The sequence below is a fragment of the Lissotriton vulgaris genome, chromosome 9 (genome assembly GCF_964263255.1).
Source record: "Lissotriton vulgaris chromosome 9, aLisVul1.2, whole genome shotgun sequence".
Taxonomy (NCBI): Eukaryota; Metazoa; Chordata; class Amphibia; order Caudata; family Salamandridae; genus Lissotriton; species Lissotriton vulgaris.
Genome location: NC_141697.1, coordinates 734,201,164 through 734,273,252, shown reverse-complemented (window position 1 = coordinate 734,273,252; position 72,089 = coordinate 734,201,164).

Sequence of the window (72,089 nt, the reverse complement as noted above, 5' to 3'; positions counted from 1 at the left end):
TATCGCCACCCCTGCTGTCTTAGTGGCACAGGAAGAAAAGAATTGGGACGGGAACTTATGGGAGCGCATTCTGTGTGTGTCCTGTGGCAGCAGGTGTGTCTCCTGTGTCACCGCACATGTATTCTCCAGGAGAGAGAGCACTGCCCGCCGTTTGACGGGATTATTCAAACCCCTGACGTTCAGGGTCACAACCTTAAAAGTGTCAGGAGGCATCGGGAAAGAAGTGGAAGAAGGCGTGAAGAACTCGCTCAGATAAGGCGGTGTATATAAGCGCCCCCAACTTTACCAGAGGCTGCAAGGCAAAGAAGAGAGTGTAGGTGTTTGCGCAGCTTCCCCGTTCAGGCAGACCATGGTGTATGAAATTTGCCAGATTATCTAGTAGCCACACAGTGCACTGGACAACCCACCCCCCCTTCCCAACTCCCGGATCCCCTCCCCCCTCCTCCCTCCACCCCTCCATCCCAACTCCCCAACTGTCCCCAACCCCGACCCGCAACTGCAACCACCCCAACAACCCCCTCCCCTCCCCCCCTGCTCCCCAACTGTTCCCAAGATTCCATTGTCCCAGTCCGGTCCTCAGTGGACAAGTCTGCGGAAAGTTACTCAAGTGGACGTCCAGCCACTGCCCGCCCCCCCCGCCACCCACCCACCCGAGCCCCCAAACCTGCATTGTCAGAATGGTTATGTCGATCTCCCCCCGGAGAATATTCAGGCCGTCAGAGCGACTTCAGTAGGCGCCGTGTCTCTAGCCACTTCTTCAACTGCATTGGCCATGTCCGCTCGGATAGTGGGTGAGTCTGGACGGGCAGAAGAGGTAGAAGACCTGCGTGCTGGGATCGATTGCCAACCGTCTCTGGTAGCATGCCGTCGACAGGGAGTGGGAATCGCGTCGTCTGTCACGGTAATGCCAAGTACCCCGCAGGTGTCCTGGAGGGAGCGAAGTTGATGCAGAGTCCCGTTCCATCGGAAAATCAAGCGGAAGGGATGGCCCCATGAGTACTGCGTATTGTGATCCCTCAGGAAGTCCGTAGCGATTTTGAACCCCTTACGCTTCTGGAGAGTTATTATCGAGAGGTCCTGATAGAGAGCAACCTGGTGTCCCCGGAAGCGCAGGGACTATTGCTGACGTGCTTCACGAATGATCCGCTCGTTCAGGGGAAAGTCCGGTAGGAAAGCCAATATGTCAGGAGCAGGCGCAGAGGCCCTGCGAGCCGGGCCTACCCTGTGAGCCCTGTCTATTCTGATGACAAAGTCGTCCGGCTCTCCCAGTATCTCTTTGAAGAGTTCCCTGAGATACCCAGCAACGTCCTCGCCCTCGTCTCCGGATGGAATTCCCCGGACCCGTATGTTGTTGCCACGGGACCGGTTCTCGAGGTCTTCGTTATGCGATTGGAGGTCGAGTTGCTGATCCCGTAGGCGCAGCACCTCCTGCTGCAGCTGTGCAATCTCCTCGTCCCTGGAGTGACCGGCTTCTTCCATAGTGGCCACTCGCTCACCAAGACCATCGACCTCTCTTCGCACCTCACGGACCTCCCCTGCGACTTCCTGCTTTAGCGTTTGGAAATCTTCCCTAAGCGAGCTGAAGAGGGATTCGAGGAAGGATCTAGTCACTGGGGGTTCTCCCTCCACTGCCCCTTGGGAGCTGCTCGAGTGGCCCGGTGATTGTTGCACCCTTTCTTGTCACACTGGGCCTCTGTTCAACATTTCAGGCAGTGTCCGGTCCCCCTTCCTGTTACCTCTGTTACCGGCCATATCGCCGGTGAGGGAGCGCGCTGTCGCCTTCCAAGCTCCGTAGGTAGCCTTACTCCTGGTATCGGGCGTCTCAAACCCGGCTTGCCGCAGGTCCCGCTGATCAAACTGGTGGCTGGGTGGGTACCCCTCGCGTCGGAGGAGCTCCGGACTAGGCCCGATATCACGTGTGGGCCGTTCTGGCGTTCCGAACCAAAGTCCGTCGTGTCCTAACGGCAGACACACGTGCCCCCAACCAATTGTGGAGCCTGCTCTGTTCCTCTAATGGACCGTCGACGCTGGGGGGCCGCTGCAGTGGGGATCTCCGCTGGGCTGCACCTCCGGCCTCGCGAATCGATCCGCGCCACATTCTCGGGCCCAGTCTCTTACCCCCAGGTCCTGGCTAGTCGCACTTCCCCAGTCAGTGCGGCAGTCAGCTGCGAAAGTTCCAAGTCCAATCTATCGGCCAGCTTCTGCCGTCGGGAGGAGTCGATACTCTGGGGTCCGGTCTCCCTCCTCTGGGCGCTGGGCCTCTGCGCCTCTCCACTGGGCGCTGTACTCTGCCACAGGGGATTCCGCTCCGGCTCCGCGACAACCTCCGCTTCTGGAAGGCCTCATCCCCGGCCTCGCGTAGTTTCTTGCGTCGGCATTCCGGTTCCCATTCGCACACCTCCAGGCATCGGGCATCCGCACTCAGCCGCTCAGAGCCGTGGCCAGCCACAGGGACTCCAACTCCGGACCTCTAACGCGTCTCCGCCACCGATGAAACTTCGCTTCCGGAGAGTTTGCCGCTAGGCCTCAACCCCGGTCTCGCGTGAAGATCCGACCCGGGGACCTCGGTTAACAGCCTATCGCCACCGAGCACTGTATATATGCACCTCTCCGTGCGGTCCTGGGGTCCGCTGAGGCAAGTCCTGCCTCAATACTCCAGCCAGCCGCTCCACCGCAGGACTTCCCCGGGCCGATTCGGTTCTCGTGGCCGCAGCCCGCAGTCTTCTCGCGGAGCTGGCTCAACCTCCGCACACACTCCTCGGGCTCTCAGGCAGAGGTTCTGAGGGCTACCAGCACCGCTGATGTCCTTGCAGGAAGATCTCGCAATCCCTTAGCAGATCCCCGGCCTTTTTGGGGGGAGATCTGCAAATAAAGGCGGTAAAGTTGCTCAGGTTCACGGGAGCCCGCAGAGAGTGCGACCGCTCACTCCGCCATCTTGGCCACGCCCCGGGATATCACTTTTAAATCAAAGGCGGGAGCCTACCCCACACTTCGGTAGCTGGAGAGAGGTGTGCCGAAGAAAAGAAGATGAAAGACAGGTGCCCGCGTCACACAGGGGTCGGGGCCTGCCAGGAAGCCTCCTGGAGCCTCGCTGGCTCTCCGTCAAAGTCCCAGGGGAAGATAGCAGAGTCCCAGGTGAAGGCAGGAGAAGTGCCTCTGGTGGCGGGGCTCCCGTGAGGAGAGGAGAGCCCTGTGTGTTGCAAAGCCTGCAACAGGAGACCAGTGGAGGAGGATACTCGCAAGAGCACCGGTGAGTGGGGCTTGGAGTGGAAACTGTCGGGCCGGCCGAGGTACTTGGTTGGTACCTGAGGCCCCCGAGACACAGTGAGTGTCGGCGCAGATCTCTGCCTCAGCTGCGCCGCCGTAGCTGGCAGCTGCTACGTGTAGCCACATTTGCTTGAAGCCCCGGGAGGGGCTACACAGCAATGTTGCAGTTGTGGGTCTCTACAATGGAAAGCATTTTTACTGAGCCTCGGATCCCAGGAGGGGACCCCTAACTGGCCAGTACTTTGTGGGCCACATCATTTTAGTATTTCCCAGTCCCCGAGTGGGGCTCCCAAGGGCATGGGGGTGCCAGTACTATTTTTGGGCATTTGTGCATTAGAGTCCAGTAGAGGGACTCCAACTTACATCATGGGGCACATTCCCTTTCAGAGTCCCAGAGCAGGGGCTTCCCCAGGCGCAGTGGCGCCAGAAGCTAATCTGCAACTTTGGGGCAACTATTTCAGGTGTTACTAGGTGGACACTGCTATGCTGATGTATGCATAATGTTTTTCTACATGCACTGTTGCTGACATACCTGTGCTGAGGACTCATGCCCAATGCTAATGTGATTAGGCCCAATGTACTGCATGATGTGATTCATGCAAGTGATAATGCCTAAGGTCATGCTCATGGTGTAGGCCTCATCTGAATAGGGTTATGCCTAATGTCTTTTTTGGCCTAATGGGTGGCTCATGCTTTCAGGCTACAGAGATGATGCTCTATTCCATGCCTAATGCATTTCTGCTAATGCAGATATTTATGCCTATTGTGTAACACTGCTAATGTTATGAGGAATGCATTTATACATGCCTAATGTGTTTCTATGCCCCTGCTAATGCTGTTATGCTAATGGGATCTATACCTAATGGTTTATTTTCCCCTAATGCTTACTTGGTTGGTGTTCTGCCTAAGGTGCTATGCCCCATACATATGTTTCGGCCTACTCCGATTTATGCAAATGTGATTCATGCTCACGATTATGTAAGGATGTTTTCAATTCATGTCTAATGCACATGGTTATGCCCAACGTTATGCAGGATGTGTTTTCTGCCTCAGGAGGATGTCTACTGCATATGTTTCTGCCTCATGCAAAAGTGATTTATGTCTAATACTAATGTGATTTTCTTTGCTAAGGGGATGGTGCTGGGGTCATTTACTCACCAGTAGGTACTGGCTATTACTACTGGCTGTTGCACATTTATTACTGATGCTCTTACATTTATCCTAATTGTGCTTGTGATGGTTTTGGCAGCGGCCCGATTGGCCCTGCCTTGTACATAATCCCCACTGTAAATTGCTACCTGGTGCCAGTTGGCACAGTGTTATGTGTTACTTTAGGAATCAGCCTTACATAATTTCTTTTCAGCTTTAAAGATAAATTGTACAAATTGTTGTGTATTATAGATATTGACGCCACTTAAGCAGGATATTAATGCAGATCTACAAGTTCTAACTCCTAATTCTTTAAAGATAGGTTTTAAAATTAGCTTCCTTTCCTGACACATTTTTTAGCATAGTGTAACAATGTGCAGCAACGTTTGCTCAAACAACCCGCACAGCCTACAGACATTTGATGACCATTTATACTCCCACTTAGGGGTTCCATCTTTTGTTGGATAAATGCCGAACCTTAAGAGCATACATTTCTTTTTAAACAAGGGTTTTAAATGAAAAAGTAAATATGGTTGAGCATACAATTTCTCAAAAAAATTTGATATAGACCAGAAGTGGGTTCTTTTTCTTAGCTCATCTTTATCCATAATTTCTGACAGAAGAGCAACAGTTGTATTCAACATCTTTTTATATACCATGATGCTCCTCACTTCATCGACCAGATTTGGGCATTCGAAACGTATAAGGCACTCAGATAGGTAATCATGCCTGCTTCTCGAACATTGGCCCTCCTCCGCTCGAGTTAATACCAGTAACGTTTTTACAAATGTGGCTTGGCGGACCAAAATCTGGTTCCTTAAGCCATATTCCAGTCTTACATTGGCATGCGGGATCTGTCTGGGTATCCTAAAAACTGATTTGTAAGACCTTATAACTGGACTGGGTGTGGGGTCATTTGTGCCTACTGCATAGACATGTGGAACCGGTCTTACTGTGTGTTATTATCATTGCAAAAATCAATAAAATTGGTTATCAAAAAAATACTGATCTGACTTATCGTCTGTACTCTCTGTGACTACATTGACAACTTTCTCAATGTGTTTCCTTTGACCTTTGCATACTTTGGCATAATGGCCCACTTTACTACAATTTCTACATACTATGGGCCCGATTCACAGAACTAACTTAAGACAAAATCCTAAACTTGCTACTTTTGGTAATCACAGAAGTTAGGATTTTGTCTTAAAACAGACTTAAGACAGACTTAAGTTAGGATTCTGTCTTAAGGCTGTCTTAAGTCGGTCTTAAGTCTGTCTTAAGACAAAATCCTAACTTCTGTGAATACCAAAAGTAGTAAGTTTAGTAATTTGTCTTAAGTTAGTTCTGGGAATCAGCTCCAACATTTGTGGCCAGACACGTTTTTCCCCCTTTCATATGAGCTGCATTACCACACCTAAAACAGAGATGTGTTTTACTAAAGAAAATTCTGTCTGGTTTGCTACACTCTTTAGAACTAATATTATCCCTGGAACCACTCACCTCCTTTTGTTTAACCACATTGACACTTTCCGAAGGATTGTGATCCAGCTCTTTGACAGAAATCTGATGTGGTTCAATACTCTTAGCAATACATGACATATCTTCTAAGGTAGGCTTTCCAAACAACAAGAACTTTTACTGAATAGACTTACAGAACAGTGTCCGATAATTTACTCAAGTACCAAATGATCAGTACAATTCTCAAACTGACAGTCAGCAACCAATCTCTTGAGGGTAGACACATAAATATCCACATTTTCTCCAGGAAGTTGTCTTCTTAACAAAAGCTTGTGGTGTATAACAACCAAACTGATCTGAATATAAAACCGTTTCTCCATTTTCCTCATAGCTTCCATGTATTCATCCAATTCTTCCCCCAACACAATATCGGGTAAATGCTTAAACACAGAGAAACCTTCAAAATCAAGAGAATGTAGTAATAAACATTGTTATCCCTCTGCTCTGAACCTAGATGCTCTGATAGCTCCCAGATATGTTTCAAAAGCTTCATACCAACACTTCCACCTTATGAGTGGTTCCCCAGGATATTCCACGAATGATGGAGGTGGATTGACAGATTGCATGATGAAACAAAACAATTAATAAACAAATACAACCATAAGATGAAAAAAACAGTACAATTATGGTTTTGGCACTATGAACCTAGAAAGTTCAAGCACAACTGATCAATTTAACCCTAATGGATACACTCTTCCACAAGAGCCGTTAAAATACTGTTTCTTAACTTGAAAGCATGCTTGACATGGCAGTGTGCATGTCACCTATTTTTTAAAACTCAAGTCAAAATAGGATCATGTGGGTGACACAGTATAATCTGCCTGGAGGATTAAATGCAAGCTCAACACAACAGTGGGCGTATCACTAAATCTGTTAGTACCTGGTGATGAAATGTGACCGTACCCCTTGACTAAGGGAGTAACAGAGTAAACAGGTGTGCCTATCACCGCAGATATGAAATGTAGAGTAACAGGAATGGAATGACCCTTCACAGGTCCCAGAGCTGCGTCATGGTCCAACGATGGCAACCAACTCCTTGACAACGTCTTTCAAATCCAAGATGACGCCCAACAGCGTTTCAGGGATAGCACACACACGTTGATGTCAGGAGAACAACGCTTGTCCCTTGATCACGTCACAGCGCTCTGCGAACTGGGAGGAAAGCGCATGTCCAGGGAGGTTGAACGAGCCGAAGCTTGATAAATCAGGTTCAGGTTTCAAAGCTTTATTCGACATTTGTCATAAAAGCATCCATCCTAACCCTATACAATACAATAAATACTAAAGCTAAAAATACTTTTTTATGAATAAAATTTGTGCTTAAATTCATAAAATTTGTTTAAAACATTTAAGATGAGAGAGCATTTGAGACGAGGCAACCATATTTCATTATGTTACATTTAGCAGCAAAGTGCGAGTGCGGATTACCCAAGCCCAAGCCAGAAATTTTGCTACAGCAATCACAAATGGTGTAGAGCAGTCAGATTCTAATATTCTAAGTGCTGTCGATTGACTGCGAGTGCCAATGTTTAAACAGACTGGCTTTAGCCATTTACGGCGTGGGCTGGCATATAAAGGGCAACAAAACAGGAGTTGGGAGATGTGCTCTATTTGGTCTTTTCAATGGTGACAATGTTCATCCCACGATGTTCCAACGCGAAATTGGAAATATAATTTCCTATCATGCGGGCGTTCAATTATGTCCCAGTATGCTTCGCATGATGGAACATTTTAATGTCCAAAAAGCGAGATGACAAATTGGGTACAGAACCTTTGCAATACATAGTTAAATACACCATCTCCCAATACATTTCTTTCAATTTTGTTTTCGATGGAAAACAAGCCACATCCCTGTTACCCCATAGATGTTCCAGTTTTAATTTTGCAAGTAGGCCCCGCAATTCTTTTAACCATACAATGCAATGGAAACGATCACACTTGACAACATCTTACAAAGCTGTGACATAGTGGCTTAGTTCTGGGGTCACCATCAGACGCCTCCAATACAACAGTGGCCTTAGCCGAGCTATGTCCTCAACATTTTTCCTGCCAAGGTCCAACTTTAATGGAATTGTGGGTGTGCTTTGTGGGGCCATTACAAGCCCTCGCAGAAATTTATTTTCTGCCCGCCCCAAATCTCCTAGATTTGAGAAACCCCAAAGTTCGGAACCATATAAACAGGCGCTCAGTACTTTCATATTATAAATTTCAAGGGCACAGTTTAATGGTTTTGTCAGAGAGGCTCTATGTTTGAGGGCGACTGTGCCTGCAAGCTGACTAAACTTTAGTACTGCCGTATTAATATGCGATTTCCATTTCATATCGCCCTGCAAAATAATTCCTAGATAGGAAAAAGCATCAACTTTCTCAAGTGGGGTACCCTTGTACGTTATCACACCTTTAAACGTGGTCTGTTGGTTAAGGCACATGAATTTAGTCTTGGTGGTGTTCAATTCAAGGCCCCGACTATCACAAAATTCACCAAAAGCGTCAACCGCTTTTTGGAGACCGCTCGGTGTGCGTGAAAGTAAGAGCGTGTCGTCCGCAAACATTAGGACGGGGACAATACCATTTATATAGATAGAAAATAGTGTTGGGGCCAGGACACACCCTTGCCTCACCCCTCGCTCCACCGGAAAGGGCTCAGTCACTTCTCCCTGCTTGCCCCACCTAATTTTGGCGAAGTTGTTTTCATGAAGGCGCACAAGCAGGGTAAGGAGTTCTTGGCTTATGCCTACATCAGCCAGGGTCTGCCACAGTTTTTCTCTTGGGACTAGGTCGAAAGCTGCTTTTAAATCCACAAAGACAGCGTATAATGTGCCCTTTTTTAGTGTAACATTTCTCCAATAGATGGCTATGAAGTAGAAAACTTGGTCAACACTACTGGTCAGGGAGCGGAACCCTGCTTGATATGGTGACAATATGCTTTTTTCATCAATCCATTGCTGCAGTTTGTTCTGGACTAATCGCCCCATAAGCTTTTGCACTGTATCAATGAGACTGATGGGTCTATAATTTTTAGCCTGAGTTTTGTCACCTTTTTTAAATATAGGGATAATTTCCGCTCCCTTCCATGAGACGGGCACTTCCCCTCCCATGGCCACTGCATTAGCCAACCATGTAAAATAAGTGCACCATGAATCCCGGTCAGATAGAAACACATCTGCCGGGATTCCATCCATACCAGGTGCTTTTCCCCCGCTACACAATCCAAGGCCATACTAACATCTTTTTCATCAAATATTTGGTGTTTAAAAAAGACTGTTGGGGGGGTGGATCAAATATATGCATTGGGTTGCGGGCATATTGTGGCTGGAAAAACTCAGTCCATTTATTTTTAGCAACGTGGTTTTGTGGTTGTGGAGCTATCCCTCCCCTATCCCATTTTACTGTGGCCCAAAATAACTTGGAATCCTTGGCTGCGCAGGCCTGTTTCAGCTCGCACCAGCATTCCTCATCCCAACGTTTCCTGGCTTGTTTTTGGGTCAATCTATAACTATCTCTTGCCTTCCTAACTGTTGTAGCGTTACCCGTTCTCAATTCAGTACTTAGATTTTGTCGTGCCAGTCTACAGCTCTTATGTTACCATCCGTGTCTTGGTTGTTCTTTTTTAACTCTGGTTGGATCTACAGTTTTTATGAAAAAGCTTTGAAGTTTACAGAAGAGGCTTTTGTGCGCCTTCATCATGTAGTCCTTGAAATTTGGATTCCCATAGTGGGACTTGATGTTATTTACTTCCTCTGTCACTACTTTTTTGAGGTCCTCCAATTTTGCTACGTCTTCTACCAACATTCTCCATTTCAAGTGGCGTTGATTATTTGAGCACACAACATCTTGCGTCACCCGCTCATTTTTATTGACATGTTCTGTGGTCTCAAGGTAAGAATGAAAGGTCATGCACAGGGGATTATGATCGCTTTCCAATCTTATTTCCACAGCCATGTCTATCAGTTTACTCCAGGCCCTTACATCTATTAAAAAATAATCAATTCTACTTGATGCACGGCCATTATCAAATGTATTATTCCCTTTTATGTCAGAGGGTGTGCGCCCATTTGCCGCTCTCAGTCCTCTCGCTAAGCAGAGACTCTTTAGCTGAATTGCCGCAGCACTCCATCTTTTAATGGCAGGCACCTCCAACTGAGGTATTCCCCACTTAATGTCCTCCTCCTCGGACAGAATTCTATCCTCTTCCCCCAAGGGTTCAAAGGTGATATTGAAATCCCCACCCACAATAATGTGAGATTGAGGTGTTAGCAGTTCAACATCCTGTTCTAAAATAGTTACTACTTCTGGGGATTTACCGACACCAACCCCCCTGGCATAAACATTAAACAGAGCAAGTTCTTGGCCGCTGTCCCATCTAATGTTAAGTGCTAAAATATCATTAGATGGTAGAGATCTTTGCGTTATTAAGCAATTCAGCGACTGGCGGATACAAATTAGTAAGCCTCCTGAGGGGCATCTTAAGCGACTTCTAATTGCTGGTATGTAAAAGTTTAGGTACCCCTGACGAAAAACTGGGTTTAGTGACCAAGTTTCTTGTAACATGATTATATCATGTTGGTCAATAAAATCAACCCATTCTGGTGTAGCTATCTTGTTTGCTATGCCTGCTATATTCCATGATATAAGTGTCAAGGAAGGTTTTCCTAGGTATGGCCCTGGCTGGCCCATCTCCACATCATTTTCAACAGGGGCAACCCTTATTATTTTTCTATCCTCCATTGCTACCTCACTCCCTGGCGATTCCCTTTTTCTATTTTTACCATATGGGTCTTTGTCTACCTCTCCAGAGTTTGAGACTCTAGGTTCCATATATCCTGTAATCTGCTTATTAGATTGTGTGCATGCCATATTATCTGCCATTCCATTAATTTGCATTCTCTGTGGCTTGGCTAACAGACATTTACTCCCTGTGAGTCAATCGCATTCGTTTAAGTTGGATAATGGCGAAAATCTGTTTTCGAGGTTCAACCCCCAGTCACAAATAGGACCTTCCCTAGCCCTTCTACTTCCCACAACTGGCCACTTGGTCCTTAATACACTCGGATTTGCCACCAGTCCTCTTCTGCTATAAAAGAAATCCAGCGTGAGTGGTATTATTTCTGCCGTTCTTCGTTGGGGGGGAAATAGATTAAGCAAGATTTCCGGTAGTACTTCAGGGCCCTTAAAGTTCAGTACCACACAGTCCCCCGCAAATTTCTTAGATTTATTCCCGATCCACTTCACTCGTCTTGCTGTTAGCAAGTCCTCTGACAGCTTTTGTTTGCCCCAGGGAGAAATGTGCATATTATTGGACAACCATTGCAGTGCTTTATTTAGCAATGATTCAGGTGGCTTAATCTGGCCTGTATTCAGGGTTGGCACGTTGGCAAGGACAAGAATCAGAGGTGAGGCTTCTACAATTAGCTCCACAGGACCTGTTTCTAAATTTGAACCAGAAACTGTAGTGTTCCCTGGAATTACTGTGGGGCCAACGGCTACAGGGATATTTGGTTGCATGCCAGAATTTAATCTAGTTGGCTGGGTGGGAGCTACTACATCTACTGTTCCCCCTAGCGGGATTTCCATAGATTGTTTTTCATCAATTTTGCCTAATACCAAATTCGGTATTTCCCCCACATTATCATTAGTAGTTTTTAAGAGGGTCTCCAATTTATTGACTTTATCAGTGAGGTGGTCAATTTTAGATAGCAGAGGTTTAATTAACCGGTTTAGTTTGGTGTCCAACATACCCATGAGTTTCTTTATAATGGGATCGTCCCAACCCATACTGCCATTATCTTCTCCCACTTTTCCTTCTAAGACACTCTTACTAGGGGGGGTTGCTGGTCTTTTCCTACTGGACCGCATCCCTCCTCTTTTGGGAGTATTCTTGGCGGCCCCTCTGGATGCTCTTGGCGCAGGAACAGGCGCCGGTGGAGACATACATTCCTCGACTATTTCTAGGTCATGTACGGTGACATCTAAATCATCCCCCACTGTTATATCTACATTAGTATCTAGATTTGAAACCGTGGAAACATTTAACAATAGTCTATCGGTATTTTGTTGGGTAGATGGTTCTATAGTATTTGTTATGTCTGAATCCATTAGGTTCAATGTTAAGTTCTCCCTTTGGGAGGATGTTGGTGAGGTAATAAGTCCCAGGGAAGACCGCCGCTCGTTATTAATTTTTGCCACCACTTGCACTAAATAGTTGTCCATGGTATTGGCGGGGGCAATGGGGGTCTTTTGTTTAGACATATGCATGGCTAATAACAACCAGATGATAAATATATTGAGCTGATGCCCCTTACCGATAATGATATATTTGCCCTTTACTCAGAGACAGTCAGTAACAAAGGCACTGAAAACTAGTAACCTCAAGGGGCGATTTTTGCTAGAGTGCTGGTCCAGTCCAGTCGTGGTCAGACTTGGACTGTCTTAGTCTGTCCGCCCTTTGTCCGGGCTTCGTCCGGGCATCCCGCTCGTGTCCCGTGACGCGGAGAGTGCCGTCGACTACAGCGGCGGAGGGAAGGAGACCGATGCACAGGCAGAGAGTTTGGACGATGGGCGCAACAGCAATACCAGGTATGATTCCCCTCTCTCAGTTAGGCAGAGCACCCGCTCCACCGAGGGTGCTGTCGATTTGTAGCGCCTCCAGGCGCGGTGACCCCAGTGATGGCTTCCGGGTCGCAGGGCAGGCTGGGAGGTGTAGTCTCCCTCCGCTCTGTGGCCGCGAGATGGACTACAGCAGCGGCGGGAGGGAGACCGATGCACAGGCAGGGAGTGTGGACGATGGGCGCAATAGCAATGCCAGGTATGATTCCCCTCTCTCAGTCATTCAGAAAAGAGAAAAAGAACTTCTGGCTCAGCTTTTCCCCCAAGCTCCGTTACCAATGCCAATGCCAATGCCCGATTATTCCATGTGCAAGATGTAATGAGGGATAGGAAGCTCCGTAGCCAAGAAATTTAAAGTCAGAGTCACAGCAGGGCTTTTCTTTTTCTCTCCCAATAACACAGTGAGACCAGCAATGGGCAGAATGAGCTTAGAGTTTTCAGTGTAGCAGCGTAACAGCAGCGGTGAGTGAACGAACGCTGGGGGGGGAAGTGGCTCAACGCGAGCTGGGAAGAGCCCTACCCAGCGCGCCTTACCTCGCAGAAGAAAACCAGCGTCCAGCGACCCCCAGCAACTCGCTGCCGCGAGCGCCAACACCACAGTCCCACCAACGAGTTCACAGCCGAACAGCCGACCAAGGAGAAGTCAGGCACCGGCGTCGATGCTGAAGTCCCACCCGTGGGCAGGAAAACGAGCTGAAAACGAGCCGATGCAGATGTTCCACGGTGAAATCCGCTCAGGAAGCCCTTCGAAGCCCCCGCAGTTTCGCGCCGAAAATCGCCGCTCACAGGCTCCGACACAGGCTCCGACGCCTAGCGAGGATCCGACAGTGCTTGCATAGGCGTGGCACTTCTCCTAAATCTAGAGAGACAAAAACACTGTCTGTGGTCAAAATGAAACAACAGCCGAATGTCGATACACAACTTTTTTTAAGCAAATATACAATGATCCAAACCAAATAGCAGTACTTGAAACAGGATGGATGGCGAATGATTTTGAGTATGTGGGTTCCATGGCAGCTCTGCTCCTCTCGTTCCCAGACAAATGTAGTGGTCTCTGTAATGAGAAAGCCAAGACAGATTCAAGTAGGAAGCTTTATTCAACAGTACATAAGTGAGAAGCTGACACAAACGATCGCCAAAGGCCCCTCTCCCTCATGCTTCCTTCTCCAACTGTCCCTCTTCCAATCTACACATTCTAAACCCTGACATCATTACATTCTAGATGCCAAGGTCATAAAACATGCTCAGATCACTACACTATGATAATGCATTACCTCATTGCCCCCTCCTGAGCTTCCCTTCATTACAACATTGATGCATTCCTGCCTCACCAGGCAAAAAAAAAATCAGAGTAATGTAATTAGCGGTAAGTAATTGAAGCATTTTGTTTTATGGTAGATGGTGGCTGCAAGTGCGAGCACATCTGAGGCGGGCATCTTTGAAGGAGATTTGAAAAGATAAAATAAATCTTATTTAAAGATAGCCAAACTGGATACGCACACATCTGTAGTGGCCCCCTTTGAAAGCAATTTATTTTTGCCAGATAAGGTCGAAGTTGGTTGCCATGGATATGTGCTCAACCATGGCATCCGTCTTTACAGGTGATTAGTAAAAATAAAACAATAAAAAATGCCCAGAGCACATGCTTTTGGATTCACACTTCGGGTTGACCATCTTGAAATGGTCAGAAAACATTTTAGGATGGCTACGTGTCAAAAGCACAATGGTGGGGGAAACAACACTTACAACGCAACTTTTACAACGCACTACCTTTACAACAAAACTTTTACAACGCAACATCCATTACAACGCATATTATTACAACGCAACCATTACAACTCATGTCACTACAACGCATACCACTATAACGCAAGTCATTACAATGCAGTCATTACAATGCATACCATTACAACGCATACCTACACTATCCAACACTTACCCTACTGTTGCACCCCCTGGAGTTAGAATAGTAATTTTTACCCCTACACTATCCAATAATTACCTTACTGTTGCACCCCCTGGAGTTAGAATAGTAATTTTTACCCCTACACTATCCCACACTTACCCTTCTGCTGCACCCCCGGAGTTAGAATAGTAATTTTTACCCCTACATTATCCAATACCTACCATACATGCAATGTAATGGTATGCGTTGTAATGGTATGCGTTGTAAATGCAGTATGCGTTGTAGTGGAATGTGTTGTAAAGGTAGTTTCAAAGAATTTGTTGTAATGGCATGCGTTGTAATGGATGTTGCGGTGTAAAAAATGTGTTGTAAAGGTATGCGTTGTAAAAGTATGCGTTGTAACGACATACATCCCGATGGTGGTCAAACAATGAACAAGTGGGCTGTAAAGTGAGTGCAAGGGGTCACTGGGTGGCAGGCGTAACGGAGAGGGGGTGGTAAATGAGAGGTGAACGCGGGAAAAAGGGAGGGAAAGGGGTGCGCCGATGGGGAGTAAAATAGTTCATTCAATGCACCGCAAAGCAAGATCTGATATCAGAATTAGAAGGATATCCAAACCAATTAAGACACTATGAGACCTAAATGCACCATGGTGGGATAGTAACAAGAAAGGTGAGGAAAGCCATTGAATCAAAAGCAGATAATTGAGATAGACATCAAAGCCATACAATCATGAACAAGGAGCTGACCCAAAGCCCATTCTATGTAATTGTAATACGTTGAATTTCAATAAGCTGACTGCATCCAAAACATAAAAGTGAGTCCCATCTCCCCACCGAGTAGTAAAAAGATGAACCTCCTGTACTTATGATAGCTTTTCCTTTGTCAGCATAGTTGCATGTACCTGCAGAATTCAGTTGCTTACTATACACAAAATCGACCCTCTCTTTACTTCCCAGACAATTAAGGCCCTCTTTCTTACTTTTGTCTCTCACTGTTGGTTACTATTTCTCACTCCCCTGAAATGGTGCTATCTCTGGATCTTCTGTTAGTGTTTCCATGGTCTTGCCCCTTGTCATCGTTTTTATAGATATTTTTTGTATCATGCTGAATCACCAGGAGACTCCTTGCAGGTTCTTCCTATACAGCTGCGATGAGATTAAACGCGGGGCTGAGGGATGCATAGGAAGTATAGGTGTGTATGTTACAGTTCCATGTTTTTTGGTCCCTTATACTGTCATACTTTCTAAATTCCTCTATGTCTAATTTATCTGTACTGTGGCCTCTCAATTCTCTTCTTGTTAGATTGCATTGACACGTCCTCTGCTTATCCTGATTTTCTAACCTATACCATGTGTTTCTGGCTTGACCTGTTCAGGGCTTGACTTCTGTTTCTTCTCTTGTCGTCCTTACCACCTTCCTTCTCCCGCCTCTGACATTTCTGCTTTTAAGCAGTTTACAATATCAATTTATTCCAGCAAATTGTTGTGTGTTTTTGTTACAGCTTTTTGTATTTTCACTGCTCCCCCTATAGTTATTCAGTTTTGTTGATCTGTAATTTCCTTTGTGGGTGTGCTAGTTGTTATATTCAAGCATGTAATCTGACTATTCCCTTATCAAGCGCGGTAACGGGATCGTGGGCGATGTTCTCGCTAAATAACATGATCAAAATAATAATAATAAATATAAATAATGCGTTTCGAGGACGAAAAAACAATTATGTTCATGGGCTCGCAGATTTAGGGAGGCACACAACTCCTCTTTAGGCTGTGCTCAGTCTCTGTTAGGTGCCTTCTCTCTTTTATCCCCCAAACTATGGAACTCTTTAGTTTTCTGTCCATGTTAAGAAAACTTTATTCATCTTTCCTTTCTTTTCAAGAAACATCAGTTTGGCTCTTCCCCAAACTACATTCCCTGTCAAGATGTTACTTAATCGTATCTTACATTGGTTGTAGTTACCTTTTAATATAATTATCTTGGCAGAAGCGCACTATTCATCCAGGCCCTCATTTATGAAAAGTGATGCATCGCTGCGAGAAAACAGTGATGCATCACTTTTCATTGCGTCCTCCTTGCGACACCAATGTTGTTTCATATTTACAGTATGACGCATCATGTCGCAAGGAGTTACAGATACGTCAGTATTACTGATGTATCTGTAGATGCAAAAATGACGCATTGCTGGAGTGTATCACAAAAGTGACACAACTCCAGCAATGGGTTATTTACACATGGGCAATTCCCATGTTAAATGTGTCTGCGTCAGTCTTACGCATTTGTGTCAGTCTTTTGCATTTGCGTGCTAGAAGTGGCGCAGTGAAATCTCATAGATTTCACTGCGTCACTTCTATGACCCTTTCTTGCGTCGGAACGCCCCGCCTGCATACATTATACCTGGCGCAGGTATAATGTGGCGTAGGGGTTTACAAAGTGACGTAGCTACCTAGATATGCCAATTTGTAAATATGGGGCAACATGGCTCATTTTTTACACGGCTGGGTTGAGTTACAAGCCCCTTGCGCCACTTTTGTGTCACTTTTCCCATATTAAAAGTGACGCAAAAGTGACGCAAGGGGCTTGTAAATCTGCCCCCCGGTGCGTCACAAAAGTAACGCACCAGCGGTCCAAACGTGACGCAAGGGCCCATAAATAAGCCCCCCCCCAATCTGTTGTAATTAAATTGAAGTAGTCAGTAGTAGTGAAGACACAGGGTAGTACAGACAAATAAAAACTTTGCAACATTTCAAAAGCATTATGAGGGGGGGTTGGGGTAAATCGGGCATTTTAAAGGACATCCCCATGAACCCTTCTAGTGTATAGACTAAAAGGCAATAATACATTTTAAAAAGTGAGACTCCATGATGGACATATTTCTGGATGTAGTGATTGTAATTAAAAAAATACAAGACTGTCGCAGCTATTCATGAAGGTGGAAATGGATAGAAGTTTTCAGATTTGACTCAAGGTTGCCTCAGGTTAACATCTTAAAAGCAATGTCCATTATTTTCAAGAATGACCCTTGAACTATAAAACTCAATGAAAACATTGTAAGACAAGGCAGATACAAAATATGCATTTATTTTGCTTTTTTATATAGAGCTCTTTACCACAAGGGTCGTGCCTACTGTAGTACAGGTTACCCAGGGTAGAAAAATCTATATTTATAGAGCAATAAAAGATTAATTATTAATTTGTGTCTAGACTCGAAGTCTGGCAAATGACATACAAGTGTAGTGTTATGGCTTGCTCCTTTCTTGCATACTCATGTCCTTTTTTCTTGAGATGGTAACTGTATGAATTGATAACAAAAATCAGTATCTCTTCTCGGTTGGTATAGAGTCCTAGTGCAAAATGAAACTTGCACAAACACTGGAAAGGCGAAACAGAGTGTGATATTTCTACGTGTAGCCTCTGTAAAGTCTGTGAGATCACACATTTTACGTGGCCTAATCTTAGGCGGTTATATGTGCACAAAAATTGTGTATTGGAGGTTTTGATTCCAGGGCAAATCTCATGCAAGACAATGCTTCAAAGCGTTTGCACTATGGAACGAATCTTAGTTTTGCAGTAAAACAACATTTTTATTAAGAGCACAGACTGTAACATCATCGACACGCTACTCTTTAAAAATATGGTGATGCATAATTGTTTCCTCTTTGTTGAATGTAGCACAGTAGATTTTCAAGCAGAAGTGTGCTGCCCCAATTTTGTAAATCTGGACTGAAGTTTTCATTCAGTGTATTTCTTCAGGCATATAGACAAGGTCCAAAATACACAGGACCTAATTTACAAACTTTTGAAGCACGGCAGCGGGACATCTTCCTGCACGAAAACAATCATTGATGGCATTTTCTTCTTTCTATGCGTTCTGTGTGGTGTCGCACATCTGGGAATGCTTCGGATTCCATATGTGTTGTGTGGGAACACCTACAGCAACACCCATGGAACGTCTCTTTTACGCAGTGAGGAGCACATATTTACAAGGCAAGGAAAAGCCACGTAAAGTGGCTTTGCCAGGCCTTGCAAATATGCTGCGCACCTTGTGCCAATGGAGTGTAAAAAAAGTGACGCTCCGGTGACGCAGAAGTGCTGCTAGGGCCTCGTAAAAGAGGCCCATAATTCTCTGCAAGGTTTAACAGAATTGTTCCTTTAAAGCATTTAGCCAGGTCCCACTGCCACACAGGCCATAGAGATTCAAGTCCTTATTTAGAGTTTGACAGATAAAGTACTCAGTCTGTACACTGTCCATCAAACTCCTGCTTCACCGTTTTTATTTAGAGCTGAGTTAAATATCATGGGTCTCATTTATAAGGTTTTGCTGAAGGGCTGTGCCGCAGGCCTTCCTGCTGCACAGCCCTATGGCAAAAGAAAAGGGCAGGAATGCACCGTATCTATGAGACACAGCATATTCCTGTCCTTTCCCCCTGCGCCGGCGCACAATGGGCTGCCGTGCTGCAATGCTGGCACCTTTGCCCCATGGAACAAGGGTGCCTGTGCTGCCAGGATGATTGTTTTTGTGCAGGAAGGTTCTCCTTCCTGCACAAAAACAATCACAAGAGTCTTTTTATTCTTTCTATGTGTGCTGCACAATGCAGCACACAAAAAGAAGGAACAACAGAGAAATGAAGATATTTCTCCTTGTTGTGTCTCCCTTACGCCTCTCTTGGGACGGTGTAAGTTTTTGGCGCTGCCTCATATTTAGGATTTCTCATAATTCTGGGGCAGTGTCAAAAAGTCATGGATGTTGCTGGGAACGCCCCCCAGCAACACCCAATGCTCATCTCTTTAACGCAGAAAACTGTGTTAAAGGGAACAATATTTATGAGACAGCATTAAGCCAAAAGAAGTTGCTTAGTGCCCATCTCGTAAATATGGAGCAGGCTCCTGCGCCACGGATTGTCACAAAAAGTGACGGTCTGGCGGGGCAAGGGGTCTCATAAATGAGGCCCCATTTTTCTCCTACTGGTAGAGACTCCGCTGGCTCTGGCGATATAAACTTATAACTAGTGGCCTCACAGACGTCAGGCCGTCAGTCTAAGTACCTCTGACCACCTGTCTCATTTAGGGTGGATGTTCTGATATTGTCTCTTCTTGTTGGGGCCACCAGGAAAATGACAGTGGTCCTGAGCAAGAAATCAAATTAATGAATCATACACGCTTGGAGAAAACTTCTAGCAATCCAAATTAACCGCTGCTTTGACTAAAAGATTGCCTATACCTAAATAACTTTGTGTTGGTACCCAGAGACGTTTTAAGGCATGGGCAAAGTGGGCTCTGGCCCTGGGCCCCAGTGTAACAGGGGGCCCCCGAGAGAGCAAGCTCTGTTCTGCAGAAAGTCTTGCCCTGATGACCTTTACTAATTCTTAAACAGCTTATTTTTAATACCATTTTACCTTTAATTTAATTTTAATTGTTGGCTATATGTGAGAGTCTGTTACAGATATTTTGCGAAGAGAAATGTATTTGTTTCATGCAGCATCCATACAAAAAACTTTCTTTTAGATCAAAACAGGACCTCACATATAAGAAATGGGAGGGTGTCACAAAAATTATTTGCAGCAATATTAGTGAGCAACTGCTGTGTTACAATAATGAAAACACCAGTCACTATCCCTGAATATTAAACACATTTAGAATTTGGACGAGCATGCCTGCTAGTGATCTGTTTAAAGACAGCATGAAAGAGCTTAAATTGAATCATCAATTCAAATATCTTCCCAAAAGGGGCCCACAAAATACGTTTGGTCCAGGGCCCCCCAAATCCTTAAGATGTCCCTGTTGGTACCATGAAAATCAAACGCTTGTTGGCATATGTGGAAAAAATTTGAAAGGCTAGTTACATCAAAACTTTCAGTGCAGTTTTTGGATATGAAGCACAGAGTTGGGAATAAAAGGAAACATGCACAAACCTTAGAGTTGTATGTGATGAGCTATGGGGCACATGGCCACGTAATAAAGAACGCATTACCATGGGAACATTGTGCAAACATTGCTACAAGAATTGATGTTTTTCTACAGTCTCTAAGAGGAAAATGAGTGGAAGCTATGCAGGCTCTGTGTTTGAAACTAAGGAGGAGAGTGAAGAGACTGTTTTGCAAGTCAAACAAGAAGCAGAAGTGAGTCTCCTGTAGTTGTAAAGGTGAATGATAAAGAGGTGGAAATGCTGATGCTCTTGGGTGCACATTTAACATTAGTGTTAGAAATGTTTTGGACAAGAAGTGTAGAGTGAATGCGATTCTCAAGACACCTGATGTGAGATTGGAGAGTTATAGCTGCAGACACATTGAATGGAAGAGCTATTTCAATTCAGCAATTGGAAATGAGAAGTCTGTGTCTCAGTAAAGAGGGATAATGAGCTAAGTTGGAATCATCAGAAAATATTTGGAATAGTTCTTAACCCTAATGCCAATCCACCAAAGTACCACAATACATCTTGGGTGGCAGTGGATTTCGCTCTACATGGCAGGAATTATCTGTAGTTAGTGATAATAATACCAGAACTACCATCCAATTTATAGAACAGATTTTTCAGAGAGAAGGGAGTCATGAAATGCTGTTGACTGAAAATGGAGTTCAGCTTGTTCCAGAGGAAATAGATGATTATCTGACAGGTAGAAAACGTTCTGACAAAAAAATGTTTATTGTATCATCCCAAGACAATTGGAATGGTGGAAATGCTTCTATTGGAATATTTATAAAAATAAGGTATTCCAATGGCAAAAAGTATAAGGAGAAGTTGCAGAGAGGACATGAAAGAAAGAATTTAGATGTCTGGTTAACCCCATAGGCCACTACGGGAAAAAACACTTTTTGATCTCTACAAGAGGAGAATAACAAACTCTGAAGGGTGCCCTTCGCGGATTATTGAAATGGATATTGGTCGAGTGATGATGAAGTTTGGACAAGAAGATAATTGGTGCAGGATAATTTGGTTATTTTATAAAACAAGCAAGATGGCTAATGTTCACTTTCACAAACCTATAATATGACCAATGCACAGGGCAAACCGCCTCAGAGGGAGAAACAGTTGGCTCGATTAAGCCAGTGCACGGGCCAGACTGAAAACACACGAACGGGGGACTCCATCAGTGGCACTTCCAACAGTACATGCACCCAAAGCCACAATTATTACCAATGCTGCTTATATCGATGAAAAAAGCTGCCAACATGTTCACTTTCCAGGATAAAGCACTAGCATGTGCACCACATGGTAGATACTATTTTTTTCGTTGAAAACCTCTGCTTTCCACAATTATCAGACCAAAATGTCTGACTCTGCTACTACAGAAATAATGGCTGCTATTATTACATTAGAACTTAGATAAGGTCATATTTTCAACAAATTTACCAGCTTTTTAATGGTGTGGGTAATATTCTAGGGCAGCAGACCAGTTTGGAACCAATACATTTGTTACCCTACTGCTGCAGTATATACAGACCTAAAATTTTCATTTTCTTTTTCCTGACGGATGGTGGGGGACAAGCAAGGAAGCAGGAGGTGGTGGGAGAGACGTAAGGAAACATACAAATGTACCCCTATCCCTATTGAGGAATTGGAAGGTGCGGAGGTGTTGAACTTCCGCCCCTCCGTGAAGCCCCACCAATCAGCAGCTGGGGTACTTATTTACAGACCCTCGGGTAATGCAGGCTCCTTTCTTAAATCCCTGGGCAATGCTATTTCTCACTGGGCCTTAAGATAGGCACATTCTATAGTATTGGAGAACTGAATTTGCATATGGACAAAAAAAGTAGCAGTGTGGTGACCGCACTGTTAAACACTATGGTCCTCATTTATGAAAAGTGATGCATTGCTGCGTGAAAACAGCGATGCGTCACTTTTCATAGCGCCCTCCTTATGACACCAATGATGCGTCATTTTTACAGTATGACGCATCATGGTGCAAGGAGTTACAGATAAGTAGTATTTCTGACATATCTGTAGGCGCAAAAGTGACGCATTGCTGGAGTGTGTCACAAAAGTGACGCAACTCCAGTAATGGGTCATTACACGTGGGCAAGTCCCATGTTCAATGTGTCTGCGTCAGTCTTACACCTGCTGTGAGGCAGGCGTAAGATATTGACGCATTTGAGTCCTAAAAGTGGCGCAGTGAAATCTCATAGATTTCACTGTGTCACTTCTACTACCCTTTCTTGCGTTGGAACGCCCCCCCCTGCATACATTATACCTGGCACAGGTATAATGTGGTGCAGGGGTTTACAAAGTGACGCATCTATCTAGATGCGTCACTTTGTAAATATGACGCAACATGGCTCATTTGTTACACTACTGGTGCGCCACAATAAGTGACGCACCAGCGGCGTAAAAATTACGCAACACCTCATAAATAAGGTCCTATGAGCTCATCCAACATGGGTTTAGCCCTATGCATAAAAAGATCATGTGCTTGATCACATTTTTTCTAATATTAGGCTGCATTTCGATCCCAACCCATGACAAATAAAATTCCATCAGTCACAAGAGCATTTAATAAAATCCAACCTTTGGAATGTATTTGCTCTTTGAAAGACCCCTTTCTCTAGGGTCTAGTGGAGGATCATGCCAGCGCATTTGACAGCTGTCTCCTCACATACACCCAGCAGAAACAAACCTTCCAACCCTTGGTTTAAAGATAATGTCAGGACTCTTAAGAAACACTGCAAACATTTGGAGAGGCAATAGTGAAAAAACTACACGGACAATGACAAAATCATCTATAAATCAGCTCTAAAAAAATTTGAGGAGAGGATAGACGAGGCAGGAAATAAGTCCAGGGACATCTTCAGAGTAATTAAAACGACATGCCCCTTGAGGCCTGTGCCATATTGCACCAGCCCATTGTAGAATGGTGTGACCAGCTGGCCTCATATTTCCATGACAAGATCGCAGCCATTCAAGCCAGCCTCACGTCAGATATCCAGATGGAGGAGAGCCAGTTGGAGACAGTTTGCTCCATCATGGCCTCTTTCACTTTGGCTTCACTCTTAAATTTCCAGCCTATCCCTTTAGAGGAATCACTGGTGGCCATACATGGCCCCAACTCAGGATCTCTATCTACCCCTCCCCTCCAAATCTATTAGTAATAGGTGCATCCACCTTTAATCCACTGGCTAATATTGTGCTCAATGCATTGTTGTCCTCAGCAACAGTCTATGTGTCATGGAAGCTGACTAATATTCTGCCCCTCCTAAAAAGCCCTCAGTGGACCCTACTCAGCAATCAAACTACAGGCAAATCTCTCTAATACCAACATTGTCAAAGGTAGTCAAAAATTTGTCAATCAACATCTCTCTCAGTATCTTGAAACCAATCAGCTGCTTCATCCTTGCCAGTCTAGCTTTAGGCCAAACTTCAGTACTGAGACAGCATTGATTTAGGTCACCGAACATATTAGATGTACATTAGATGCAGTGGGAAGGGCATCCTGATTATGTTAGACCTGTCAATGGCCTTCCATATGGTCTCTCACTCTATGCTCCTAGCACACCTCCAATCCATTGGATTAGGTGGATTGGTAATGAACTGCCTAGCATTCTTTTTGAAGGACAGAGGGCAGGAAGTGTGGGTTACCCAATACTTATCCAGAACACATGATCTGACAGTGGGAATGCCGCAGGGTTCTGCTCTGAGCTGAAGAAAGTGACCCGATTAGGGTCACCTGGGTCACTCCCGACCACCTTTCAGCCTTCCACACAAATGAGACGGTCAGACAGTAGAGAATGCAAGCCAAATATGTTTTATTCAGGTACACTCAAGTGGAGTCCGGTCTGACCACACTCCATTGATTGCTGCAGAGGGACTGCCTTCAGCAAGCATGGCGATACATAATGTACAATTCAGAACCAATAAAGACATGTCCTCACTGGAAATTTCCAGTTGGTAACAGGTGAACAAAGGAGATACAGAAGGATGGGGTTCAATCCTGAGAACGGGTACATGCTATCTCATTTCCAAGGTCACTCTGCATATGCCTGCCTCTCTAAGGTTGGGAGCAGGCCTTTCTAATGGGAAAGGTGTGTTCTGACAAGAACAGTGTATTCATTAGCACAGTGAAGCTCAACCTTGGAGAAACAAAAACAGATTGCAGCTGCTTTCAGCTGGGGCAGAGAGAGTGAGACAGAAGTTAGTTTCAATCATGGCTCAAAATGGAGGCTCAATATAAGATGGTGGCGCAAATGCTAACTTAAGACATACAATGCATGGTAAACTCAGCTAAAACCTTGTATTCCAACAGAGCCCAACTCTGTTTAACACGTACCTCACCCCTTTAGCACAGTTGGCCGAGGCATTGGGGGATAAGGTGATTACATATGATGATGACACCCAACTGCTGTTCACATGCGGGAAGGGAAAGGAGATTGCGGGAGCGTCCATTGAAACCTGCCTTTCTTCTGATTTTCACTGGATGTCCTCACATCAATTAAGATGCAAAGTAGACAATACCGAAATACTATTCTTTGGCCCCAATCTCCGGATTGGCAGACTCTGTTGCCCAAAGACACACCAACCTAGGTCCCTGGGTGTAACAGTCAAGAATTTTGCCATTAAATTTGACAATTATCTCTCTTTTCAGACACGGATTATGTCTCTGATCGCAACATGTTTTGGGCTTTAGGGGACATTAAAGAAGTTCTTACACTTTTTTCTGTGTATTCAAGAAAGGTGGGTATCCAGGCACTCATAACATCAAGGCTGGACTATGGCAATGCCCTATATCTGGGACTTCCGGACTATCTGCTTAGCAAGCTTAAAGTGGTCCAAAATATGGCGGCCCGCATTTTACTTAGCCTGCCCCTTAGAACACACATGTCTCTGCACATGTGCTCTCCACTGGCGTCTGATAAAGAAAAGAATTCGAATCAAAACTTTAGTAGTAGTCCATAGAGCACTGCACCATTCAAATGCAGGCTATCTTAGGGCCAGAATAAATTTCTATGCCCCCTCCATAAACATGCATTGAGCCCACTGCCTTCTGGCAAGGATCCCTAAGATTCATACCATGCGAATGCGTGGAAGGACCTTCTCCTACCTCAGACCAGTGGCCTGAACAAACATCCTTTTGAGCAGCACTATGCAGCTGCTACTGTCTTGTTTAAGAAAAGGTTGAAGACTTGGCTGTTTCAGCAAGACTAAGAGATGTCACTGCACCTTGCGGATGACTGAAAACTAAGTGCCAGGACACTCCATGGAGTAGCCATGCCCTTTAAAAGTTTCATTTCATTCACTCATTAAGGGATGATGCAAGCAACAATGAAGCAGGAGGGGGTGGGAGAGACGGGGCAAGCAACAGCAACAATGCAGGAGGAGGTGGGAGGGATGGGTCAATCAATAAGGTCCCCTACTACCAGTCCATCCCCTACACTGAAACACTACCCTCCACATCCCTCCGACACTACCCTAAACCCTAAAACACTACCCTACACTACACAAACACTACAACACTACCCTAAACCCTAAATCACTAAAGCCCCAGCACGTCCCTACCCCTACTATGAGTCCGTCTCCTAGATTGTAACACTATCTTGCACAAACCACCGACACTACCCTAAATCCTAAAACACTACCCTACACTACAACATTACCCTAAATGCTAAAACACTACCCCACACTCCCAATTACCTCTCTCTCCTCTTTGCACGTCCCGTCTCATCGTAACTCCCACAGCTCGTAGTAAAGTAATGCATACTAAAATCATCGGCAAAGTAAAAGCATGCTATGTAGCAGCATGCATGGTAAACACGCACTAAAAAAATGCGGAGAAAAAGTACACCGCAGTAATGCCCGGGTAGTCAAGGGTGCATTACCTGTTAAGCTACCTAAAGTGGCTTAACGCTGCCTTGTAATTAAAGCCCCCTTTCACACTACACTTAGCGCGAAAGGGGCAGGCAATGGGTGTTGTGGTGGGTATTCCACCCCAGCACCCATTGATTTTGACACTGCCCCCTATTTACAAGAGCAGCGTAAAAAGAAGGCAGCGCTAAAATTAAGACCAGGGAAAACCTGGTCCTAACAGACCAAACAAGGAGAAGGGCTTTATTTCTCCTCGTTTTTGCTGTTTCTATGTGTGTTGGTTTGTGCAGCACACACAGAAACAAAAAACACCAAGGATTGTTTATGTGCAGGAAGGTGCCTCTTCCTGCACATAAACAATCATTTAAAAAAACAAATGCAGTTTTGCAACTTCAATGTATGCTGCATTAAGCAGCACACATAGAAGTTACAAAACAGCATTTAAAGATTGTTTATGTGTAGGAAGTGGGACCTTCCTGCACATAAACAATTTCCCCTCAACACAGGCACCCTTGCACTATGGTGCACGGGTGCCTGCTTTAGCGCTAGGCAGCTAAAGTTAGCGCTAGAGCAGGGGTAAACGCAGGGTTGTACCATATTCAAGTATATATGGTGCAGCCTTGTGTTTCTAAATTGACAAAGCATGTGGTTCGCCGTCTTGGCTTAACGAAATGCTTCGCCACTTTATTGTAAATACGCCCCTGAGAGGGAGGTCTACCAAATCTCCACGCAACGCAACACAGCCACCCGTGAGGCTGTGCTGAGTTGTGTGACAGGGTAGGAGCAGGAGAGAGCCATATTTTCAAAGATATGGCACTCTCCTCCCCTTTCCCTTGCGCCTGCGCTGATTACACCTGCCTTGCGCCACGCACCACCTTAACTCCATAGCGCAATGGTGTGTGTGTGTGTGTGAGTCTAGCATAGGTTTTGTTCAGGAAGGGTACCCTTCCCGTACAAAATATTAGACACGAGGGAAAGCTTTTCGTACTTAATATGCTTGCTGCACAGTGCAGCACATATGCAAAGTAGAAAAAGGAAGGAGAAATGAAAGCATTTCTCCTTGCGCCTATTTTAAAAGGGCACAGTTTTCTCACATTAACCCCTTCCATGCTGATGACGAACCCCAGCCGTCATGCACTACGGTGCTCGTGACGCAAACAAGATGCAAAATCTTAGTAAATCTCCCCCTGAGTTTCATACAGATGAAAACAAACAAGTAAGCTGAACTTTCCTTATGGTTATTTTCACAAGAATAACCTTGCCATGTCTCCTGCTGGCGTTATGAATGGTTTTAACCCAAGAATCAAAGCTCAGAAAGAAATTATGAATATGTGATTTTCAATGAGTCACTGAAAACTTCCATATCACCCGAGCTTTGAATTCTGGGAAGAAAGCCTTGATTAACTTCTGTTGGATTTTTCTCTGCTGTATTACTAATGGATCATTGGGATTTTTAGCAGCTTGAGGTTCAGGAGAGGTCGTACCCCCAGATATAAGAGACTGAACTATTTTGTCTGATGCCCAATGGAGCTACTTGGTTTAGCTATAGGGGAGATGGGCCGTGGATTCCCTCCTTGGTCGTCACCTACCCAGTCGGTCTTTAGACAGACTTCTTTTCATCTCTCCTTATTGTCTCTTCCCTTATCCTCCCTTTCTCACCTCCCTTACCTCTTCCACTACTTTTCTCTCTCTTTTCTCTCCTCTCCTAATTGTATTGCCTATTTTTTTGGATGTATTGTGTAATTGTTGAACTTTCTCTGTTACATTGTTGATTCTCATGTAAAGCGCTCTGATACCTTCGGGTCTAGCCAGCGCTATATAAAACTCTTTAAAATAAAATAAAATTAAAAATTAAAAATAAGATCTGTGCATGGTACAAATACTTTTTCTGCAGTCATGGTAGAGTTGACTGAGAGGTGACAGACTTCTATAGTCAATCAGTATCAACTATTCGCTAGCCTGTCAGCTACGAGCAGGCAGGTAGGTATTTTTGACTCTCCTTTTGGTAGTTTGGCCTAGGTCAGGGGTAAAGATTGCAAGACAGAACAGGTAATACATGAAACAACTTGCAATGTAGATCATTTCAATAGATATAAAATATAAAGACCAGGTAAGTGGAATTCCTAAAATAATACAACTATATTAATTGGAACTTATAATTTTTAATTGACTGAGGTTTCACCAACCCTGCAGACACCTGCGCTCCTCCTCAACCGCCCTCACATACCTCCTGCATCAGGTGCAGCCGCAGAGGTGGCCGCTCCTTTTCCTACATCACTGCCAAGACCTGGAACGACCCTCCCCTCCAGCTCCGTACTGCCCCCTCGCTGGCAGACTTCAGAAAAGGGGTTCAAGACCTCGCTCTTTGACACAGGCACAGCGCCCTGATACCCCCAGGGGTGACAGTGTGCGCTTTACAAATGCTTGATTGACAGATTGATTGATTGATGCAAATGTAAGCACTAGCTCAAATCAGATGAAAATAGAGACAATCCTCTAATACAGATCTAGGATCTATCTGGACCTTCTTGAAAACCGGAAGAAGAATGCCCATGAAAATGCCCACCTTAAGAAGCACCTTGAGTCCTGGTGGGCACACTGAGATGGTCTTTGTGTTAAACGCATGCGTGTGTTAAACATGTACATGAAAATGCCTAAGTGCTTGTAATTAATGGGCAGTAATAGTTGGGCTAGTTGAAGGTAAGTACTTTTTCAGTTAGACATCAAGCTGGGACAAAGTTCTCCCACGGAGGAGGCAAGTCAGGAGCAGGGCCTATGAAGTTCTGAAATCCCGTGACCGTTTGAAGGGCATTTGGGCGAGGAAGCCTTAAAATGAAGGAAAGGTTGTTCGGCTCAGCGTCACAGTGTCTCCTAGTCAGTACTGGATACGTGCCAAAAGTCCTTGGAGCGTGGCTGGTGCAGCAGGTTTTCATCAACCATACAAGTTTTCTGTTAGAGCCCCATGAAGTGTTCAAGGTCAGTGCTTGAGGTTGGGTGAACTTTATTTTTTTCGAGCCAGAATTGTTCTCAGCTTCAGCAGTTTGCAGCGGTTTGTATAGCAGTTAACTCGTTGTCTCCAGAAAATCTTCTTAATTTGGCCCATATTTCCTAAGGCTGTGCACAATACTCAATTTATAAAACCTTAAGTGCAGGGGGGGGGGGGCAATGTTTTGCTCAGAAGTCCACAGCCGGCGCTTTCAAAGGTCTGGGGCTGAATGCCAAGGCTTTGTAGTCTTGATTTCACCTCCTGCCTCTTTAATCCACCAGCAGGCACTCCTTGCCCCTTTATCTCACTCATGCAGGTATTTTTCATTCCCACTTTCCCCTTTAATCACTGTTTTTCCATGTTTCTTTTCCTCTTTTCCCCATTTTTCTCTCTTGCTCTGGATTACAGACTGTTGTGAAAAAATAAGTGCCTGTCTCCAGAAGTGAGTGCCGATGGGTCCCACCTGCAACCAGCGGCTCAAATTAAGCACTAGCTTTGCTCCATTGCGAAGTGACACAAAGTCACACATTGGTGTTTTCTTGCCAGCATAATTGGTATTTTTCGTTGAAAGTGATATTTCTCAGCAGAAAAACGGATTTGTGCTGCTTTGTGTCATTTTGCATCAAGCGCACATTACTATGGTGTTTCATTGCTAGCTCAGCTCCAAAAAACATAGGTTAAAACACAAGACCCAATCTGCTAAGAATGCCATACCAGACTTTGCATTAAAAACAAAGACCTCCTTGACGCAAGTGTTAACAAGAAGAAATTTTTGCATTTGTCCAAGCACAGCATACATTGCATGCGTGCTGAAGTGCACAGCACACATCCAATGTGTGGGATACCTCTGAGTTTGCCTGTGCATCATAAACAGTACTGGAAGGGTATGCTTCCAATACAAATCCTAAGCTAGACAGCAAATACTCACCTCTGGGCAACTGTGCCAGGCTGTGCATTGAGTAAGCCAGCCCTACTTGAGTGCAGGGGATGATGGCAGCAGCAGGTGAATCTTAGTACATATGGCTCTGCTCAGTGTTTCCCCTGTTGTACAATCCAGAACAGAACATTTGGTGCTGAAATTCTTTGAGTGAAAAAAAGTAAATCAACTCCTCGCTGCACTGCAAGTTCATTTACTACATTAGCCTTAGTATATTGAGAATAAAGACTGAGGGCCAGATGTAGGTAAATGTCATTTACCGATTTTTAAATACCGAATTTTACCGATTCGGTATTCAAAAATCGGTAAATGACATGTAGGGAAAAATTCGGTATTTTTTACCGAATCGGTAAGATTCGGTATTTACCGATTCGGTAAATACCGAATCGGTATTTGCTATTGAATCCTATGGGCCTTGAAGCACATAGGATTCAATAGCAAATACCGATTCGGTATTTACCGAATTGGTAAAAATACCGAATTGTTAAGGGGGACAGGGTGTCACTTTGACACCCTGTTGCACCCCTGTAACTGGCTTTTGCGCCATGTGGCACACAGACATGCCCTTAGGGCATGTCTGTGTGCCACATGGCACAGGTGTACATGCACAGATGTGCATGTACACATGAATTCGTAATTTACCATGCAATTGTATTGCATGGTAAATACCGAATTCTTAATGCCCTGTAGCACTGTTAGGGCCAGATGTAGGTAAGTAACATTTACCGATTCTTAATTACCGAAAATTACCGAATTTTACCGATTCGGTAATTAAGAATCGGTAAATGTGAGGGGTGGGTATGTAGGGAATCCAGATGTTCCCTTTTACCGAATCGGTAAAAGTCGGTATTTACCGATTCGGTAAATACCGAATCGGTAAAGCCTATTGATTCCTATGGGCTTCAAAGCCCATAGGAATCAATAGGCTTTACCGATTCGGTATTTACCGAATCGGTAAATACCGAATTTCACAAGGGTGCAGGGGGTGTCACTTTGACACCCCCTGGCACCCCCTAAACAGGATTGGGTGCCATGTGGCAGGCATACAAGCCCTAGGGGCAGGTCTGCCTGTCACATGGCATAGGTGTGCATGCACACATGTGCATGCACACCGGAATCGGTATTTTACCATGAAGTTGGATTTCATGGTAAAATACCGATTCGTTAAGGCCTTTGGGACTCAGAAGAGTCCCACCTACATATGGAATTTACAGAATCGGTAAAATTACCGATTCGGTATTTTACCGAATCGGTAATTTTACAGATTCTGTAAATGTAGATTTACCTACATGTGGCCTTGGATTTAGGCCCCTACATACCGATTGGCCATTTACCGGTCGGTAACGGCCGAAATCGGCCGTTACCGGTCGGTAAATGGCCTGAAACGGCCACCTACATCGGGCCCTTAGACATGCTACCTACATCTCAAATTACATATTCGGTATTCTTACCGAATGGTAAATTTACCAAATCGGTAAAATTTACAGAATCGGTAAATTTACCGATTCTGTAATTTTACCGATTCGGTAAAAATACCGATTCGGTAAAATTACCGAATATGTAAATTTTTGGTGCCCCTACATCTCCATAGCCCTTTACCGGTCGGAAACGGCCGAAAATCGGTATTTTCGGCCGATTCTGATTGGTAAAGGGCTACCTACATCTGGCCCTAGGAGCCTAATTTACAATGCTTTTGACTAGGACCAATCACAAAGTGTTTTTGCTGCGTTGCCCCATTCCTAATCGAGAAGGTAGGAATGCACCATATTTACGATATACTGTGCTTTCCTGTCCTTTCAGCCAGCGCTGGTGCACAATATGGTGTCTTGCGCCAACGCCGGCACCATTGCACCACCGGTGTGTCACTTTTTATGATGCTCCGGCAGTAAAGAGTGCAGACCCATATCTAGGAGGCCCCGCAAAGCCACTTTGTGTGGCTTTTCATGGCCTCGTAAATACGGTGTAAGGCAACACAGCACAAGTCGCTGCATTGCCTTATGCTGCGTCAGGGTGTTACGTTGGGTGTTCCAACGCAACACCCATGGGTTTTAACTCCTTCCCAGATTAACAAGGATCTGTAAACCTGGGAATGCGTCAAAACTGTACACCTCCCCACGGCAGGCGTAAGAAGGAAAAATATCTTTATTTGTCCTCATGTTCTTCCTATTTCATTGTGTGCTGCATTCTGCCTCCATGGATTGTTTTTGTGCAGGAAGGTCTCCCTTCCTGAACAAAACAATCCTGCCAATAACACAGACACCCTTGCACCATGGTGCAAGGGTGCCTGCATTGACGCTAGGCACCATATTGTGCGCCAGCCCTGGCTGAAAGGACAGGAATGCACTGTATCTCCTAAATACGTTGCATTCCTGCCCTTTTGATTTGGCAAAAAGACTTCCATCGCTGCCCTATGCCAAATCATTGTAAATGAGGCCCAAAATCCCCAGCCAGTGAGTATAGTTTCTCTCTTTGCGAATGGCACTGAACTGTACTAGAGTAGACTACTATCTATAAGGTTTTTTGCTGACTGGGATCAATCTCTCTTTTTCTCAATGGTGGTAGGTTGAGGATTAAAGAACTTGTAGAACGGTATTCAAAAGAACTTCTTTTACTCTGGCCTAACTTTCAGAAACACTTTCATAGTGTCAGTAGACAAAAAGGGGTTACTGGGCCCAACTGTGGTACTTTAGCCTTTTCACTCCTGATGTCCCAGGGCCCGACCTACTATGGGTCCAAAGTAACTGGACAAAGTACTACCCCTTTGGCACTAAACTCTCAGTGGTAGTGCAGGGTGGACAGTCTAAGGATACACAAGTTGGAGACAGATGCAAGGTGTACACAGACTCACAACTGAAAGCATGCTCAGCAACCACAATAAGTGAATGCCCACACGGACAGTTGCTTTTACGGAAAAGTGGCATTTATGTGCGAATACAAAGTGAAATATGGCACATGAAAAATAAAACACACAGTCTTCATGAGGCTGTCACTCTAGAATTGTCTGGTAAGTCCCTGAGTCCCACTCCATAAGACAGATGATTATCCCCCATTCATGTGAAGTAATCATTCAGATTAGGCCCTGCTAGTAAATTCAGGTTAGGCCCTGCTAGTAAGAACAAGTTTTAGAAGTTCCAAAATGGTTTCTTAAAAATCAAAGTGTCCCAGCCCCACTGCGCATTTAGTCAGTGAAAGTTCCCCCAGAAGCTTGATGGCCAGTAGTCAGTCTTACCCCTCTCGCTGGAACTGCAGTTCAGCAGGCCTTGGTGTGCATCAACTGCCTGGTAGTGAGCAAACATCTGGATGATGTGGGTGAGGCAACAACATCCATGATGCTCCTCCGAGCATGCGGTAAGTCATCTAGAGTCCAGAGGCTGGTCTCAGATGCTCCTGGGTTCATGTGACTGACTCAATCCTCTGCTGCCAATGACCACAATCCGTCATGCTTCTCTGGCATATGCTGCTCCAGGGATATGGCCCTTATCTTCACCACCCCCCTCCTGGCATACAGGTGTTGCGAGCAGCAGACAACGGGGAAATGGCACCTTCTGGTCTCAATACTGAATGGGGTTGATGCCCCTTTTATGTCATAGCACTGCACAAGGGTGACAGCTCTTATCTTCATCATGGCCCCCTCCTGGCATACGGGGGTCGCAAACTCAGGGTGACATCCCCTTCAGGTCACAACAGTGCCCAAAGGTGAGAGTCCTTTTCTTCACCACGTCCTCACCTGGCTTACCAAGGTTGCGAACAGCACAAATAGGGTGACAGCCCTTTTGGGTCACAACACCACTCAGGCAGTGACCCTCTTCTTGTCACAGCGATGCACCAGGGTGATCCACTTCTTGCCACAGTGATGCCCCAGGGTGACAGCCCTTATCCTCACTGTGGCCCCCACCTGGCATGTGGGGGTCAGGAACAGCAGCATTTGGGTGGACAATCCAACTGGTGCAATAGTACTCAATCTTCACCGCGATCCCCACCTGGCATACAAGGATCATGAACAGCAGCACTCTGGTGGACCGCCCAATCGGTGCAATGTTCCTCAATGTGGAGCAAAAATTTACCACTGTGCTTCTGGGATCCACTCGAAAGAATCACCACTGGACTCTGCCCCCTCCAGCTGCTCTCCTTCTCATAGTATCCTCAGGTCTTGGCAGGCAGGCAGGCGGGCAGATGGTTGTGCTAAGTTTGACAATTTAGGAAGAGTCAGGCTCATGTTTTTATAACCCATTTCCTGACAAAAATGTGACATAGTGTGCTAGGGCCCAGTTTAGAGTTTTTCAGATGGGTTACTCGGTCACAAACGTGACAGATATCCCGCCCACCGTATTGCAAGTGACAGCGATATATCCGTCATGTTTGTGACAGAGTAACCTCTCTGCTGAACTCTAAACCAGGCCCTTAGACTTTGAAGTTTGTGATAGAGAGGTTGTACCATTTGAAGTGCCCACTGCTCTGTCCTGTCCTTTGACCAGAAACGCAGTCTGTCATAGCAGGAGCGACTCCAAACTTGATAACCCCACACACAGGCCATGAGAATGACTAGTGAATCACCCCTGGATCTTAGCCTCACTCAAAAGGTTACTAAGGCCCACAGACCTATTCTTTATGATTCCCTTATCAGCCCTCTCTTCTTCCTGAGATGTTATGAGGCTCCGCTGACCAGTGACCGTTTCAGAATTAAAGAGCGTTTGTTCTAAAAAGTATAAAGGAGCCTGGTTCTCCCTTCCTCCAGTGTTCAAGTCACACCCAGCTCTCAGGAATGCAGGCAATCCACAAATCTGTCTTGGAAGGCTCCTCCACCTCCACAAATCTACAATCAATGCATAAGACGCCCACAACTGAGACAAAGTTAAGGCCTTTCTCAACTGACAACAAGATCATTGAGCCCACAACTGTAAATAGGACAGATGAATCAACAGAGGTTGGACAATAGGCATCTCATCCAATAATGGCTGAAATATCAGAGCCATCAGAGGACTGACCACAGACACTCCTCTGAGCCCTCTTCATAGACTCATTCTTGCCATTAGCCTCACACCACAAATCCACTGTTGCAACAAGTGGCCATAGGAGTAACACAATTCATTCAGCCATAATAGTAAACCAACCACTGATTCAATCAACTATGCTGGGGATTGCTACCATCACCCTTCTTCAAACTGGGTCTGTTCAGCACTTATTCAGCTATGAGACATGCACTTAATACATTCAGCCTCATCTTTGATAGCACGTTATGCCTTCCACATGGACCAAACATAAGGGCTGATTTATATGTTGGAGGTAAGGGTACCCTGTCACAACGGCAATAGAGTATCCTTACCCACAATATAATTGTCTATCCTGCCAATTTAGAATGGGGGTGGATCATAGGCTTGGCTGCAGTGGTGACTACTTCATCACCACCATAGCCAAACTTCTCTGACGGCCATTACTAAAGGTGGGCGGACAGATAGGCATCTTTTTACTGCCCATCACTGTAAGAAATTGGGTTACTAGTTTGATGGGAGTGATTTCTTCTCAGAAGACCCTAAATGTAATCTGTGCTCAGCCCTCGGGTAGCATCGCACAGAGCAATCAGGCTTAACTCAGACCCAATGTGTAAAGTATTTGTGCAACACTTCAAACAGTAACACAATGACAACACTCCCCAAAAGGAGCACACCACAGAGTTAGAACAATAGAGTAATTTTAATAAATGAAACAAGACCAAAACAACAAATATCCAATCACTAATTATTTATTTACTGATTTTATACAGCGCATAGCTGCCCCAGCAACGGGGCGTCCCAGCACTAGCCAGGTCTACATAGTTAAAGCAGAACGGAGAAAGGTAACAGAGTTATTCAATTTGATAGATTTGAAGAAAATAGCTCCAAAAAGCACAAACAGTCAACTGTGAATATCTAGTCACAGGTCCAAAGTTCACGCCAACCTCGATAGAGTGCAGGCTGGTTACAGGGACCCAGTTAGGCCCGATAAGCAAAGTACCTTAAGTCCTGGTTTACAGGGCACTGTGTGGATCTGTGTGAAGATGCGTTGCACAATCAAAGCGATGTGTCAGTTCCACAATGCGGCGAGGCTGCGATGGGAGGACCTGCGTCGTTGTTGAGAATCCCGTCAAGGGAGCTAGCGATGCGAAGTCCGGTGTTGAGGATAAGGCGTGCAATGGGGGAGATGTGTCGGTTCCGAAGAGCTGCCATGCAATACGGGTCTTGCGATGGGTACAATGCACGCAGTAGCGACTATGCATTGGTTCTGCTGGGGTTTGCGCCACACCTGAGAGGAGATGCATTGGTTCCACTGGATCCACAAAGGCAGAGCACGTTAAGCCCACTTCCAAGGGTCCAGGACTGGAGTTGCACCTCATGCCAGGGAAGGCTCACAGATAGCAGAGTTCAGGTGCAGTTGAAACATTGTTGGAAGCCTGTAATGTCCCTGTGACTTCAGATAAACGCTTTGGCAAAATAACTGTGTGAATCTGTGCTTGTCTATAAATTAATTGCGAGCCAAGCATGGCTCTTTTTCGTTAACTTTTGCGCATCATTGATAAAGGAAGCCCATTTCACTTGTTTGTTCAGCAAAACCATTGTACAATATGTTTTGCTCCCACAGAGATTCATCCCCCAAGACTTTTTTTTCCCCAAAATCGCATCTCCTTCCAGGTGTAAGTTTTTAGCATTGTCACTTCTACCTAAAACCTTTTACTGAAACCGCAAAGATTCAACAAGAAGAAAACATACAACCAAACCTTTTCAGGGATGGCGCCCAGAATTTGGAATGCTCTACCCCCAGAAACTAGACCTAATCCCTCTACTGCATCTTTCAAAAAAGAAGTGAAATCGCTTCTTATGGCTAAATTCACTTGAGCATTGACTACTGTTAATATGCGACCCAACGTATGCTCTACATGGAACTATATTGTTTTTACTGTCCATCCAGGTATGCTAGATATTGTATCTATATTATGCTTGATATACATGGAACGTTTTGTAATGCACCATATACCTATGTATCTACGATAGGGTGTTTACACTATCAGTGACCAGCATTGAACTTTATGTTATTTACCTTGTACCTATGTATCTAAGGCACTTACCTTGTAAATTGCTCTGATATCCGCAAGGGTCTTGTTCGCGCTATATAAAACTTTCAAAATAAAATAAATAAATAAGATAAGAAGGCGAGCCAGCTAGCCCTTGGAGTCACTCTGGGTTCTGGTGTCAAGAGATGCAGTTCCAATCCTCCTCACCCAGGCAACAGGGTAGCATGTGAGCACAGCAGGGCAGCAGTTCCTTCAGAGCAGAAGTCCAGCCCAGTGGAAGTCCTTATAGCAGTACAGCAGTACTTCTCCCTGGCAGAGTATGCACAGGTGCAGAAGTATCTTGAAGAGGTGGTCTCTGAGATCCAGTATTTATGCACAGTTGTGCCATTGAAGTGGGGGAGAAGCTTCTAGAGGTTTCCCTTTGAAGTCCTCAGGCATCCTATCTACCCTGGCCTGGCTCCAGACTATCTACAGGGAGGGTATTCAGCCTTTTGTGTGGAGGTAGGACACAGCCTATTCAAGTGTTAGTGGGGCTGTGCCCAGCTCCTCCCTCCCATCCTGCCAGTGATGGCCCATCCAGACACACCTCCGCCCCCTATTGTGTGTGGCTGTCTAGGAGGAATAAATAAAGCTCAACTGCCAACTACACTAAGTCATGTGACCCAAGTACAGGCTACAGGCACTAAATGACTAAGGCAGGAAAATGGCAACCTTCTAGAAGTGGCATTTTCAGAGTTACAATTTTTAATCCAACTTCACCATAAAGTAGGATTTAAATTGTGATTCCAGGTACACCAACATGAACAGATTATCCCTTCCCAATTGGAAATGACACTTTTAAAATGTGATAAGGCAATTCCAATGTCATCCTATGGGAGAAATAGCCCATGCATTAGTGAAAAATGAAATTAAGAGTTTTTCACTACCAGGACATGTAAAACTTGTCATACTTTTTAAATACATTTCACCCTAACTTCTATGCTGTCCAGGGCCTACCATAGGGGTGACTTATATACATTATAAAGGAAGGTTTGAGCTTGACAAAAAGTGTAGTTTGTCATGCCATGGCAGTTTAAAAATGCTCGCAAGGCAGGCCTGAGACATGTTTAAGGGGCTACGTAAGTCGGTGTTGCAGGTCCACTAGTAGCATTTAATTTACATGCTCTGGGCAGATGTAATGGCACTTTACTAGGAACATATAAGTAAATTAAATATACAGATTGGGTATAAGCAAATGTTACCATGTCTAGAGGTGGTAGCATAAGCACTTTAGGGCAGTACAAAATGGAGGGGGAAGGCTAAAAGTTTGGGGGAAGACCACCACAAGACTGACAGGTGTAACAGTCACTGCTAGGCAAACCTTGGCGGTGAGGGATAGTAAACTGCTAATAATTACCCCCTCGCCAGTAAATTCTTTATATTGACCTTTGGAAGTGCCTCTATAAGGCCTGCCTGAATTGGAAATAGCAGTCATACGGATGTGTGTGGGTAGATTTTAATGATTGAGTTCATCATTGCTTGCTCAAAGTTTTTTATTATTTTTTGGGGATAGTAGTTTGTTTTTTGTTTGACACACATTAGAATTTCTTGATATGTTGCAGTTTTTTAGTAGGAAGTAGTGCATATGTTAGGGGAACTTTATTGTTGTGCTATTAGATGTAAACAACATAAATTTGTGTGAATGGTGGGGAGCATGATTTAAAAGGCCCATCCATTACCCAGTTTGTGTGTTGGGAGAGAAATAGTAAATTGTAAGTAGTAGAAAATGTAACAAGTTGTTTCGGATGATCCTCAGTGTCATCTCATGTAAAACCTGGGTAGTATGGATTACTGTTATGTTTTCTGGGATTTCTAGTTCTTAGTACTTTTTGGGCCTTTGTAATTTATCTTGCTATTATTCTTGTTCTGCTGATTATTCCTTTAAGGTTCGCTGTAGCAGGTAATTATCATAGTGTTTCCTCAGGAACTTGGGTAATTATATAATTTGATATTTTTTCTTTAGGTCTTGTATATTGTGTAATGTTTCTTACTTCAGCTCAGTAATAGTGGGAGGATGGTTGTATTTTCTGACTTCATCATTTATTGTTGCTCCTTGGCTATACTAGCTAGGGGAGAAATATTTTGTACAAGATCAATGGGCTTTTTTCCATAATGCTGCTTTCTTCACTATGAGTGTAGCCTCATGTAACTTAAAAGGCAATTTCCTTTCTGGGATGTTACATATATAAAGGTTCTAGACAGTTTGGGATCTGTGGATCATGATATAACCAAAAATATATAGTATATTATTTCCTAAATATTTTATTATATTTATGGCTGTTATGATACTTAACCCGTTAAGTGCTGCGAACGTTCAGCGGACATCGCGTGCACTACCTCGCCAGTGCTGCGCACGTCCGCTGAACGTTCCGATTCCGTTAGCGCAATGGAACGTCCGCACTGGTGCGGAATTTTCGGCGCGCTTAACAGGTTAATTTCACATTGCGTATTACCATGTGTATTTCTTCTCGGTTTCTGGGTCTATTGGCATTTTTTATGCCTTTTAGATTTTCCTCTTTTGTATGGTTTACTGTTGAAAAGGAAACATGTTGATTTCAATATTCCTTTTTTAGTTAAACTATATTTATTTTATTACTGGTTGTAGTTTTATTAAATTAAAAACTATTTTGTCATTTAACCTCGCCCCTTTATGTTGTCAACTCATTTTCTGTACATTCCTTTATTATACTTATATTTTATTAGTGCCTTTTCTGCTGGTGGTATTTTCTTTCAATTTTCAGGCTTTTTCTTTCAGTGTTGGTATCTGTATGTTTCCTATATAATTTATAAAGTAATTACTTGAGGTGTTTAATCATTTTATCAGTATTTTAAATTTTGTTTGGGTTCTTTTTAGTCTACATAATTTGTATGTACTTACTTAAGTGAGATTTCAGATGTTTTCCTTGTGCCATTGTTGCAGTCCATTTCTGTTGATTTTTTTCCTCGGACAGAGTAACGCTGTCCTGGTGTGGTGGGTTCAAGTGTAGCAATTTGTTTACTTTTTACTTCTCTGTTTATTATACTGTCATATGGTTCATACTTTCTCAGTAAAACTATTTTTGTTGGGCAACATAAATGTTAAAACTGCATGAAACTGAGTCCATACAAACCATCAGGATATGTTGGCCTTAGTCCTGGCTAGCTCACAGTACACCATCTGTACCCTTAACCTAGCAAGGTAACAGGTGGTATGTGTAACCTCAGAACATGACAACCCTGACTCCCCAAGGAAATTGTGGAAACAGATATAAAGCCCTTACATTTGGGAACTCATTCATGCCAGAAGGGAAACACTAGAAATACTAAAATTAGCATTTCAAATATGTATTGAAGCAATATGATTCTTGTGTAAAATATGTGGTCTGCAATTATTAATAGAAGGAAACAAAACAGAGTAACCAGCAGCACAAGAATGATAAAGAAAACAAACAGTTCAACCATTGTGCTGTTACATAGATTACATGCTTGCATATAAGTACAGTTATAGTTATGCTTCTATCTAGCGCTCCCTATACTAGTGTGCCCAGGGTGGGTGAATTTGCCAGAATCTCTCAGGGTAATCCAACTCCCCAGTAACATGTGGGTATGTGTCATCTGGGAGCCGGTCTTGGTGTAGAGCTGGGCACCATCCTTCTCAGGAGGTCAACAGGATTCAGCTGGGCTGAAAATCCGGCATGGGGTGATCTCAACAGTGTCAGTGAAATGCTACTCTTACTAGACAAAGGAGTGATCCTGTTCAAATAACAAACTTCAACCATGTTGCCATGCCAAATCCCCAGTCAGGCTGCCATTATTAATTCTATCCTGACAGTGCTGTCGCTGAGCGGACAATGACAACAACATTTTGCACAGTAGATTTAGCTCTCATGCAGAATGTACAACGCTCTGATAATGTGCCTATGAAGAAGTATACATTTAAGCAAAGTAATTTCAGAGAGTATTATCCCATAAAGGCATACAAGCAAATGTGTGTCAAATGTCAACGTTCAAGACAGATGTCAACTATAAACGTGATTATGTAAAATGGTGGTGTTCCTGCCCGGGCTTTATGTGACCACATAACTGTACATTTTATCATTATTTTGGTACACAATAGTTGTGGAGTTTCATTGTGGTGTTTCATTTACTACATTGTGTTGTCAATATGTATGTTTCTTATATTTTTGTGTCTTATATTGTTTATTTTACTAAATTTTTAAAGCTGATATTTTTGTGGATATTCTTGTTTTCTGTGTAGATTTTAAAGTAAGTTGATTTATTTTTCTAACAAAATTATTTTGACCAATATTTTAATGGTTAGTATTCTGTCACAGAACCCTAAGAAACATATTTGTAGGCCTTCTCATCAAATTAATTCGTTCACCACCTTTCAAGACCCACTTAGGTAATGATAAGATAGAGGCTTGGACTCCTAGCCAATCAAAGCGACCCTTAGGATACCAGAAAGATACGTAATTCTGTATGGAGCTTCCCAGCCGGTACGTGTGGCTGCCAATGGCCACTAGATGTCTAAGTTCCCCACACTCGATCCCCCTATCAAACAAACTATTGTCGGTCCTTCGGAGTTAGCTGGCCTGAACCTAGAGTAGCTAGGAGAGAAGCTCATGCTATCTTCTTCTTGACTAAAGAAACTAGGTAAGGTACTTGGTTCAAGCAGCAGACTGACCACACAGCATAGCAGAAGCAGGCCCTGGCAGCCAACTGCTGCACCAGCCCATTCAGCCTTACCAAGCCTTTTCACTGCAGATGAAGGACTAATGGAGGCAGTGTGCTGTACATCCTCAGTGTCCCAGAAGTTATAACACGCCTTTCCCTGGATATAATTCTTCTAGGATTAATTTGTATGGGGCACACCATCAGTCAACGAAGCAGACCCACACATAAGCAACATTCCTGGCCTGCAGAAACACTGGAAAGCAGCAGAGGTATCTGCTGACAAAGATCCATCATCTGCATGCTGAACTACATAAATCACCTTTGCCTGTCAGCTGATACACAGAAGTATTACCTCCTGCAGTCCACATATCTACTGAGATCATGTATAAAGCAAGCAATAGGATAGCTGCGATCACTAAACATTTTTACTGGTGCTATTAGTTGTCCTTGGTGGTAAGTTAGGCAATGCTTCATGCACACACATTTCACCATGAAGGTTTTAAAGCAGATTATCGAAGGTGGTAAAGGGTGAGAAAAATAAGTGTGGATAGTTAAGCAATTGACTGCAGTTGAGGTACATCAATGCAACACCACAACACAAAAAGACACCCCAATAAGAGCAATACTGTACAACAACTCTATGCCACAACAATAGGAACAATACAACTCCACAACCCAAGGCAACATAACTAAATTAACACAACAACTATATAGCACAACACAACACAACAGCTAAATGCAACAAAACAGCAACATAGTGACAATAGTGAGGAAAAGCACAACTCAAAAATACAACACACCAACACAGTAGATCATGGCAGCACAACACACAACACACCACCACAAACACAAAACACAATAATACACCAACACAAATCAACATATTGGCACACATTTGCAATTGTGTTGTGTTACTTTTTTCCTGTTGTTGTGCAGTGACGTGGTGTTATTGTGTTGTGTTTGTTTGTACTTCTCTGTTTTGTTGTGTTGCTTTGTGGAAAAGTTATTTTGGGTTGCAAAAGTGTGCTCTCTGTTTTTTGTGCTTTGTTTGTTACATTTGTTGTATTACTATATTCTGTTGTGTTGATATTCTGTTCTTACTGAGGGGCAGATCTAAAAGCCCCCTGCGCCACCAGTACGTCACTTTTTGTGGCGTATTGGTGGCGTATTTTACTGCTCCATATTTACAAGGACTTGTAAATATGGCCCCTTTACACTCAGCACTTTGCATGAAAGGGGCGTTCCATGGGTGTTGCACTGGGTGTTCCCATGCAAGAATCCATGGAACTAGACACAATTCCAGATTTACGTGGAATCGTAAATATAGAAATGCGTGTGAATGCTACGGGGAGGCGCAACAAGGAGAAATTTGTAATTTCTCCTAATTTCTTCCTCTTTCAATTCATCCTACAGCATGCATTGAAAGAGAAAAATGCCTGTAGTGATTGTTTTTGTGCAGTAAGGTGACCCTTCCTGCACAAAAACAATGTCCCCATGACGCAGGCATCCTTGCACCATGGTGCAAGGGTGCCTGCACCGGTGCATGGCAGCTGTTTGTGCGCCAGTGCAGGGGGGAGCACAGGAATGCAACATATTATTGTAAATATGTTGCATTCCTGTGCTTTGGAAGTGACTCAGTGCAGCGCAGCCAAAGGGCTTGCGTTGCTGCACTGCAGCACTTCCTCGACAATCTGCCCCTGAGTTTTTTGCGATGTGCTATTGGGATGTTTTTTACTGTGCTGCATTGTAGTGTTGCATTTTTAGATTGTGTTGTGCTGTTGTGGTAGCGTGCTGTTCTTTTTGTCACTGTGTTGCATTTTAGTGTTGTATTTTTAGATTGTGTTGTGTTGTTGTGGTAGTGTGTTGTGCTTTTTGACACTGTGTTGCATTTTGTTGTGGTTGTTATATGTTGAGTCTTGTTTTGCATTGGTGTTTTTTGTGTCATCTCAGTGTGTTTTGTTTTTGTGCTTTTGTAGTGTGATGAGTGCGTTGTGCTCTGTTTCATTTTCTTTGTTTTTTTATGCCCCGGTTGTGTATTTTAGTTTTTGTGCTTTGTGTTTACTTGAGAGACATCAGCAAATGCTGCTACGTTTCCTTCCTAAAAGCAGCGCATTGCTTTAACGTTACAGTGATACAATTTACCACTCTACAAGATGACAGCATTCCATTACATCTCCTAAGGCATTACCCCATATAAGCCAGACATAGTGCTGCAGTCAGAACCTGTGGTATCCCTGTGACCTGGCGCTTGTAGTCATGCTGTGTGAGTCTGTAATTGGGGTTGCTCCACCAGCGGGTGGACTGTGCTACCGTCTCAAAATCTGACAGATCCATGCGGAAGAACGAACACCCTGCTCCGCAGCCCAAACACCCCTCCCCTGCACCCCCCCCCCCTCCCCCCTCACACACACACACACACTCCCTCTGTTTCTTTGGAGGTTCTGCGGTCTTTAGATCGCAATGCTCAAATAGAGAAGCTGATTTGTATTCCATGCGTAGAACCAAAATAGACGCTCCAAATAAGTACTTATCAGGTTATTTCGACATTTTTCGAACAGAAACTCCCTGACCTGAGCCGTTATCTATGCAGCTGCCTGGATCAGTCATGCTCGCGCTCACTTAACTGTAGTTTATAAATTCGGAGCTTGAAGGCCTGTTTTTTTGTACGCAGTACTGTAATATAAATCACCACTTGATCTTATTTTTCCAGAGGATTTTGAAATCACTGTTATTGCAAACAGCTTACAAGGAGATATATACAAGCATTGGCAAAGCAAATAAGTCTCACCTACACGAGAGCAATTGATAATATGCTTTAGCCATATTGTACACCAGTATGGCTGCTGTTAAGCATGGCCAAAGTTAGTTGCGTAAAGGAAGGTGGCATGGAGTGGATGTCATAGCGTGGAGAACGGTGTTGAGGAGTGGAGTAGCATAGAGAGGAGTGGTGTAGAGTGAAGTGTCGTGGAGTGGAGTGATGTGTAGTGCTGCGGAGTGTAGTAAAGTGGAGTGTCCTAGAGTGTCCTAGAGGGTGATTGAGTGTCATAGAGTGGAGTAGCGTGTCAGAGAGTGGAATAGAGTGTCATGGAGTGGATGAGTGCCATAGAGTATAGCAGAGTGAGTGTCATAGAATGTAGTGGCATTGGGTGGAGTGTCGTAGAGTGACACAAAGTGGAACAGAGTGGAGTGGCATATAGTGGAGTAGAGTGGTGTATAGTGGAGTGACATTGGGTGGAGTACGGTGGAGTGGTGTAGATTTGAGTGGTGTGGAATGGAGTGGCATAGAGTGGCAGGGAGTGCCTTAGAGTGGAGTATTGTGCTGTAGAGTGGAGTAATGTAGAGTGGCGAAGAATTAAGCAGTGTCATCATGTGGAGTGACATAGAGTGGAGTAGAGTGTCATGGTGTGGAGTATCGGGGAGTGGAGTGGCAGAGACACACGATCTGGATGATGAAAACATATGAAAGTTTTGTATTAAACATTTATTGCTGCAGGTTCCAGTCTGCCACTAGGTGACAGGGATAACTTCCAGTTCATAATGGGCCTGAGCCTATAACCTAAGTGTAACTGAGCCACTATAAAGGTAAGTTTATCCCTCGGTGCATGCTTAATTGTTGGTTTTCCATTTGAGTTAAGTGTTCTCTATACAGTTCTACATAATGTTAGCCAATTTGGACCAAGTAAAACACATGAGCATCTGTCAACCGCAAACCCGGATTACAGCAGCAGTTGATCAAGAAAGTGTTCAAAGGTTACGACTAGCAACTTTTTTATGAGCCTTGCTAATGCCTTTGCCCAAATTACACGATTACGAGTGCGATGCTGTGCATTGTTGATGCTATTCATTTATGCTGGGGCTAGTGGGAACTGGTTGCTAGAGCTGCTGAGTAACCCACATCATACAGTGCAAGGATGCCTTTTTTGGAGCCCAAGGGTCAAAAGCTGAATGACCAACAAAGCATCAGCTTGCTGAAGAGCGATGAAATGAGTACTAACAGCCTGCAAAACAAGCATTTGCAATGCAATAGGTCTCGCATTAGGAAAGTTAGAGGTATTAGTATTGTAAATGACACATTTTTTATTTATGTTTTTGTTTTGAAAATAGCGAAATTAATAACTTTTTCATTTACAATGCCAATAGTGGTAACTTTTGCAAACTTGACACCTATAGCATTTTTAATGCAATATGTGTTGTATTTACATGACTTAGATGTATTAATATTAAAAATAACAATGGGTTGTATTTTTTAAAATAATTAATACTTAAATAAAAGTTATTGTAATTTATAATGGCAATAGCTTAAACTTTTGCAAATAACTTTTTGGAAGATTATGTTTAGTGTATCTTATTGTGATGAAAATCCAAGAACAGAAGTGAAATATTAACATTTTTTTGTGACATTTGTAATAAAATTTGAAAACATTGAGAGAACATATTAGAACCAGTTGTTGATTGGATGCACAGAGTGATTCTGTGGCATTGAGTGGTGCTGTGGCGTTGAGTGCTGCTGTGGTGTTGAGGGGTGCTGTGGTGTTGAGGGGTGCTGTGGCGTTGAGGGGTCCTGTGGCGTTGAGTGGTGCTGTGGCGTTGAGTGGTGCTGTGGTGTTGAGGGGTGCTGTGGCGTTGAGGGGTGCTGTGGCATTGAGGGGTCCTGTGGCGTTGAGGGGTCCTGTGGTGTTGAGGGGTGCGGTGGTGTTGAGTGGTGATGTGGCATTGAGTGGTGCTGTGGTGTTTAGGGGTGCTGTTGCGTTGAGGGGTGCTGTGAGGTTGAGGGGTGCTGTGGTGTTGAGGGGTGCTGTGGTGTTAAGGGGTGCTGTGGTGTTGAGGGGTGCTGTGGTGTTGAGTGTTGCTGTGGTGCTGAGTGGTGCTATGGTGGTGCTGAGTCGTGCTGAGTGATAATGTGGTAGTGCTGAGTGATAACGTGGTGGTGCTGAGTGATGCTGGGGTAGCGCTGAGTGATGATATGGTGATGCTGAGTGGTGCTGTGGTGGTGCTGAGTGATGCTGGGTTGGCGCTGAGTGATGCTGGGGTGGTGCTGAGTGGTGCTGTGGTGGTGCTGAGTGATACTGGGGTGGGGCTGAGTGATGCTGTGGTGGCGGTGAGTGGTGCTGTGCTGGTGCTGAGTGATGCTGTTGTGGTCTTGATGAGTGATGCTGTGGTGGTGCTAAGTGGTGCTGTGGTGGTGCTGAGTGATGCTGGGGTGGCGCTGAGTGGTGCTGTGGTGGCGCTGAGTGATGCTGGAGTGGCACTGAGTGATGCTGGGGTGGCGCTGAGTGATGCTGTGGTGGTGCTGAGTTGTGCTGTGGTGATGCTGAGTGATAATGTGGAAGGGAAGGGAAGAAAGAAAGAAAGAACGAAAGAACAAAAGAAAGAAGGGAGGAAGGAAAAAAAGAAAGGAATGAAAGGGAGGGAGGAAATGAAGGAAGGAATGGAAGAAAGAAAAGGAAGGCAAGAAAGGATGGAAAGGAAGGAAAGAAAAGAAGGAAAGAAAGGATGAATGGAAAGAAAGAAAGGATTCTAATTGCAAGTGTTAACATGAACAGGCTTGTTTTGAAGATGTAGTCCCCAAATTTGAGACTCCAAGACAGAGAGGGGCTGTGAAGGATGCAGAGGCGACAGGCAGAGGCCACACGCGGTGGACATCAAAGGAAGGGTGGGAGGGGAAAAAAACGCATTAGCGAGCGAGAAAAGCCATAAACACCAGGGGGGGCGGGGAAGCAGATTGCCTTCAAGCTTGTGAGGAAAACAAGAGGGTCTGTTGTGTGTACACGCGGAATTTACTCCTGAATACATAACATTTCATGAACACACATGCCTTCCTAAGTGTAAACTATCCCATTGACACCAAAGCAGCATCACAGGAAAAAATGATGCTGCAGTCATGTTTTTTCGGAATAGCTTTAAAGTCCATGCATCAGATACAAAATATAGCTGTCCGCGCGCGTTGACATCTGGGACGTGTCATCCGTCACAAACAACATTTCTGGGATTTAATTTGCAGCCATGCGGCCTTACTGACGCATTTTGCACGTGAAGCAGGTGCCAGGAATTAATATTTTACAAGTATGTGCATGAGGGAAAGATCGCTTGTGAACGTGATCTGGACCGGTGTCATACATGGATTGCATGTTCTAAAGCTGCCATAAACATGCGCAGGATTCCTTCACATGCTCCAGCGGCCTGCTGTTCAAGAGTGCTATTTTAGAAGTAGATTGATGTCACACATTATGATTTCAACAGTTTTTAAACACCACGCAGATTCCCTTCCACAAATGTGAGCGGAGACGTAGAGTCAGGGCACAAGCCCTAAAACAAGAGCAGATTTGGGGGGTGGGGGGATGAATGAGAGGGGAGCTGTGATGAGAGATGAGAAGTGGAGGCGAGATTGGGGGGCAGAGATGAGCGGATGAGGATCCTTTTGAAGTACGGCCTCGCGGCCGTGAAAGAAGTGTAATTAGGGGGAGTCGAAGTGAGGCCGAGTGCGCTGGGGAAGCAACAGATGGCTTTTTGTGAAGCTCTCGGAGGCAGGCGGCTCAGCTTTTATTCAGAAAACTTTCCCGAAAAAAGCAAATGGACGAAATTCTGTCATTTATATTTCTTTAAAAAAATGCTTATAGACATGGTAATGATTGAATTACATGAACTACTCCCCAAAAAGCTCACTGAAGCTCTTCCTTATGCACACATTTGGCATGAGCCTTACTGTATTGCAAACATCCCTGCATTGCTTGAATATTAATGGCACGTATTTCCTGTAACTGCTCGTAAATCACAGCGAGCACGTCTCCGTGCCATTAGTTTAAGGCTGCCCAATTTACCACTTTTCCAGTAAAATGCGTTTATAATGAGCTCAGAGCTTTATCTTAACTGCAGTCAAATAGGCTCTTATAATTTGCGCGTTCCTTGCAGACATCACAACCCCCGGGAGTGTGATTACAGCGGGGTATGTGCAGAGAGAGTGCCCGGTTGCAATGGGTCGACAACACTGGCTGTGCACATGGAGGGACCGTGGCACGCGCTGCCAAGCACAACACGTCAGAATGAATAGCGCGGCACGGGAGACTGACGCTTCATTCCACCGTAAATTAGGCCCATGTCGAGGAATGATATATCCTGTCGACACCAAAGCAGCATCACAGGAAAAAATGATGCTGCAGTCATGTTTTTCGGGATAGCTTTAAAGTCCATGCTTCAAATACAAAATATAGCTGCCCGCGCGTGTTGACATCTGGAACGTGTCATCCGTCACAAACAACATTTCTGGGATTTAATTTGCAGCCATGTGGCCTTACTGACGCATTTTGCACGTGAAGCAGGTGCCAGGAATTATTATTTTACAAGTATGCGCATGAGGGAAAGATCACTGGTGAACGTGATCTGGGCCGGTGTCATACATGGATTGCATGTTCTAAAGCTGCCATAAACATGCGCAGGATTCCTTCACATGCTCCAGCGGCCTGCTGTTCAAGAGTGCTATTTTAGAAGTAGATTGATGTCACACATTATGATTTCAACAGTTTTTAAACACCACGCAGATTCCCTTTTCACAAATGTGAGCGGAGACGTAGAGTCAGGGCACAAGTCCTAAAACAAGAGCGGATTTGGGGGGTGGGGGGATGAATGAGAGGGGAGCTGTGATGAGAGATGAGAAGTGCAGGCGAGGGTGGGGGGCAGAGAGGAGCGGATGAGGATCCTTTTGAAGTACGGCCTCGTGGCCGTGAAAGAAGTGTAATTAGGGGGAGGAGAAGTGAGGCAGAGTGTGCTGGGGAAGCAACAGATGGCTTTGTGTGAAGCTCTCGGAGGCAGGCGGGTCGGAAGAGCGTGGTCACGAGAACACATGCACTCGTGGAAATCCGCTTTATGAGAGACCTTAGTTTAACTCTTGGTTTCACCACAATAGACTCGTCCTATTCATTCCTGCGGAATGTAATAGGCCGAGACCTAAAAAGGTGAGGATAAGGATGAGTCCACAGAGAAGTAGCTGAGTGTCTGCTGACTAAAACCCAACAGTTTCTGATGAGGGGGTTGCAGATTACCTACTAAAGAAGTGGAAGAACTGTGTACCTTCCAAATGGGTATTCCATGACTAGGCCTAGCTGTTGCTTGCTGAGGGCAGGTATGACCCAGATGTCTCATTCTTTGTGACAGTCGATATACCCAGACAGGAAAATCCAGGAGTTTGTCTGGAACACATACTACATGCACGACACAAAGACTAGTATAGATAGTAGAGCACATAGGACCGGGAAACAGTTGCTGAGAGGATGTGGCAATACAGCCAGAGCTGTTGACTTTGAAACTTGGAAACCCGGTTCGAGACTCAGTGTTAACAGAAAATCCTGTGATTCTGGGCAAATCATTTAATCATCCGTGCCTAAAAAATATTAATATGAGCTTGTGTAATGTAACTGGGGCTCATGTAAAACGATCCATTACCTTCCGGGCGGGTCAAGTTTGAGCTGTGTAAAAATGCTATAAAAGAAGAAATAGTACCTCAATCACAGTGCGAGTAGCGGATGGACACTAATTCAGTTAAATTAATCTGTAGTTGGTCCATGTATCACAGAAAGAAAACAAAATGACTCCTCAAACGTGTTGCCGAATTAGAAGTCAGCAAAGTAGAGTGATTATGATGCCAACGAATGGTAACTAATAGGATGAATGAAAGCCCCTTTTTAGAGTTTTATTTTGACACAATAGGTACCCAAGCGACAGAGTAGGCATGCTGTCTGCAAGCTCGACCTAAAAGAAAGTGCACACATTTTGTAGCTATCTTATAATAGTGGTTCTCTCTGGTATCATTCAAACAATCTTCTAATAACCACTGAAATCAATGTACCACAACTAATGTCCTTGACACAGTCACATGACCAACACTCTCCTAATTTTTTATGAGTAATCTTTATCCACAGATCCCGATTCACAAAGGTAAAATGAGACGAAAGTCTAACTTTATGACTTTTGGTATTCACAAAGGGCATTTACTACTCGTAAATGCCCTTTGTGAATACCGAGTTTCACTCCTGGGAATGTAATACTTTAGTGCAGTGCTAAGATGTCTTCAAAACATTCTAGCTTTATGCCCTGTAATGACTTCAAGGGGCGGATTCCCATCACAAATCCTCACTCCATATGGTTCTGGTGCTTGGGGTCAGACCATATTCTTGTTCCTGGGACACTTGCTGCAGTATGCATGGAGGCATTGTTTTTTTATGGCCTGTGCCAGTGAGGACAGCTGGAACTGTCAACACTTGAGACCCCATTCCAAATCTCCTTCCTCGCATTCCTCAGGAACAGAAAAGAAGCATAGTAAACATAAGAAATGCCCTGGAAGAGGTAAGTCTCCCAAGCGGCCTTGATCTCCCACAGGATCCTCATTCTTGGAACTTGTATCCCAACTGGACCAGTCCCAGAAGCTCACTCCACCAGCACAGAGGCCTTCCTTTCCGACACCACTGGCACCAACTGCACTGTTGCTAGATATGTTGACACCAGTGGCACATGGGGCAAACTTCCCAGCGCTGACGCCATCACCCCAGGTACAGATCTAGCTGTGTTTTTTAATGTAGCATTCTGCATTTTCACTACTGCCTTGGAATCTGAGCCAGGATCACCTTTCGGATTTCCCATGCACCTGTGCTTGCACCAGCCTTCACACCTTCACACAATTACGCAGTTCCGCCCATCAATGCTACAACAGGTGCCACAACCGAAACCACCATCTCCGCCACTTCTACCTCCACCGCAGCCATGCTCGGATCCATCATCCCCACCTCCTCTGTCTATGGAGCCTCCTTCTCAAAAGAGGTGCAGGATAGAGGCTAAAATACTTATTGTATTATTGTAGAAGATTATAGTTGGAGGACACACAATCCTTTTGCCACAGATTCCAACCCCTTGGACCTGTGCCCCCAAGACGCTGATAAGGGTGACATTTCTTATACTTTTTTCCAACTTGTCCTTTGTCAGTGGTTTGGACGCTCCACCAATTTTAGTCACAGAATGTCCTTCTGGATCTCCTTTCACAGTCATAAAGAAAGCAGCTGAGGTTCTAGACCAATAATTATCTTTGGTAGCAAAAAGATGAATGTCCTCACAGAGGTTCTGCAACAATCTAACTCCTCGTCGGAGCCCATGCTGCCTTTCAATTAGGACTTGGTGCAAACTATACTAGCCGCCTGGGAGAAGCCTTCCTCTGCAACTGCAGTAAATAGTCTAGTAGCAGATTCCACCACCCTGTGCCTGGTGACCCATCAATTCTCTCTGTGCACCCTTTTCTGGAAAGCTTGGTAACCCAGGCATTCTGCTCATCAGGACGGGTACTGGGCACTTTTCCCTCCGTCCCTTCAGACAGTGAATGCAAGAGATTAGAAACATGAGGGAAGAAGAAGATGTTTTTAACTGACAGCATGGCACTGAAGTTGTTGAATGCTAATTGTCTTTTAGCCAGTTATGTACACACCCTCTGGGATATGGTTTAAGTGATAGTGCCTCATGTTCCACAAGAAATACAGGCACATTTTGAAGAAGTCCTGAATGATGAGGAGAATGCCCCATGGCATATTATTAAGTGTGGTCTGGATACAGTGGCTTCTGTTGCAAGAGCAATTAGCACCTCGATCTCTATCGGATGTCATGCCTGGCTCAGGACCTCGGCCAGCAAAGGAACTGCACGTTATCTAGCTCTTCAGTAGCTTCATTCTCAGAGAAACTACAGGCAATTTTGGCACTTACTGGAATGTATAAGGGTTTTGTCATTTCAGGAGAGACAACCACATGAGCCACAGATGCCTCAGCCCCTTAATCAGATGGTTCATCAACACAAAGGTAGAGGCAGAGGTAAAAAGCGTGGATCCCTCCAGGAAGACACTTCCTCCCCTCCTCCTCTGCCCTCCAGGATGGCAGTCTTAGCCCAACAACCAAATTTGGAGCCTTTGAGGGTATTTTGACAAATTATCAAATGAGAAATATTGTGATACAAAAATATTGTATCAAGAATATTGTGATTTAGAAAATATTGAGGACAGAAATATCAAAGGTAAGAATATTGTTTTAAGTCTTGTTTTTAATATCATTGGGAAAAATATTGTTTTCTAAATGATCACTGTATATAATATTGTTTCTAAGATTGTTTTCTTATGTTTTTTTGTAGTATTCAGTTAGCGTTGTATGTACATTTTTGTTTTTATCAGTTGTATTATGTTATGGGAGCAGCATGTAATTTTACAAGGGAAAAGTGCAGGGAGATTTTTAACATATGTTTGTATTAACACCTTGGCTGCTCACAATATTCCTCCCCTGTGCTGGAAGTCAATGAAGATGGGTGTTGTCATGACGAGCTGAGCTCGTCATGAGCACACGAGCACTGTGCCTCATGACGAGCTGAGCTCCTCATGAGCACCGAAGGTGTTAAATGTTTTGTTAAATTAGCTGTATGAGTGATAATTTGATATACTATTATTTAATTTGTAATTTTATTTTGATATTTTTATGAGAAAATATTTGTTCAAATATTTGGAATAAAGTTTTTTCAAGACAAGGCAGCATTTTTGTTGTGTAATATTGATGTTTTCTTGTCTTTTATTATTTTCCTTATAATTTAGATACATTTTATATACAATTTTACAATATTAAAAATATTTCTTATAATTTATGTTGACAATTTTTTTAATTTTTTGATTTTGAATAATATTTCTAACAAATTTTGATTTATAGTGTGAAATTCTAAATACATTTTGGTTTAATTGTATTATTTACAGTTGAATTCTAAATTCTTTGTATTTATTTTATTATGTAGTAATGTATAGTATTTACATGTTTACTTTAAATGTAGTAAACAAATGTATTTCATAAAAAGTTATTTGAAAACGTATACATTAGTTTTAGAAAATGAAATATATATATATATTAATCATTACATTATAGCTTTTTCATTATTTATTGAAATGTGTCTATAAAGTTTTAAAATTGGATTGTAAATAATGATTATTTATATGTTTAGCTAATTAATTTCTATTCTGTGCTGTAGAAACAAATATATATTTTTATGCATAGGAATATTGTTATGTTAATTTTTTAAGAGTTATTACATGATTGATTATTAATGTCCTGTCCTATGATGTGTTCAAGTACTTTAGCTGGTAAATACATTAGACTTTTAGAAGTGGGCTCTAGGGAACTAGTGCTTTCCTCTTTCAAATCTTGAAGTCCATGTGTTACTTCGATTTTGGTGACAATTGTGGGTGGTTGTTTTCTTTCACTGTATTAACAACATAATCTATGTAGTAGCCTACCCATGCCAAACATTAGAGTAGTATTGGGTACATTTCCAATTATGAACATTCTCAGTGCTTGTGCTTTTTAGGCTGTCATTGTATCCCACGTGTGAGATCAATTGGTTGCCTTTCTGTGATGTTATATATCTTGCTCTTTGTATCATTGTGTCTGAAAAAAATGTAATAATACAGTTAGTAAATAATTTTACTTTTGCTTTGCTAATGTGCATACATCATTATGACAATTGGTTTGCATTTTATACCTACATAAGTGTTGTGGATTTTAGTTACAGTTCTTTTTTTTAGTTTTCTGTTGAAGCTGTTTCAATGTGGATCAGGTGGTTTGTTATCTGTTGGGAGAAAAAGGGTGGATTTGTTATATTTCTAACATGTATTTGTGAGTTGTTTGTAGGGGTTAACAGTTTTTAGTTTTATATTTTACACTTAAGGTTTAGCTGATGTTTAGTAGTGATTTGATTTTACATACTTTTTATGTGGCATTCTCCAGGTGTTTGATTGCAGAATTTTATTGGTGGTTCTGTAAGTGGTAATTAGTGTTGTACTTTTTTTGTAGTACCTAAAGTTTGGTAGATACATCAAGATAGAGAGTATTGTTAGTTATTTTTATAGAAACATTTACAAAAAATGAATTCCCACTATGCTGATTTAAATGCTTTACTTAAGTTTGAAGGTAGTTGTTAGTGGTGGGCGGAGTTTGCGGAGTTGTACTATGCGGAATTCCACGGAGTTGCACAAAAACTCAGTGGAATTCCACAGAGTTCCGCTCTGTCGTACCTTCGACACCCTCCCTGACCCTGGAACCAGTACATGTCCTCCACACGACTGGCTCAAAGACCTAGTAAGAGTCAAAAGACTAAATAAAGCAGAGGCCCACCTACCTTGCAGTTTTTAAGTTTCTGGTCGCAGTACAGTGATTTCCGCTGGGTCACTGACATGTCGGACACATAGATTGGGGGCTGCAGCATCATGTCCACGGGGCTGGGGTAGGCTCGGGCCCTTGCTTCCTCTTGGCCATCCAGTTGCGGAGGCAGCAGACGTCTACAGACTTCGGCACCATGCAGGGCTGCATATCGTACTCAGGCTGCCGGTAACGGTCCATTAGCAGTCGCAGTCATCCCCTCGGCTTGCCGCCATTTATTTGCTGCTTCAACCGTAACTGGCTGTGATGAACGTAGCAGGGTCTGACCTGGCCAATCAGCAGGTCGCCTGATGAGCTAAACTGGCCTGGCCCTACAGCTTGCAGGCCGTGGTCTTCTCGGCCTTGCACTGGATCTGCAAGGACAGCAGGCTGTCAGCGCATCGCGAGGAGCCCACCAGGACCATGCACAGAAGGCACCTGGAGTGCATGGGGCCTAGGCTGACATGCGGAGGGCTTATTACTTTCTTTATCCTGGGGACCAATGGTCTGGCCGGAGCGGCCCCTGAGCAGTAGCATTATGCAGCCATAGTGGCAGAGGTACAACATTTCCAGCTAGGAGAACGGAAATTGCCAGGTGGGCGATGGGGGCAAACTCCGCCATGCAGCAGAATCAGAGTTTTTTGCTGATCCCCGCAGTAGAGAGTGGAATTGGCAAAGCTCCGCAAACTCCACTGGCACAGCGGATTTCACCAGCCACTGTTAGTAGTTGTATGTTTTCTTCCAAGTGTCTTTTTCGGTTTTGTTTTGGCAATGCAGCCAAGTGTTGTTGGTGTTGTAAGTTTTTTTTATTGGTTAGTTTGCTTTTACGGTTGTTTTTATTGGTCAGTGTTCATTTAGTTTGAATTGTTTTTATTGGTTACTACTTTTATGATGGGCCCTAATTAGTGTTACAGTTTTAATGTTTAATATATATTTCTATTTTTCATGTTGATTCAGGTATAGTTTTTATGTTTATTTGTATTTTTTAATGATTAGGTATTTACAATTTGTTAATTATTTTATGTATTGTTATGTATTTTAATTGTATTTTGTGTGTTTAAATTGTATTTTGATGGTATACTATTTAAATAATGTAGATAGATGATATAATAATTTATGGCAAGTAAAAAATGTTTTAAAGTAAAATAGAGGTAATATAGTATTTTGTAATATTTGGTTTTATTTTTTGCGATATTAATGTAGCTGATATTGTGTATTTCAATATTTTTTACATTGTAAATAATTCTTTAATGGTAACAATATTTTTGTTTCCAATATTTGTGGTTTTGATATTAGTATAGATAGATATTTTTAACAGCAATATTTTGGTAATCAATATTAGTGTTTGTGTTAGTTAGGTATAGGATGCCGATATTTTTGTAATCAATATTTTTTCTATTATATCATGTCCTTGATCCCCTGTGGAAGGGTGAAGGTCCTCCTTTCTGCCTGCCTGGAAGGCCATTACTTCAGACAATGGATCCTTTTGATAATGGAAATAGCTCCCACCTTTCCCTTCCTTCAGGTTCCATCCCTCATCCCATCCCCAACTTCACCAATGTCCCCACTATAGACCATCTTCCCATCCTTCAGCAAGACCTGGCAGAACTCCTGCAGAAAGGAGCAGTGGAGTTAGTGGCAGAGCAGGAAAAAAGACAAGGATTATACTTCTGTTATTTTCTTATGCCCAAGAATAGCGGCAGTCTGCATCCAAACCTGTACCTTAGGTAGCTGAACTTCTTAGTCTAAAAGCATAAATTTAGGGTGCTGACTTTAGCCTAAGTGTTGCTGACATTGGAAGCTGGAGACTGGATTGTGTCACCAATCCTACATTCACATCAGACGGGCTCTATGCCATACCAGTTTACAGTACTCCCCTTTTGGCTTGAAATTGGCACCTCAAGTCTTAACCAAGTTTATGGTAGTGGTTGCTGCTCATCCAAGGGAGTCAGGCATCCCCATTTTTCTAAACCTGAAAGACTGGCTAATCAAAGCCGGGTCACCACAGGTGGTGTGGCCATTTGAGGTCAACAGTATCCCTGCGGTTTGCCCTGGGCTTTTTGACCAACAGTCCAAATCTCACCCAAGGCCCTGCCAACAACTCCAGTTCGTGGGTTTAGCACTGGACACCACCCTTCTATGTGCCTTCTCTCCTAAGAGGATTCCTGAGATCCAGGAAATTGTCCCATCCTTTCAATAAAGTGCATGATTTCCAGTCCCAAGGGTCCTGAGATTCCTAGCTCTTCCAGCTCCCTGCATACTCCTACTAATGCACACATGTTTGCACATGAGGGCCCTGTAGTGGTGCCTCCGCATGAGGTGGCTGCAGTACGAGGAAGTCTGTTGAACTCCATTGTGACCTCTCACAGCGCTGTGGCTTGGTGGGGAATGAGGCAAACCTCAGCTGCAGGATGGCCTTCAGTCACCCTCCGACTGTGACTATGATAGTGATGGATGCCTCCACCTTAGGGTGGGGAGCTCATATGCAGGATCTGGCGCTCAGATGTCTCTGGTCTTTGGGGAAACAGGATTTTCACATCATCCTGTTTGACCTCCTGGCAATTCGACTGGCACTTAAGTCCTTTCTCCCTATCCAAGGTCAGTCAGTCCAGATGTGGCAAGCCAAACAATGGCAAGTGGTATGTCAACAAGCAAGGGGGAGTAGACTCTCAGGCACACTGACAAATGTCTGATTAACCACCAATCACCTTGCAGGATCTCTGAATGTCAAAGCCACAGCCTGAGCTGCCACTCACAAGAGGTGACTTCTGTAAGAAGTAGTCCAGGACTTCTTTTCCCAGTTTGGAACTCCTCATGTTTACCTATTCACCTAATCGGTCAATGCTCAATGCCAGATGTTTTGTGCCCTCCAGTATCCACTGAGGGGAGCATTGGGGGACACGTTTAAGTTGAAATAAAAAATTTCACTGCACTATGCATTTCCTCCTACACCTTTAATTCATTGGATTCTGAAGAAAATGGGCCAAGACAGAGACTAAGGGGTCAATTCCGATTCTGGAAAAAAAGTGTCCGTCCGAATCGTATCCGGAGCGCTCTCCGTAAGATTCGTACATGTCCGTCCGAATCGTGTAGTACGATTCGTACGGACAGTGTCCATCTGAATCGCCGCGACCCATACGAATTGCACCTGAGATTCTGTATGACTCAGACCCTCAATGTGGACTGTACGATTCGTACACATGCTGTACGAGCCCGACGAGTACGATCCGGACCGTGGAATGGAGACGCGATTCGTACGGTACACATCATGTAAGTGCGATTGATTACACCCCATGATCGCAGGGGTACGCACTGCACCCCTGCGATCATGGGGTACGCACCGTACACCTTGCGATCATGGGGTATTGTGCGTACACCCCATGATCACAGGGGTACGCACCGTACGTTTGTTAAAGAAGTTGAGAGGGACCCCTTATGACCCAGGGGATTGGAGTACTTTAAACAGTATGACAGAGATTATCCCTTGGCTAGCGTACTAGTATTCACATACTCATGCACATACGTTCTTATATAAACACTAAACTGTATGGGTTCCAAAACTATCCACACTTATATTGCAAAATTACAAAAAAAATATTTTTTTTTAAAAAGGGGGAGCAAGTATTTATGCACAGATACACATTTGATTAAAACATATGAAACTAGTAAATCATGGTTATAAAACACATTCACATAGATGACATAGTTACAGTACAGTTTTAAAAACAATTCATTGGCATAAGAAAAGAAGTTAAAAAAACAATTGTAAACTTTTTACACAAGATTCCATTCAATTATAGACAGAATAAAAAATCACATTGGGGGAGAGACAAACAAGAGACATCAGCTTTTAGTCATCAAAGCTACACCTCTGAGAACCTGCTTGTTTAGAATCTAAACCTAGGCCCAATATCTTCTAGACTTCCAGGTCAGATAGGTTCTCTCGATAGTGTATTTTCCTGCGTCGACGCGTTTCAATGGCTATTTAGTGATATACTGCCATCTTTCTCAAGACTTCGTGATTAGTCTCTCCTATACTCTGGGCACTGGATGGTTGCCACTGTCAAATAAATACCTTTTCACATGACAAATAACATTCTAGAAGGGTGTTTTCTCGATGCTCCGGACATTTGGTTCCTCTAAAGAAGCGTCAATCTTTTTTTAATGAACGGGGTTCTTCGAATCCGCCTTTCCTTACGCTTCGTTTATTGTACAGGCTGCTTTTCCTACAGGCTGCTTTTCCACTCGTATTGGTATGATCCTCCTAGAGGTATCTTCTCTGACGGACTTTAGTTCTTTGGTCTGGGTAACTCCAGTTAGTAAGAAACCTCCCTGTTTCTTTCTTATAAACAGTAGGTAGACCTCATAGTGGGTAGTGGTATCGATATCCGGTTTCTTAAAGGTAAAATCGGCGGGCTATGTTTGCCTTTGTCTTGCCCAGCTATCTTGGGTGCAACAGCGTTCCACTCCCTTCTCTTGCTTGCGGTTCAGCTCTGGCGGCTCGGCGTTGAGGAAAAAAATTTTGAATCACCGTACACCTTGCGATCATGGGGTACGGTGCGTACACCCCATGATCGCAGGGGTACGACCGTACCCCTGCGATCATGGGGTGTACGCACCGTACCCGGGGGGGTCCGTTCTGTACCTGTTTCGGGGCATACTCTGCTTTTCCGACAGATTTCAGCTCCCGTCAGAAAAGAGTCGTACGGAGGGTCGGCGGGACGAATCGTACTTGCTGGGTCGGGAAAACCTGCTTCAAACCGTACAAACGTTGTTTGCTGCGTGTTCAGGCGGCGAATCGTACGGGAATTCGAGTCGTACAGTTCCTGGTACGATTCATACGGGGAGCTGCATTGGGTGAGAATCGTACTACGTCGTATGTACGTGGACGTTGCAGGGTACGATTCGTACGGGAAAAAGACTCTGTACGGCTATTCGGAGTGCTTTTTCCCGAATCGGAATCGACCCCTAAGTCATTTTCCTTTTTTTTAAATATATTTTTATTAACAATTTCAGTTCAATAATTCATAATACAAAGAGACATCATTACCCCAATTTAAAAATATCCCAGACCCCACCCACCCCCTGTTACACATTTAAACTGGATCATTTCATCACAGAAGTACAGATCAAATGTCTTGATTATTAACACCCAGGGAGGAGAAATAAAAATAAAAAAAACACCGGACCAATATACATAAATAAGAACCAAATATTTACCTAAAGTGCATCGTGCATACATTTCTCATCTCCTTGATTCTATTCAGTCTATTCACAATGCCCATCTCCGAAGGCCCTTCCTTTTACTAAGGATCCCTTTCCTGGAAAAGATTGCTTTTTACAAATTACAAGTTGTAAGGACCCGAGTTAACCATTGTTGAAAAACTGGTAGGTTGTTATCTAGCCAGGCCAAAGCTATACAAAGTCGAAAAATAGTCATGGTGATAAAACCAGTTCCCTACCTCTTGACAACTTTTCCCCATTAGATACTCCCGAGCAACACAGTGAGGGTCAGGGAAACTTGAATATTTAGTTGTGTGTTAAAGAAATCTGTAATCTGGCTCTTAATAGATGTTAACAACGGGCACATAGCAAAAATATGTACAATGTCAGCCCCCCTTAGTTGACATCTGGGGCATCATGAGCCTTTACCATCCCCCCATTTAATAATCCTACTTAGAATGTATTAAAGTTGAAAACAGGTTTTATAATCCTGCACTTGTAGCTTTAAGGATAATAATGCCGTTTGAGCCAGAGAAAAAGATTCCTGAAAACTATATTCAGAAATAGCCAGTTGCTCTTGCCATTTGAGTGAGTGTTTGTCTGTCTCGTCCTCCATCCGTTTGTTGAGGAGCGAATAAATAAATCCTATGGAAGGTTTGCACCCAGCTACCAAAACATCAACCAAGCCATTAATTTACGAACCGTTGACCAAACTATAAAGGTATTAAGTAAAATCTTAAAGCGGACTCTTTTAAAGTAGTTGAGCATAATTTTCTTCCATAGGTTTAACCACACCCCTTCGCCAACCAATAACTCAAACGAACGGGGGAAGTACTAGGCTCCTATTTGCAAATGTGGTTTCTCTTGCAGCAGGGGACCTAGATTCTATAGCATAGAAGCCCAGTAGTATCATTTTAAATTTGGTAGCCCCCATACACTTGAACTCACCCGCCTCTTTCTCAATCTCAACTAATGCTGTAGATGGTTCAAGTGTAACTAGGGCTATATCGTCAGCAGAAGCAAGGGTTTTTGTCTTACAGCCATTGCAACCATAAGTGGGATGCTGATGTTGAGCTCTAGTCTGCGTATAAATAGATCTATGTAGAGGGCGAACAGGAGTGGGGAGCATGAGCACCCCTGTCTGCCCCCCCTTGAAATCTCGAATGGCTCCGAGAGTTCCCATGCCACCAAAAACCTAGCCTCTGGTTTGAAACATAGAGCCAAAATAGCTATCCGGAACTGGGGTCCTGTGTTAACCTTCTCTAGCACCGTCCACAGGTAGTGCCAGGAGACCCTATCGAAAACTTTCTACGCATCCAGCAGAATCAAAGCCATAGGGTCTCCCGCCACCTGGGCTGAGTCGAATAAGGGGATTACACATCTGATGTGATTCGTAGTGCTTCTCCCAGGTATAAACCCATGTAGCCATCCGGTTACTACTTTGCTGATCAAAGGGGACAGTCGGGAAGCAAGAATCTTTGAGTATATATTTAGAATCCCCATTAATCAAGGTGATCGGTCTATAGGACCCGAGTTCCCTGGCCCTTTTTTATTTTCAGGAAAACCAAAATCTTTGCTTGTGAACACAAGGGTGGGGGGTTGTTTCCCTTAAAGATATGGGTGAACAAACTAGTTAGGCAATCCCTCAGTTCAGGCATTTATACCCTATAGCAGTGTTTCCCAAACTGGGGTCCGTGGACCCCCAGGGGTCCGTGACACATTCCCAGGGGGTCCGCAGGCAGCAGTTTTAAAACCACTGCAAAGTTCCTTGTAGAATGCTGTTTTCGAGCAACAATAAAAGTGTCAAGATAACACATGATTAGTGTACCTGCTGGAGAGAGATGAGAATTTTGTCCAGTGGCAGGCTATCTGATGTAGCACAGAGGGTTTATATGCCTGCTGCAAGGAATGTGTACCATGCATTTTAAAAAACAGTATTTTATGTGTATAGGTCAGTGGGTTACTGCTTTTGTCACAGAGATTATTTTGTTACTCTGCAGCTCATAAGAGACAATCAATCTAGCACAGTGACCTATAAACGGTCATCAATCAATCAATCAATAACTTGTAAAGCGTACTACATACCCGTGAGGGTCTCAAGGCGCTGGGTCTTGAGGAGTCTTCTGAAGGCTAGCAGGTCTTGGGTCAGCAGTAGATGGGTCGGGAGGATGTTCCAGGTCTTGGTGGCGAGGAAGGAGAAGGATCTGCCGGCGGAGTCCATTTGTTGGATGCACTGGGACGGCGGCGAGGGCGAGTCTTGCGGAGCAGAGCTGGCGGGCGGGAGTGTGGAAGTTGAGTCTGCTGTGCAGGTAGGCTGGTCCGGTGTTGTGGAGTGCTTTGTGTGCGTGGGTGAGGAGCTTGAGGGTGATCCTCTTGTTGACGGGGAGCCAGTGCAGGTCTCTTAGGTGGGGGTGATGTGGCTGGGCCGTGGAATGTTGATGATCAGGCGGGCGGAGGCGTTTTGGATGCATTGTAGCCGTCGTAGGTGTTTGGCCATGATTCCTGCGTAGAGTGCGTTGCCGTAGTCCAGCCTGCTGCTGATGAGGACCTGGGTCACTGTTCTTCTGGTTTCAGTCGGGATCCACTTGTAGATCCTGCGAAGCATGCGGAGGGTGTTGTAGCAGGAGGAGCAGATGGAGTTGACCTGCTTTGATATGGAGAGGGAGGAGTTGAGGATGAATCCTAGGTTGCGTGCGTGGTCGGTGGGTGTGGGTGCTATTCCCAGTGTGGTCGGCCACCAGGAGTCGTTCCAGGCGGAGAGGGTGGGGCCGAGGATGAGGACCTCCGTCTTGTCCGAGTTCAGTTTCAGGCGGCTGCTCCTCATACACTCAGCGACGGCCTTCATTCCCTCGTGGAGGTTGGTTTTGGCAGTGTGTGGGTCTTTGGTGAGGGAGAGGATGAGCTGGGTGTGGTCGGCATAGGAGATAATGTTCAGGTCGTGTTGTGCGAGGGGGGCCATGTAGATGTTGAAAAGGGTCGGGCTGAGGGATGAGCCCTGGGGTACACCGCAGATGATGTTGGTGGCTTCGGATCAGAAGGGTGGGAGGCGGACTCTCTGGGTTCTGCCGGAGAGGAAGGACGTGGTCCAGTCCAGGGCCTTCTCCTGGATTCCAGCTTCTTTGAGGCGTGTCCTAAGTGTGTGGTGGCAGACCATGTCGAAGGCGGCTGCCAGGTCCAAGAGGATGAGGGCTGAAGTTTCACCGTTGTCGAGTTGGTGCCTGATGTCGCCTGTGGCGGCGATGAGTGCTGTCTCTGTGCTGTTGTTTCGTCTGAATCTGGACTGGGATGGGTCTAAGATGTTGTTGTCCTCGAGGTGGCGGGTCAGTTGTATGTTGGCGATTTTCTCAATGACCTTAGCCGGGAACGGGAGCAGGGAGATGGGCCTGAAGTTCTTTAGGTCCTTGGGGTCCACCTTGGGCTTCTTGAGGAGGGCGTTGATTTCGGCATGCTTCCAGCTTTCCGGGAATGTCGCTGTTTCAAAGGAGATGTTGATGACCTTCCGTAGTTGGGGTGCGATGGTCGCGTCTGCTTTGTTGAATACGTGGTGTGGGCAGGGGTCTGATGGTGATCCTGAGTGGATGGAGTTCATGACTTTGCATGTTTCTTCGTCGTTCACTTGGGACCAGGAGGTCAGCTGGTTGGTGCAGGTGGCGATCGGGGTGGGGTCTGCCGTCGTCGGGGTGGTTGAGATGTTGAAGCTGTTGTGGATGTCAGCGATCTTGCGATGGAAGAAGGTGGCTAGTGAGTCGCACATATCTTGCGAGGGTGGGATGTCGTTAGTGTTGGCGCTGGATTTGGAGAGTTCCTTTACTATGCTGAAAAGATCTCTGCTGTCGTGTGCGTTGTTGTCCAGGCGGACTTTGAAGGATGATCTCTTGGCTGTTCTGATGAGTTGGTGATGTCTGCAGGTGGCTTCCTTGTGGGCTGCGTGATTGTCCGGTGTGTGATCGTGGAGCCATTTCTTCTCCAGTTTTCGGCATGTGCGTTTAGAGATCTGGAGCTCTTCGGTGAACCAGGCGGCTTTCTTGCTGGAGTGGGTTTTGGAGGGCTTCTTGAGCGGGGCAAGAGTGTTTGCGCAGTCATCAATCCACTGTCTGAAATTGCGGGCGTCGGTGTCAGGGTTGGTGGGGTCGGTGGGTGTGTTCTGGGCGAGGGTGGAGGTCAGCTGATCTTCGGTGACTTTGCTCCAGCAGCGGCGGGGTAGCTGTTGGGTGCGGTGGTATGTGGTGGGCTTCTTGAAGGTGAAGTGGATGCAGCGGTGGTCGGTCCAGTGGAGTTTGGTGGTGTGGTTGAAGGCAACGTGGGTGCTTGTGGAGAAGACGGGGTCAAGCGTGTGTCCGGCAGCGTGGGTGGGTTCAGTGACGAGTTGTCGGAGGCCGAGGTTGGAGAGGTTGTTGATCAGGGTGGTGGAGTTGGCATTGTTGTTGTCCTCGAGGTGGAAGTTCAGTTCCCCGAGGAGGATGTAGTCCGTGGAGGCGAGTGCGTGGTTGCTGGCGAGGTCAGCGATGGAGTCGCTGATATAGCCCGGGTGCCGGGAGGCCTGTAGATGAGTGTTCCTCTGAGGGTGATATTGGGGTCGGTGTGGATCTGGAAGTGCAAGTGTTTGGCGGAGTTGAGGGTGTCGTCTACGTGGGTGTAGACCTAGAGGGTGGATTTGTGGCGATGGCTAGGCCTCCTCCAATTGTGTTGATGCAGTCTCTGCAGGAGATCTTATAGCCATTTGGGATGGCTATGGCGATGTCAGGTGCAGAGGAGTCGTTCCACCAGGTCTCTGTCAGGAAGGCCACGTCTGGGGTGGAGGTGTCGATCAGGTCCCAGAGCTCGATGGCGTGTTTGCGTGCGTAGCGGGTGTTGAGGAGTATGCAGCGGAGGTGGTTGGGTCCGGTCCTTGGAGGTTTGGAGGAAATGTCAAGCACAAAGTACAGAACCTCAGTAGGGACCTATATTTCTTTTAACATTGAGTAAATCTGAGAAATTTATAAGAAAGATGCCAGAGAGAGAAACTTTAAAGTATTATTCAAACATATAAGTTTATGAATCTTTTTTTTCCATTTTTAAAAGAATTTTTTAAGAGACATTTGTGCAACTGTACAAATCATTTTGTTATCAATGAGAAGTTCATCCTTTTTACATACATGTTTTTTCTCTGAAGAGAGTTTTCGTGAAATGCAAAACATTCAAAGTGCCCTCTAGAAACAACTAATCCTAATAATCAAACATACATACTCACATACCAGTCATACTATTTCCTGTTTTAAAAGAAGCATACCTGTCAACATAAACACAAAGACTAAATTTTACAAGACATAAGACTAATACAATTGGCAACTCTAAGGTGTACTTAATGGAATACACATGGGAACCAAGATGGTACAGTTCTACTAGTTGTGATGGAATTAACCAGTTCGTATCCAAAAACAGTAGATGTTGGGCCAACATCTACTGTTTTTGGATACGAAAACTCTCTTCAGAGAAAAAACATGTATGTAAAAATGATGGCATCTTTCTTATAAATTTCTCAGATTTACTCAATGTTAAAAGAAATATAGGTCCCTACTGAGGTTCTGTACTTTGTGCTTGGTTTGTCTCTCCCCCCTCTGGACCTTAAATTATCTGGGAGAACTCTTTCTTTCATTATTCATCATTATTGGTTTGGAGGATATGTTGCATGTGAAGTTGCAGGTGTGGCAGGAGAAGGGTCCGTGGGTGTGTTTCGGGGCAGCCTGGAAGCAGCGGTGGTCTCGGCCGGTGTTGAGAGCGTGAAGGGTGTTGGTGTCGTACCGGAGTCTGGTGTCGTGCTCGACAGTCAGAGGTTCTGGCACTGTGCGTGGTCCAGGTGCGGACTGGCGCAGACGGGCTTGCCTCTGGCGCGCCTGTCACGCGCGACCGCGTAGCGGTCGGCCTAGGAAGGGGAGGGGGGCGGGAGCAGTAAGGGGCGGGTGCAGGCAGGATCGGTGGGCGGGGCCACTAGGGCAGCAGCAGCGGCGGGATACTGAGTGGGAGCCTGGCGGGGGTAACGGGGTGCAGGTGCAGCGAGTTTAACAAAAACGGGGTCATCAAAGAGCTGCTTACATTCTACATGGTAGAAGTTAGTAACTTATGTTTTTTCCCAGTCTTTCATACTCTGATGCTGTTAAAGGAGTTTATTTGGGTGGAAATACACTTTTATTGTTAGTAAATGCTAACCACTGTGTTGTGTTCTGAATCCTGAGTTTGTGCTTTTCCATACCTAGCACTCTTTAAAAATGCCTACCAGTATGAATGACATGTGAATCCCCTTTACCTTATGTAACACTTTCTCTACACTGATTTACAAGTATGATTCATTGTCTCTATATGTGTGTGATGTAAAGTGTTCTGACATCCTACAATGGTATGAGAGATGCTATAAAACAAATGAAATACGTGTGACTGGTGTGCTATGGAGAAATGAGAGGCACTGTTGTAGGGTGTTAACAAGGGAATCATTGAAGAACCCCAACAAAGATTGTTGTCTAATGGTGCATAGTAAGATCATCATTTACTATTCTTTAAAAGCTGATACAATTCAATATATAATGATAAATGTGTTGTAGAATGCACCATTGTATCCTAAATTTTACTGCGAGGGAGAGCCTCCCGAAGCCTCCCTTGTAGTGGTCAGGCTCACTCACTGCACTTGGTGTGTACCGTTCGGGGACTTGTCTGAAAATATTTGCCAGGGCTACTTTGGGTTCCCACTCAGGCCCTGGCAGGAGTATAAGCCTTGTACTGCGGAATAAAACTAACCATTTAAAATGTAATCACGGAGATGCAGCACCAACCTTCCCATTAAATGTTCTGTTTTTTGCAAACTCTTTCAGTATAAAATACTAAAATCCTTAGTAATTTGATTCTTTGTTTTGTGTGCATGTGTGTTTATTTTTTCCGAATTACTCTTTTAATGTTTGAAAATAAAATCATACAAATTGCTGGGGGTCCCCGGCTTCCAGTGGAGATTCAATGGGGGTCCTCAGGAGTCAAAAGTTTGGGAACCACTGCCCTATAGAATTCTGCTGGGATGCCATCGACCCCGCCAGCCTTCCCATTAGCCAGAGAGAAAATAGAGGTAGAGATCTCCTCCCACAAGGGACTTCCCTCTAACCTCTGCTGTTCATCTTCGCTAAATCATGGAAGTTGTGTCGAATGAATGAAACCGATTCTGTCAGTGTCCTCCCCCTTGCTGGTTTCCAAATACAATGCCTGATCAAATCTTTTAAACACAATCCGTATTCCTGCTGGTTTGGATATATTACCTTGTACTGGACCCCGTATTTCTCTGACTTCGTTTTGGCCACCCCTTTATTTCACCCTTATAGCGAGGGTACGACTGAGTTGCTCACTACATTCGTAAGCTTGCTCCCTCCAGACTGTAAATTTGTCTGCTACTTTTGAGGTCGTAATCTCATTGATAGCCGATTTGGCTATCGTGTCCCCCATCTGAGCCTCTTGGATATTCATTCCCTATTGTGTGGCAGTTATTAGTTTTCTCTCTTCCATGGCTAGTGTGGCATATAGCTCCTGCATTCTCTGTTTTTCCTTCTTCCCCCGGGTTAACGTAAACTGGAGGGTTTCTCCCCAGATCCCCGCTTTCAGTGTGTCCCAAACGATTTCCAGGGAAGTGCTGCATAGGTTTTCTCTAAGAAATAGCAGGATCCACTTAATCGTATGACAAATATAATCGCTATTAACCAATAGTGCACGTTCAAAGCTCCAGTTGTTACCCTTTTTTAGGTACCCCTCCTTTTTGATCACCAATACAAGGGGGTTATGTTTAGACATGACATGGGGATACATCTCTATTTCGCACTCTTGAGTTATAGACTGTGATACTAAGAAAAAGTCTAATCGAGCATGTGAACGGTGAGGAAAGGAAAAAAAGGTATATCCCAGTTCCGCAGGTCTCTTGATTTGCCACATATCCACCAAGCTATGATCCTTGCAGATACTTTTTACAGATTGAAATATTTCGGGTTTCCTGCCACAATATTTATGCTTCTCCTCACAAAAGCAGCTAATGGGTAAATTAATATTAAAATCTCCACAGAAAACTAAGGGAGTTGGCCATAAAACCAATTAATTAGTCAGCCAGTCATATAGCCTTGAATCGCCTAAAATTGGACCATATATAGAGCACAAGGTAAATCTACAAGCGGGACAGCGGAATTCCGTGATGACCCATCTTCCAAATCTGGCTGCAAGTGTTTGCTGAAAAAACTGTACAAAATTCCTTTTGGCTAAAATGCCACCCCACAGGTCTGCGTGCATTGCCTGGTGCCTCCGACCAATTTAAAACCCAGTGTATCCAATAATGACAGTTGAACTCCCCCGATATGGGTCTTCTGAAGATATAATATATCAGCCTCTAAAGCTTGTAGTTCAAGAGCTACCGTTGTCCTTGTCTTTTTATTGTTAAGCCCACAGATATTCACCAAGGCAATTCTTAAATTACTCAACACTTCCCTTTGTTAAGTTTCATTTAGAGACTGTGCACCCCTGAACTTGATACTGACCACCCAATCAAATTGTCCTTTCCTTTATTTCTCCTCCTATGAATCTGTAGAATTTGTCTCCTTGTGTTGCATCTCCCCAAATATATCACGCGTGCCCCCCTCCCCCTGACTCCTCCCCCCACCCTCCCACCAAATGAGCAATCAGGCTATGAACCTGAATGATGATGCCTATGGAAGCATGCATTCCAGGCCACTCCCCTACCGTGACCCCCAGAAAAGAATCAGAAAGCAGAAAACATTGCCCCAATAGACATGGTAACTAGACTGCAACCAAAATAATCCAGGCTATCAACCCAAAAAGCGCTTCCAACTGGCTCTCAGCCTATTTCCTTAATTTGTAGTCTAGTCAGGCAGATCTCTTGCTTCCTAGGGTTAAATTACCTAGACTAGCCATCGGCCCCTGCTAATTTCTTTAAGATATTCCTGGGCTACTATCTCAGATGTAAAGCTGCGGGTATACCCTTTATATATTACTTTCAGACGGGCTGGGTTTTGAAGATAAACTTCAGTCTCAGTCTGCTGGATTGGATCAAACAATTGCCGCAGCCACCATTGCCTCTCTACTGTGGCATGTGCAAAATCTGGTCTTACAAAGAATGTAACACCACCATACTCCTTCCTCGCATTAGGTCGAGCTTGCTTAACTATTTCTTGTCACAACAGGAAGTTCCCAAAATAGACCAGAATGGCCCTAGGTCTTTCCACTTCATTGGGCTGAGTTTTCCTTCACATTAAGGGAAATCTGTGGGCTTGTTGGATTTCTGCCTCCCAATCCCACTTTGCTTTTTCTGGAAAGGCATCCCCTTAATAGATTGATGATACAAGCTCAAGTGTCCGTGCCTCTGGCTTCTTTGGGTACTCCAAAAACTCTTAAGTTATGTCTCTGTCTGTTCTCTTGATCCTCAAGTTTCCAGAGGACGTCGGTCAAGGCTGCTTAGTGTGAGGATTCCTGCAATTTCAGAGCATTAACTTTAGTTTCCAGGGATTCTGTTCGTTCCTCCACCATCAAAATTCTACCAGCGATATCTGAGCATGTTTTATTATTCTTTTTGATAGTCCTGTGTAGCTCTTTCATGGCTAGCCTGTCGCGTCGCCTTGAATTTCTGGTTTCTTCCTGCACCTGCTGGATTGTTTGAAGAATTACTGCCAATGATCCTGCAATGGTGGAAGATTGGAAGGGTGTGCCCGCTGCTGCACCATTAAATTCTGTTGGAGTTCCTCCAGGTTCCTCACCAGAAAGGCAAAAACAACAATTGATGGACAGAATGCAGAACAATGTCATACATTCACCCCAGTACAGAGATCTAGGCCTAAATCCATTGTTTTGTTGCACTCCACACCACCCCAGTTAAGACATGGCCATATGGAAATCAGCCTTGACCCTGTGCCTCATGGGAACAGTCCAGCCCGAACTGCCAAGCCATGTCTTTCCTGGACCGGAATCAAGCATCCTAGGACCGGTTTCTGGCTATCATAGCGTAGGACCGCTGCCTGAGGTACCCCCGGGTCTGATATTCGATTCCAGGCACGCCCCGCTTCTCATAGTCATGGAAGTGAAAACCAGACAGCAAACTCCAGTGTCCGATGCTGAGCTTCCATTCACCGCAGGGAGATCACAAAGGGGAGTGACGCGAGTTTGCGTCCTACACTTCTGCCTTATTGCTCTCTTGAGACTAAGTCATTTTCATTGCCCTGGAGTGGCCAAGGAGGGAGTGGTGTGAAGCCCTTATGCACTTCCTCACTTGTTCCTCCATTCAAGCTTCCATTCAGATGAGACCTTCTCACCCAGTCCGGGTGGGGTGGAACTCCACCTACATGGCTGGAGATTGAGCAGGAGACATCTGTGTTCCTTTCCTCTGCCACAGTAGGTGTTTGGCCTCATTTTACTGGTGCTTTGCCCACCAACCAAATTGGCATACCCTGGCTGATGTAATAACTTTGTTGCATGGTGTGTGGAAAGCAACATACAATCTGTGCGGGCCAAGTTAGCCCAGGATTTACAATTTGCATTTTCCCTTGTCCAGAGGGGTTGTTTCATTGTAATTGTAAACATGTATTTAACAGCATTGTGCTCTGTCTGTCAGACCAGCAGACCATCTCCAAATCACCCATCGTGATGTGTTTAATGAAGGGACTGATAAATCTGTGTACTCCAACCCCCTTTGTTGTTCCCTAGTGGGACCTTACATTTGTGTTACCTTTTCTGATGCAGACTTTGTTTGAGGCACTATGCAGTTCTCTCTTAAGGATATTGACCTTGAAAAGAGTTTTTCTTGTAGGGATAACTCTAGCTAGACGAGTGAGCAAGTTGTAGGCTCTTTGATATTTGTCCACCTTTTACATTATTTTACCCTGACAAGTGGGGGTTGAGAACCAGGGCTGCTTTCCTGCCTAAGGTCATGACTCCAGTCCACCTGAGTCAGTCCACCATCCTTCTGACCTTCTATACCCCTCCTCATCCCACGAAGGAGGAGGGGTGGTTGTATAGATTAGATCCTAGGCAGATAGCGATCTACTTCCTGAACCGCACCAAGGACACACAACTGGATAACAAGCTCTTCGTAGGGTACTGTTGTGCCAAGAAACGTAAGATGGTGCATAAATGTACTCATCAAAGATGGATTATTCTCTGCATTAAAACTTGCTATGCACTGGCCAAGTGGAACCACCAAAAGGAATCAGGGCCCGTTCTACGATGGCCAAAGCCACCACTCTGTACTTGCAAGAAGATTTCCGATTGCAGAGGCAAGTCAGCAACGCAGGCGTCTCTGCACATATTCGTCAAGCATTACTGCCTAGATTCCATGGTGGGTAGAGATGATCATTTTTTCCAGATGCATCCTGCAGGATTTTCATATGTAGCCATTCATCAATCTTCCTCCTAGGTGGGGAAGACTATGATGTCTACTGTACAGGTGAAGAATCTGCAGGAGGTAAAAGTATCTATCAGAAGAAAAAGTTACCTGCGGTTACAATCTTAATGGTGGATACTCTATCCGTCAGCAGGTTCCTCATGACCTGCACACATTCCCGTTTCATGGAGAGTTATAGGGAAAGTCAATAAGGTTCTAAACATACATACGTTATAGCACTGCATTACCATACCCCTATCAATCCATCCTCTCTCCTCGAAGGCTGGGAACAAGTGAATGGAGACTGACTGTGACACCAGGGTGGGCACTATATGGCTTCAGTGATGCCACTTCCAACATTAATATAAAGCCAGTGCCCCTACAGTACACCT